At 38.8% G+C, this 71,492-nt stretch overlaps 5 protein-coding genes across 10 annotated transcripts in view; 4 read left to right on the top strand and 1 right to left on the bottom strand.

The window, feature by feature from the left end:
• denr (density-regulated protein) overlaps positions 1-5,328 on the top strand; it is a 7,747-nt gene extending 2,419 nt beyond the window's left edge. The window contains exons 3-8 of the mRNA XM_017681677.2: positions 1,135-1,154; positions 1,312-1,396; positions 1,518-1,610; positions 3,373-3,489; positions 3,580-3,719; positions 3,910-5,328. Coding sequence (XP_017537166.1) covers positions 1,135-1,154; positions 1,312-1,396; positions 1,518-1,610; positions 3,373-3,489; positions 3,580-3,719; positions 3,910-3,954 — 500 coding nt within the window. The 3' untranslated portion in view covers positions 3,955-5,328. The remainder of the gene's footprint in view (positions 1-1,134; positions 1,155-1,311; positions 1,397-1,517; positions 1,611-3,372; positions 3,490-3,579; positions 3,720-3,909) is intronic.
• Positions 5,329-14,141: 8,813 nt separating this feature from the next.
• LOC108410534 (hydroxycarboxylic acid receptor 2-like) lies at positions 14,142-15,663 on the top strand. Its single transcript, XM_017681657.2, has one exon. It carries the CDS (start codon positions 14,212-14,214, stop codon positions 15,196-15,198), a length of 987 nt encoding a protein of 328 aa, XP_017537146.1. The 5' UTR covers positions 14,142-14,211; the 3' UTR covers positions 15,199-15,663.
• An 8,219-nt stretch (positions 15,664-23,882) lies between these two features.
• Positions 23,883-29,559, top strand: LOC108410533 (B-cell CLL/lymphoma 7 protein family member A-like). Its single transcript, XM_017681656.2, has 6 exons — positions 23,883-24,032; positions 26,293-26,374; positions 26,487-26,580; positions 27,621-27,758; positions 28,314-28,390; positions 28,478-29,559. The coding sequence occupies exons 1-6, from the start codon at positions 23,941-23,943 to the stop codon at positions 28,550-28,552; spliced, it is 558 nt and encodes a 185-aa protein (XP_017537145.1). The 5' UTR covers positions 23,883-23,940; the 3' UTR covers positions 28,553-29,559.
• Positions 29,560-31,611: 2,052 nt separating this feature from the next.
• Positions 31,612-60,373, bottom strand: clip1b (CAP-GLY domain containing linker protein 1b). Of its 5 annotated transcripts, none has more exons than XM_017681671.2 (22): positions 60,229-60,373; positions 58,264-58,438; positions 57,672-58,156; positions 54,326-54,450; positions 54,037-54,232; positions 53,133-53,330; positions 52,644-52,747; positions 52,427-52,487; positions 50,504-50,608; positions 49,890-50,015; positions 48,973-49,089; positions 48,000-48,057; positions 47,505-47,755; positions 46,402-46,464; positions 38,157-38,263; positions 35,830-35,950; positions 35,634-35,683; positions 34,880-34,940; positions 33,951-34,107; positions 33,816-33,868; positions 33,623-33,735; positions 31,612-32,728 (listed from the first exon to the last, which is right to left on the bottom strand). In XM_017681671.2, exons 2-22 carry the CDS (start codon positions 58,349-58,351, stop codon positions 32,500-32,502), a joined length of 2,868 nt encoding a protein of 955 aa, XP_017537160.1. In that variant the 5' UTR covers positions 58,352-58,438; positions 60,229-60,373; the 3' UTR covers positions 31,612-32,499. The 5 variants fall into 5 exon arrangements, with proteins under 5 accessions (XP_017537160.1, XP_017537162.1, XP_017537161.1 ...); XM_017681673.2 differs by having other exon boundaries at positions 60,266-60,368; XM_017681672.2 differs by lacking the exon at positions 60,229-60,373 and adding an exon at positions 59,768-60,158.
• A 1,055-nt stretch (positions 60,374-61,428) lies between these two features.
• LOC108410546 (dual specificity phosphatase 26) lies at positions 61,429-68,827 on the top strand. Of its 2 annotated transcripts, XM_017681679.2 has the most exons (5): positions 61,429-61,589; positions 62,072-62,273; positions 63,571-63,782; positions 65,616-65,826; positions 68,149-68,827. In XM_017681679.2, the coding sequence occupies exons 2-4, from the start codon at positions 62,095-62,097 to the stop codon at positions 65,816-65,818; spliced, it is 594 nt and encodes a 197-aa protein (XP_017537168.1). In that variant the 5' UTR covers positions 61,429-61,589; positions 62,072-62,094; the 3' UTR covers positions 65,819-65,826; positions 68,149-68,827. The 2 variants fall into 2 exon arrangements, with proteins under 2 accessions (XP_017537168.1, XP_017537167.1); XM_017681678.2 differs by having other exon boundaries at positions 65,616-68,827.
• The last annotated feature ends 2,665 nt before the right edge of the window (positions 68,828-71,492 follow it).

Raw genomic sequence — 71,492 nt, 5'->3', positions numbered from 1 at the left:
TGCCATAAGAAAGTGGCTGTTGTCAAGGTCCAACAGCCTCAGGCTTCTACAATTTTCCAGTCATTACTGGATCTTTTAGTGGGATTGTGTTCTAAGGTCAGATTAGACCAAAATAGAAATTTTTGGCAAACCCCAGTGGTGAGTTTGGTGTGGACACAATGATAGCCATGCAGAAATGTACCTCATCCCCACTGTGAAGTATGGTGGTGGATGTTGTGGGCCTGTTTTGCTTCCAAAGGCCCTGGACAGTTTATTCAGATACATGATATCACAGATTGTATGAGGTACCAGCAGAAATAAAATCAAAAATTGACTGCCCACGCCAGTAGGTTTAAATTGGGCCATAGGTTATATCTTCCAGCAGGACAGTGATTCAAAGTTCACATCAAATACAACACAAAAATGGTTCACTGACTTAAACCCCATAGAAAACCTTTGGGATGAGCTGAAGAGGAAAGACCACAGTGTGGACATCAGAATCTGAAGGTTCTAGAGAGATTCTGTGTGGAGGAACAGTCTCAGATCCTTTGCCATGTCTTGTCCAGTCTCATTATAGGAGAAGACTCAGATGTTATCTTTGCAAAGGGAGTATTAAATGAAGAGGTGCCAAAAAATGTGGCACACAGATTTGAGAAAAGAAAAATATTTCATGGTAAGATTTTAGGTTTGGTTTTCAGTCATTGTTCTTTAGATGAAGATATATAAATATAACAATATAAAATATTTTTACAGCCTTTTTTGCTCATGTTTACCAGGTGTGCTGATATTTGTGGAGGGTACTGTTTATAAAGGCATTGATTTTTGTGCCGTCACAGAACAACTGAATTCAAAAAGGACTCATTTTGCCACTTAGTTTCCATATATGTATAGACGGAGATTGGAGAACATTACATGCATCAGATTCCTTATTTTCAAAACAGTAGGAAAATGTTTTTCCATGATATGGTGCTTTAAGTGAAGATTTACAGATCACATTTTATCATGATAGCCTGCATATGTTGAGATCATTTCATTTTATGATTCTTTTTCATTTTAAATTGAAGTAGCTTGATCACTAAGATGAACCAGTGTTTTTACACTAATAACTGTTAGTAGTACATTAACAAGACTAATATATCTCAATCATCTTTTCAGTATGCTCCCTGCCAACAGAGGTAAGTACACAAGACTATCTTTGCCTTAGTGAGGTTCTAAAAAGGAAAAGAGCACTGTAAAATAACCTGGATCACTTTTTACTTGATTTAAGTTGCATAAAAATTGTTTGATGTGTCTGTGCAGTAATAAAAAGTGATGTTCTTTTTCAATATCCAGTACTGTGAGTACATGCCTGAGCCAGCAAAATGCAGACAATGGCTTGAGAAAAATTTTCCAGATGTGTTTGCTAGAATGACTCTTGGTAAGTCCTGCTTTTCCTTTAACTGAAACATGCATACAGTCAAGTTTTAGGTATTGTTGATATATATGCATTTCAGTGTATTGGAGTTAAAAGGGAAGGACTCAAGCTTGTGTCATTGCAGGAAATGCACCCAAGCAGGAAACAGGAGGTGGTGGAGGAGGTGGAGAGGTGCCCCCTGCTGGAGAGGAAGAAGAAAAGAAGAAGCAGAAAAGAGGTAGGAAAGGAGATTGATGTGCATTTCTGATTGTTCCTGACATTTCAGATAGATTTGTAAAAATGTGGTAAACATCCACGTCTCAGCTACAAAGGAAAGCGTGAACTTGGTCTCCAGTGTATACTGTTAGTGAACTGTTCAGCCCAAAGCAGCAGGAGGGCAAATGTTACAACTTACCCCATAGGCATGGACTTAGGAGCTGTAACAGTAACCAACACATCAATGCAAAAACAATCATTAGATACAATGCTGTGTTTATATATGTAGTTTATATAACTATGTACATGACACTTACAGTATAGTGTATTTATATGGACTCCTAGCTATTACTACTACTAATACTACTACTATTAATATTAGTAGTATAATAACTTTGTAGGTAGTTTGACCAGAGGAGGATGGGTCCCCCCTTGTGAGCCTTGGTTCCTCCCAAGGTTTCTTCCTCAGCTCTGAGAGAGTTTTCCCTTGCCACTGTTGTCCCTGGCTTGCTCACCTGGGGGTTTTTACATTCATGCTAAAACTTTGCCTTTACTGGAATTCTGTGAAGCTGCTTTGTGATAACATCAGTTGTAAAAAGCACTATACAAATAAATTTGACTTGACTTGGTTATTTAGTATTAAAGTTTTTGATAAATCTTTGCATGCTTGTGTACTTCCAAAAACCTAACTGTTTTGAATGCATATGAGTTGATACAGACCTTGTCTCTTTATTTACTCTGACAGTCTTAACAGTGTCTTAAAATTTACCCTGCCATGTGGAACTGTAGCTCTCACTGTGAGTTACTTATGTGCTTCAAAAGTGTGCTCCATTACAGGTGCCAAGAGAGTGATGAACAAAATATACAGTCATATGCACTGTTAGAAATAAATGTCCCATGCAGGTACATGATTCATTCGAGATACAATGTAAATGTACCCTCAAAGGTACAACAGTGGTTTTAAGGTCCAATGGTGTACTTTACATGAGTTTTTCCTTGTGGAAAAGTAGGTATTTGTAACTTTTCATAACCAAATGTTTTAAAACACAACATTAAAATAAAAAACCTGGAGACGACACAGGGTGTGTGGAGTCAGTTCAACTTAGAAAATATCATTTCAATATATTCTGGTACAATTATGTTCCCTGACTAAAGGTACTGGGATGTACCCCTGAGGGTACCACCACAGTGACAAGAGGGGGTACTACCCCAGTGACAGTGTCGTACCTTTTTTTCTGAGCGTGTGCAAGTCTGGGCACCCCAGCCAAATTAAATGTTTTTTGGTTTGGTTAAAGAAACAAACATTTGCACATTTTCCAATATATTAAAGCTAAAAAAAAAGGCATATATCTAAATTGGGGGAGGGTGTGTTAAATCGTACTTGGAAAATCAGTAAATCAAAATTTCAGAATAGGTGTTCAGATTTTGGCGTGCAACTGTAGGTGTGAACTCTATTTTACGGTACAAAAATGTTTTCATGGTGAAAGTTGGGTAATATCTGTCTGATTACCATATTCTCATATTCTTACAGCAATATCATTTGCAAATTTCCACAGTAAAGTCTGGGACTAAACTCTCTAGGACCAGACCATGTTAGATAATGTCTTGTATGTAGAACAGTGTATTTCAATAGCGTTATCATTCTGAACCTAATTTTGAAGCAAGATATGCAAAATTACTTGATGTTAAAGTACTTGATTAATCAGTGTATTCCAGTACTCCAGAAAAAAGATACTGAAGGAACTGAGTTTTGAAGCCGTATCGCTAAATGTTTGTCCTTTCAGGTGGTAGAGGTCAAATCAAACAGAAGAAGAAGACTGTTCCCCAGAAAGTGACGATAGCAAAAATCCCACGCGCAAAGAAGAAATACGTGACACGAGTGTGTGGCTTGGCGACCTTTGGTAAGATTTAGCATCCGAATTTAAACTTAAATTTCACGTCGTGTCCTTCACTTTGACTGTGTAGCAATATCTGTTCTTTTTACTCCTTAGATATTGACCTCAAAGAGGCTCAGAGGTTCTTTGCTCAGAAATTCTCCTGTGGTGCCTCAGTTACAGCAGAGGATGAGATCATCATTCAGGGAGACTTTACAGATGACATCATTGATGTCATCCAGGAGAAGTGGCCTGAGGTAACATAGTCATATTGCCTCTTCTGGTATTATTTATTTATTTGTTTGTTTTGTTTGTTTATTTTTTTAAATATTACTTTTGTACTTGGATGGTTTTCCTCACATTGTTAAGAATGAATTGACCATATAGCATAACATACGTAAAGTCACAGTGAACCACTCTGCTAAGACAGTCTTTGTACTCCTGCAGGTGGACGACGACAGCATTGACGATCTTGGAGAGGTCAAAAAGTGAAAAACCCCGATGTGCACTTTTACCGAAATGGATGCGACATGACACAAAACACGGCCAAATTTACACATTGAGTCATTTTATATGTATTTTATTTACTGTATAGAAACGATGGACTTGGCCTCGTCCTTGGTTTTTTTTTTTTTTTTTTCGTGTCATTTCTAGATAGCTGCTTCCTTTCTTGGTTGCCAAAGGTCTGGTATGATGTGAATATCCCTAACACTTCACTCAAGCAAATTGTAGGCTAATAAATTTCGGTCTCATTGGCATTTTTCTTTGTATAATGTTCTTTTATTTCCACTTTTTGCGCTGAGCTCACTATCCTGATGTACAATGCCGTATATATAATGTAGTAAAACAAATTGTGCTATTCTGGCTGTAAACTTTAGCACATTTGCATTGAAATGAATGTGACTTTGGAAGATTTTTTTTTTGTCAACTAGTGTCAGGGAACCAGACATAATTGGACAGATTTACTCATGTCATGATTAATACGCAACAACTGCCTGCCATTGACATCACCAAATGGTGGGTATCCTCCCTGGTGATGCTCTGCGAGGCCTATAACAGTCATTTCTAGTTTTTGTTTGTTTTGGGTACTTTTTACCTTCAGCTTTGTCAACTTACATCTGTCTGTCCAACAGTTGAATCTTCATGTGCTTTATAGTAACAAAGGGGCAGATTTACTAATGTTTTGCGCTGTCACAAACTCCTGGACAGCCTATAAAAAAGATCAAAGGGAGATCAAAGCCATTCTTGGTGCAAAAATAAACGTTTCAAAACAGTCGAAATAATAACCTATGTTCTTGAATTTCTTACCTTTTATGTTGAATTAATGCCTTATTTTCTCAAAATAATACTTAAGATGGGGAAGTAATTGCATACTTTCTTGACAATTAATCAGTTTTTTTTTCCAAGTTACTAAGTCAAAAGATTGAGAAAATAAGTCATTATGAGCCAAATGTAAGTCCTATGTTAAACATTAAGTTGCATTTATGTTCATATGCATAGAAGTTCTTGTTAGGGAACACGCTAAACTGGCCAGCCTCTCTGGTGTATGTGGTCAGTAGACTGCTGGTAATTGCCACCTCTTTTAGTAAATCTGCCCCATAATGTCTTGAAGAGAACAGGGTGGCTACTTGTGAGCACTTCATGGCAAAAAACCACAGACCAAACACTGATTTTTACTTATGGGCTGCTTGTAAGAATGTGTTCTGCTAAGTCATAGTGATCATCAAAACATACACAAATTACTGAGGTTCTGTCAATCCTTATGAAAAGGGGATGATTAGAAGACAAGAGAAAGGTCAATGTGTCATTATCTGTTGTAGCCATTAATTCCAAATGATAATAAAAAATGATAATGTATAAACTGCATGTTGAGTATGACAATTACAGTGGCAGCCAATGACAACGGGTTTTAAACTATTCTCATTGTCCTCATCCACATACTAATATGGTTATTCCTTTTATGCTTCCTTACAGTGTGGGTTGCACATAGGTTTTGGGCCCTCAGAGCACACCAGTTCTGCCTTTCACAATAACAAGCACTTATTTACAGTATCTGAACTGCAAAGTTAATGCTGTCTAATGTTGTCTGTTGCCACTTGCAGGGATAAAACAATAAGTAAACAGCAGTGGACAATAAGCAAATAATGTACTTGAATTAAAGTAGATATACCCAAGGTAAAATATTACTCCAGTGAAAGTAGTTCCTCCCTTTAGACCTCCACTTGAGTAAAAGTATAAAAGTATTTGTCTTCAAATGTACTTAAGTATCAAAAGTAAATGTACTAAAAGATGAGTTAACTTAATTCAACTTAGTTACAAGTTTAATATAAACTTACTTTAAACACAGATTTACAAATTAGTTTTCCTTTACTATGTTGCATCTGTAGGTCTCCGTTCCTAAACATAAACTAGCAAAAACAAAATTTACTATAAAATGAAAAAGTGTTTGTATAAATTCAGAAAAAAGACGCATCGGTCACAACTGCAAATGTGTACATATTTCTATATTGTATATTTACACAAAGTTAGGTTAGTTAAGCATTTATGTTGAACAGACTCAAGCTCAAAACAAAGTGCACGCTGTGCCCTGATTGGTGTTCTTGCTTTGCACTCAGTTCATTTTGAACTTACGTTTTTATACACACATAAACCAAAAGGAACGACAGCTTTTGCAAAATGTAGTGGAGTAAAAAAAGTTATTTGACTTTGAAATGTAATGGAGTGAAAGTAAAAAGTCGCCCAAATTGGAATACTTCAGTACGGATACACAAAAATACTATACTACTTAAGTACAGCAAAGAATTACATTTACTTAGTTACTGTTCACAACTGTAAATAAACAAATATAATTTTATATATAATACATTTTGAACTGTAACATTTGATCAGGCTGTTCAAACTTTTGCATGTAACTGGAATATGTACAGTTTGAACAGCCTGATCAAATGAAATGTTGCTTTACTAAATGAAAATAAGGTAAAAGAGAATTCCACTGATTTGCATGTCTGCGTAATTTAATCTTTGGGATGTGAACAGAGATGTTCACAGTGGTATAATGTGAAATGCCCAGTTCTAGAGAAACGTATCGAATCAGATTTCCATACAGTGGTGGTGACAGGAACCAGACGTCACAAAGTTTGCAACACAAATATATCTATTTCATTTACTGTCCAAAACCAACAGCAAACCTGACGTATGTGTTATGTTGATTATGATAAAATAGTGGTAAATCTGGGGGAAAAAGTTTTGTTTGGATATTATTTTGCAAATTTTACAAATTTCTACCATTACTGGGTTTTAAGAACATTTTAGGGGAAAACCTCAAAACTATTCTGAATCAATGTTCCAGACACCATGCAGTGTATTCAAGAAGACTTCATGCGATACATATCTGTGAGGGAACTTTTAGAGGCATTAAAATCTTCAGATGTCTGGTTCTTAAGACAAACGCTTTGAACAATTCTGTCTCAATAAGTTTCTCAAGGCGGAGCATTTTGGACCAAACTACTCTGAATGACTTTCTTTACCTCTCAAAGATTATGAATTATGCAGAAATGTAACATATGGAGGTAAATACATAAAATATAAAATGTGCCACAACTTTTGCACATTTTAGGGTTTTCCCAATATGTTAAAATATATAAAATGTGCAGAAGTGTGGTCTCTATAGAGCATGTGTTTATTTTTACTGCAACAAAGCAGAATTTGACCAGAATCTGGTGCACAAACTTTTAATTGATTTTAATGATTTCACACCAAGGTTAGGCTTTATGGTATCTAGTTATATCTGTGCTTTCTACATCTCTGCTGCATAATATCATACAGTAAACACTGTATCAATGTAAAACATCAATCATATTCAGTAAATGGTGTTATATTTGATATTTTCCTCAGACATTCATAAAAAACATGAATATGGTTTAAAACACATTGCCTCTGGCTTGTTAGCAAGGTCACACTGGCACATGTCAGCTAATTGAAGAGAAAATACTGCACAACAGCTTCTTGTCCCATCTCTCCTTTTTCAAAGGTCTGTGGACTACTTTTGGCTCTGTATGCCAACACGACAGACATTTTAATGAAGCAGTCAATATGTGAAGTAAGTGTAGAATTTCGGCTTTATTTCAAGGGGTTTATTTAAAATATTTGCATTAACCGTTTATTTACAGACATTTTTTACAGTTCTTCCATTTTCACAGGCTCAAAAGTAACACGACAGTTGACCGATAAGCACTTTCAAGGACATGAAAGGTCTGGAGTTGATTCCAAGTGTTGAATATGCACTTGGTAGCTGTTCATGGGAGCTCATTATGCAGTTGAAGTGAAGGTGGCCATCATTAGGCTGTAAAAACAAACCTATCAGAGACAGAAGAAACTTCAGGAGTGGCCAAATCAACAATCTGGCACATTCTTAAAAAGAAAGAATGCTCTGTTGAGCTCGGCAACACATGGAAGACCACAGAAGACAACTGAAGTGGATGAAGATCGCAGAATTCTATCTGTGGTGGAGAACAACCCCTTCCCAACATCTAGCCAAGTCAAGGACGTTCTAGACGTTGTCAAAGCCTACAATCAGGAGATGCCGTCATGAATGTAAATACAAACATGTATGGTTGCTGGTGTTTATTGATTATGTGACTGTTGATAGAAGAGGCAGGATGGATTCTGAAGTGTATAGAGCTATACTTTCTACTTAAATGGCCAAGTCACCTGACCTCAATCCAATAGAGCATTTTTCACTTACTGAAGTCAAAACTGAAGGCAGAAAGACCCCCAAACAATCAGCAACTGAAGGCAGCTGCAGTAAAGGACTGGCAAAGCATCTCAAGATAGGAAACTATTTGGTGATATTCATGTGTTCCAGACTCCAAGGTCTGTAGGTTTAGTGGAGGTCAGCAAACTGTGCTTGACAGTAACCAGAGGAAAATGACCAATCTGCAACATCTTCCTGGTTTCTCAAACGCTAGAGGGCGCTCCTCCATCCATCCATCCATCCATCATCTTCCGCTTCTCCGGGGTTCGGGTCGCGGGGGCAGCATCCTGAGCAATGAAGCCCAGACCTCCCTATCCCCAGCCACTTCCACTAGCTCCCTGGGAGGGATTCCGAGGCGCTCCCAGGCCAGCTGGGCGATATAGTCACGCCAGCGTGTCCTGGGTCTTCCCCGGGGTCTCCTCCCCGGTGGACTTGCCTGTGACACCTCCCAAGGGAGGCGTCCAGGAGGCATCCTAACAAGATGCCCGAACCACCTCAACTGGCTCCTCTCGACGTGAAGAAGCAGCGGCTCTACTCCGAGTCCCTCTCGGATGACCGAACTTCTCACCCTATCTCTAAGGGAGAGTCCAGCCACCCTGCGGAGGAAACTCATTTCAGCCGCTTGTATTCGCGATCTCGTTCTTTCGGTCATTACCCAAAGCTCATGACCATAGGTGAGGGTGGGAACATAGATCGACCAGTAAATCGAGAGCCTTGCCTTATGGCTCAGCTCTTTCTTTACCACAACAGACCGGTAAAGAGCCTGCATCACTGCTGACCCAGCACCAATCCGCCTGTCAATCTCCCGCTCCCTTGTACCATCACTCGTGAACAAGACCCCGAGATACTTAAACTCCTCCACTTGAGGCAAGAGCTCATCCCCGACCCAGAGAGGGCTCTCCACCCTTTCCCGCGTGAGAACCATGGCCTCGGATTTGGAGGTACTGATCCTCATCCCGGCCGCTTCACACTCGGCTGCAAACCGATCCAGTGAAAGCTGAAGTTCACGGCCTGATGTCCCCAATAGGACCACATCATCTGCGAACAGCAGCGATGTGACCCTGAGGTCACCAAACCGGACACCCTCCATCCCCTGACTGCGCCTAGAAATTCTATCCATAAAAATTATGAATAGAATCGGTGACAAAGGGCAGCCCTGACGGAGTCCAACTCTCACTGGGAAAAAGTCTGACTTACTGCCGGCCATGCGAACCAAGCTCCTGCTTTGTTTGTACAGGGCCTGAATGGCTCGTAGCAAAGAGCCATGTACCCCGTACTCCCGAAGCACCTCCCACAGAATACCCCGGGGAACACAGTCGAATGCCTTCTCCAAATCCACAAAGCACATGTGGACTGGTTGGGCAAACTCCCATGAACCCTCGAGAATCCTGGAGAGGGTAAAGAGTTGGTCCAGTGTTCCACGACCAGGGCGGAACCCGCACTGCTCCTCCTGGATCCGAGGTTCGACTATAAGCCGGACTCTCTTCTCCAGTACCCTTGCATAGACCTTACCAGGGAGGCTGAGGAGTGTGATTCCCCTGTAGTTGGAACACACCCTCCGGTCCCCCTTTTTAAAAAGAGGCACCACCACCCCAGTCTGCCAATCAAGTGGCACCACCCCCGATGTCCACGCAATGTTGAAAAGGCGTGTCAGCCAAGACAGCCCCACAACATCCAGAGCCTTGAGGAACTCGGGACGGATCTCATCCACCCCTGCAGCCCTGCCGCCAAGGAGCTTTTTAACTACCTTAGCGACTTCGGCCTCAGTAATGGACAAGCCTATTCCTGTGTCCCCAGACTCTGCCTCCTCACTGGAGAACGTGTCGGTGGGATTGAGAAGGTCCTCAAAGTATTCCTTCCACCGCCCAATGACGTCTTCAGTCGAAGTCAGCAGCACACCATCTCCACTATATACAGTGCTAGTGGCACACTGCTTTCCCCTTCTGAGTCGCCTGACGGTTTGCCAGAATCTTTTCGGAGCCGACTTAAAGTCACTTTCCAAGGCCTCACCGAACTCTTCCCACACCCGGGTTTTTGCCTTGGCAACGACTGAAGCCGCAGATCGCTTGGCCTGTCGATACCTGTCAGCTGCCTCTGGTGTCCTACAGGCCAACCATGTCCGGTAGGACTCCTTCTTCAGCTTGACGGCATCTCTCACCTGGGGTGTCCACCACCGGGTTCGAGGATTACCGCCCCGACAGGCACCAACTACCTTGCGACCACAGCTACAGTCAGCCGCTTCAACAATAGAGGGAGAGTCATTCATTTTGGACTAGAGGGCGCTCCTGTGAGAGTCCAAAATGAATGGGTTAAGATGGAGCATTTGAGCAAAAAACATTTTTAAGGAAAAATACATTCATTTTCTGAACACCTCACAGCATAAAACATTTTGACACCGCTGTTATATTTTTTAAGAGGTTTTAAACTCGAGTTATAGAAGTTTAAAACGGCGTCTCATGAACGTTCATGACGTCTGTGAGTGCAAACAACCAATGAGATGCTCCTCTCGCCAACCAATCAGCACTCAGTAGCAGTAATGCCAGAGTTCTGCTGCCCAAAACTGCCCAAAAATAAAAGGAAACAAGGAGGTATGTTGTCTTTGCTTTTTTAATGAAATATTTAAAAATGTAATGTTTTCTAAAATTATGGGGGTCTGGGAAAGTGATTAGAAACTATTTTTGCCTTTTGTTTTTAGCCATTGAGCTCCTTTCAGCTAAAACTGTTAAACAGGAAGTGGCCAGGCTCCTCATAAACTGACTCTGCTGTGGCCCTCAGGATGGGGAAAGCCTATAGGTGCCATCAATGTGTGATGACCTCAATTTATGCATTTATGCATTGTAGACACCTATAGACTAATTTATATGCATAGAGACTAATTTAGAAAGAACAATATTGTTATATACAGTATTATCGTGTATTATGATTTCCCAGCTGAAACCCACCAGATTCATCTCAGCAAGTAATAACCAGGTTTGTTAGGTGTATTTAGAAGGTGCTTCCTCGGTGGGATCAATTTTGTTTGGCTATGCAGACCCAGCTAGCTGTAGCTACTGATGTGATAGAATACTTTGGATGTACTGTGTACTGTATTATACACTGTCCAAAAGTTTAGTTTCCTGTTGATCCCATTTCTTCTGGAATCAAAAGCATTAATATAGTTTTTCTACTTTTGCTTCAATAACAGCCTCAACTCTTTTCTGGGAAAACTTTTACATTAAATGTGAGAACCTTGTTGTGAGGATTTGATTAGCTGCAACAAGAGAATTCGTGAGGTCAGGTACTGATGCTGGATGTCAAATCTATAGTGACTCCATCACCAATACCTTTTGACCTCTGGCCATCAATATTTATCAAATTTGTCAAATAGTCAATATGATTACCAGCTTTAACATAGATGCTGTTATCTAGCTGGGCACCACTGAGCACACTTAACAACAATCAACTGGCAAAACAGAAAATATCAAGTTGTATACCAGGTAAACATCTGTTCACATGTAACAGGCCTTCTGTGTATCTGATATGCTTTGAAAGTATTTCAAATTTAACCTTCTAGCAGGAAAAAACAACCAAAATACCCCTATATATAGTGCAACTAAGTACATATCCATACAAGCCATCCGTTGTCACAGCACAGCTCCACAGCTACTCTGGAAATGGTGACATTAATTTTATCTGGCTATGCAAACCAGGCTAGCCATGGATGTGATAGAATACTCTGGAAGTACTTCAGGGAAAAAAACACTCCTATAAACAGTGCAACTGTTTTAAGGTATATCTCCATAAGGGTGGTGGATCATTCTCAGCACTGCAGCGACACTGACGTGTTGCTGGCATGTTAGCATGTGTTGCGCTGGTAGGAGTGGATCAGACACAGCAGTGCTGCTGGAGGTTTATAGCTGTTACTTTGCACATCCTTGATTTTAAATTTTGATGGAAAAAAGAAAATTTTGTTTTACCCTGTAAAAAAACTAAATAAGGTCTCCCTTATTCACACCAACAGGTTCTCTGTGCGTCACCAACCACACGCCTACTACACATTAACATCACTCAAACAATAAACAATACACAAATTTGAGTGTGGATCTCTCCGTTCCCTCCCTATTCTGGAAATAGTATCATTTTGGACAGTACCTCTCCTAAACTGCCTCTCTGTAATGGTGCTGAATGTAGTCCAGCAGCGATGTTCGCCACCCCAATATGGCGGCGCCGTTGACCTGCCTGGCTGAACCTAAAGTGGCATCTATGCATGTATGTCTATCAAAGACATATTTCAAATTCAGCAAGCAGAGGTGAACATTTGTGGCAAATTTCTCTATAAACGGATCCATGAACTATTTCAACGACTTTGTTTAAACATTCCTTATTAACACTAACCCTTTGCCCAGCTCCCCTGTATTTTCATAGAGACTGCCACCTGTTTGCAAGTGGTGGCAAAAAACGTTTGTGAAGCACTGATGATAAACAGAAAACTCTTTGCAAACGTTTGCTGATGAATTTGATTGCACCAGTGGCCTTGACGTTGAGACAGCGATGCAGTGTTTAATGTTGTAACATTATTTGAAATGTGAACAGGGTCGCTGTGAATAATAGGTACTTGGTTGATTCAAGAGAACAGCTCAGATTATAACATGAAGTAAGGTGGCTTTTAACATTAACATTAGCTATCTTATTAGGAACATCTGTGCTCCTGCTAAGTCATGCAATCATATCAGCCAACAGATCAGGCAGCAGCTCAGATATAAAAGTCATACAAGCCCCAGTCAAAACCTACAATTAATGTTCACATCAAACATCAGAATGGGGAATTTTTTAAGTGACTTTGACAGTGGTATTGTTGTTGGTGCCAGACAGGGTGGTTTGAGTATTTCAGAAACATCTGATCTCATATATATCAGTCTTGACAAAAAACACATCTAGTGAGCTTCGGTTTTGTGGGCAGCAACACCTTGTTGATGACAGAGGTCAGAGGTGAATGGCTAGACTTGTTTGAGCTGTCAGGAAGGCTACAGTAACTTTTTACTTTTTTTTTTTTTTGTTGAAAAGACAAAGTGGCTATTCTTAACATTTAGGTTGCCGACCTCTGTGTGTGGAAAATTTCTTGGCACATATTAGGCCCCCATTGTCTGGAAACCACAGCTTATTTGAGTATTGTTGCTGATCATGCATATCCTCTGGCCACAATTTACCATATTCTAATAACTACCAGCATGATAATGCGCCTTATCACAAAGGAAAATCTCAGAGAAGCTACACGAACACAAACAAACGTGAGTTCAGTGAACTTTAATGGACTCCCCAGTCACCAGATCTGAAAAACCACAGTAGAGTACATTTAGGATGTGTTAGAATGGGAGTTTCACTGCATGAATGTGCAGCTGATAAATCTGCAGGAATTTTGTGATGGAATCAAGGCCCAGAATGACAAAGCAATGTTTCCAGTACCTTGCAGATCCCAGCCAGCCTGTCCTTAGAGGAAAGTGGGGTCCTAACCAAGGTTACAATTGTGTTCCTAATAAAGTGGCTGGTGAGTGTATATTTCAGAGTAATTATTTCTTAAAAACACATTAATGCAATTTAGGAAGGGTCATGATATCACAAGTGGAAACTTTAGCAGACCAATGCAAAGACATATTCAGGGAAAGCTCTTGTTTCTGTTTGCTCTCTGTTTCACTGGAAGGACTTTCCCCAAAGGACGAGTGTTGTGTGCCCCAGTGTACAATATCATAGTCTTAATCATTTTTTAATAATGTGGGCACCAGTTTGCACAAGGTAGGACACTATATTCCCTGTTGTTATACTCCCTCTTGAGATCATTTCCACACAGCACCTGGGTTTTGTTATCAGTGAACACGCTTACAGCAATATCATTTGCATGAGAGCAGACACAAGACCAAGTCCCTGAAGATTCAGTGGCTCACCAGGCGCAGAACAAAACTGCTGGGAAGTAAAGTTCTCTGACCAAAGTTCCAAGCTTGCTTGCTTCGTAGCTGCCCAGAATGGCAAACACTTCAGCGTGTTGTACTTTTGATGAGCCTGTTATGGACCAATTTCTACCCCCCATTCTCTTCCTAGAGTTCATTTTTGGCCTCTCTGGAAACATTCTTGCCCTCTGGATGTTTGCCTTCCACATGGACAGCTGGAAGCCCAACTCCATTTATCTGGCTCACCTGGCTGTAGCCGACTCTGTGGTCCTCTTCTGCCTGCCCTTCAGGGCAGACTACTACCGCAGAAGGAAGAACTGGATCTATGGAGATGCCTTTTGCCGAATCCTGCTATTCCTCCTTGCATCCAACAGGGCTGCTGGCATCTTCTTCCTCACGGCAGTGGCTGTGGATCGCTACCTGAAGATCGTGCATCCGCTCCACCGCATCAATCGGATGAATTTGACCTATGCTATGTGGGTCTCCTGCAGCTTATGGGTCGTTATCATAGCAATGACAGTCTACCTGCTGACTACTGAGCACTTTTACTACTATAATAATCGCACCCAGTGCGAGAGCTTCAACATATGCTTGGGGAACAATCCGCTCTCCAACTGGCACAACTCCTTCTACGTTATCCAGTTCTTCGTGCCCGCGACCATTGTAGTTTTCTGTACAGCCTGCATCACGTTGCAGTTGAGGAACAAGACGATAGACACCCAGGGCAAGATCAAGAGGGCCGTTCAGTTTATTTTCATCGTCGCCCTGGTCTTCATTTTCTGCTTCTTTCCCAGCACCATCTCTCGGGTCGCGGTTTGGATCCTGAAATCATGGTACAGCGAGTGCTCGTTCTTCCGTCAAGCAAATCTAGCCTTCTACACTTCGGTCTGCTTCACCTACTTCAATAGTGTGCTCAATCCTCTGGTTTACTACTTCTCCAGTCCTGCGTTCAGCGGAACTTTAAACAAACTTGTTCTGAAAATCAGAGGGAAAAAAACAGGGGAGCAAACCCCAGGAAAAACCTCCGACAGTGTGGTTACGGTAACACGCAATCTCAGCTAAAGTTACACAGAGAAATGTATATTGCATGACAGGATAATTGTCGTACATTACTGACCCAAACTTGGTCAAAAGTTTGTATGTTTTCAATAGCTGCGTATAAATGTATGAACTGACTATGATATAAGATATTAGTCCTGGGCAACATCACATGTTTCAAATAATTAGTAGGTTATTAGGAAACTGTAAATAAAAAATAAGAAATTGTAGATGTGTCCAGAATGATCAGTGACTGAGTAAGCTGGAGAGGATCCAGTTAAAATTAATTAATAAAATTAACATCCAGAATTCATGTGATCAAATTTGTAGAGATCAAATTTCAAAGCAGACTTAAGGGAAAAAAAGGAACTTCTGAAATATCAAATAAAACCCAAGTACCAAATTATGGTTCTATGACTTCTAACAATAGCAGAACTTTTTTTTAGCTACGACTGTATGCAAAAGTTTGGGTGCCCCTGGTCAAATGACGTTTTTTTAGATTTTTTTTTGTTGGGTAAAAAATAAGTACACATGCTCTATAGAGAACAATTAATTATTTAGTAATTAATTATTTAATTAATCTCCGAATTACTGTTTATTGACATTGACTTATATGGAAGATGTGAAAAAGTAATGGCACATTTTAGATTATATGTTTTTTTCTTCCAACATGTTAAGCTCAGTAAATAAACAAAACTGTGCACTAAAATAATGCCATTTTAAACATGTTCTGTGTAGAGGATGTGTTAACTTATTTTCACTTAGAAAATCAATTAAGAAAGTAATTGAACCAGGGGTGTTTAAACTTTTGCACACAACTGTATACGGAACTATTTTTAAAAGGATTCAATAAGAAGCATTTGCTCAAGCAAAGCACTGTTTAACCAGGCATTATGCATTCAAATGATTATTTGAGTTGACACTGTTCTACATATAAATGTTTTTTTTACTAAAGAACCCGTGATCATTTTTAAGAGTGTACCATTTGTTGAATAGTTATTACCATGTCTAAAATGACAGAAAATGTTAATATAACAAATGATACCACATTGATTACACTATAATGTTCTATCATTTTCCTTTGTGGTTCCAGTAATGTTTAGTTATTTCTCAATCTCTGTAGCTTTACTGTACTACTGCATCATGTTTGATATATCATTATGCATCATTATGGAATACAGTACAGGAGAATTTATTTAAGCTATATTAGTTATACCTCTAAGGTAGTAAATGTTACCGTCTCTGTATAGTTACATGAACACTGAACATTTTCCCTAAGATTTCCATACTTACACAAATGTAAATGATTTATGGCAATACATTAAAGTCAACATGAAATCAAAATGGACTTTATTTCCCTTGTTAGCTCATGTCTGTGGTCACATTAAGCACAATTTCTATCATTCAAAAGATAAAATTCCTCTTTCTGCTGAACCTTTGATTGACGTGTAGTGATTTGTGTCCGCCTCTAAACGCCGCCTGACGTTAGCCTGAGATAACAGCCGAGAAAAGCACACTAACCCCTCTGACTGGTCACCGAGCGAGAAGACCCCGGTGAAGCAGCTCGGGTATCTGGTCGTGTTGGTTGGTGCGGGTTTCTGAGGTTTTCTGCCGTGCTGAGAGACTGAGTGAAAAGGTGGGGGGTGGGGGGCGGTGGAGGATGATGAAGGAGCGCACACAAGAAAAGCACACACAGTCCATCTCTTGGTCAAACGTTAGGTCATTACACGCGTTCACTTCACTTACTTTCCTAAAGCGCTTTTGCAGTGAAAGTGTAAGAAAGCGATAACAGCGCGGATGCTAAGCTAACAGGTGAAAATATAGACACTGAAGACCAGTTTTCCACAGTTAATGAATCGTGTTTTAGAAATTATACCTCAAAATATTGTAGCACTTTAAGAAATATGCTTTTAATCGACTTATTCCTTTGTCCTCCCTGTGAAACGAACCGATTCTGCGGACCGTTAAGAGTTTAACTCCGTGTTTGTTCCGCAACGCGGAAGTCGAGATACTCGACTTCAATTTAAGATTTCTTTTATCCTCAGTTGCGTGATTCTTCTTCTGTTCGTTCCCTGCACAACCAGGCGTGTCCAGTGTCCGGCTCCAGTGTCAAATACGGCCCGTGGACAGGTCTTAGTTTCAGACTGTTGTAAATGGCCTGTCAGTCCGCTGTTTTGTGTTTGCTTGTTCAACTGATGGAGCGGAAGTTTAAGCACAGACTTAATATTGCGAACGGGCGATTTTGGCAAGATGGACATTTGAATACTTTTTATATAGATCCAAAGTAAATGTGTGTGCCTCATATGTCAAGACGGCCATGCATTCAATCGCAATAGCCACTAGTAAATCAACTGCAGCTGCCCGCGTCTCACGGCTCCAGCTTCTAGCAAATTCGGGGGTTCAGTAAATATTACAGTTTACTGATTTTTATTTGGTCTCACAAATTCTAATTTTGAACTAGTAAACACTTTAATAAGAATACTTAGCACATTAGTCACGTTTTGTTAGGATTAAGACAGTTATTTGTTTTAAGATCCAAATTGAATCCAGATTAGTAATCCAACAATACACAATCGAACAATAAAGAAATCTCATGCAAATTTTATACAGAGATATGAAAGCTTGTACACACTGATACGTTTCACACTGACCAGGGTGAACATGCTTTCTTCTGGTGGCAGATTTTGCTTTCTTATATTCTCAGGGAAAGTGAGCTTCAACAAAAGAGGTACAGTTCTTCAGCTCCTGCATCAGCCTCATTTTCAGCTCAACCATGACCGGAACTGCTGATAAGATCCTATCTTCTGTCTCTTTTATCACTGTTTCCATTGGCTCTCACTTTCAGGTTCCTACCCCTCCGTCTTTGGTTTCATCTTGGTCTTGTACTTGGCGTTCATGTTCAGTTTTTTCCGAAGCTCATCCAGCATCTCGACCATCTTCTCCTTCACGTGCTGGATCCCAATAGCAGTGAAGTAAATGTAATTCATTACTGTACTTAAGTAGTTTTTTCGTGTACCTGTACTTTACTGAAGATTTTCCATTTTGGAACGACTTTTTACTTTCACTCCACTGCATTTCGAGGTCAAATATCTTACTTTTTACTCTACATTTACATTTACATTTACAGCATTTAACAGACGCTTTTATCCAGAGTGACTTACAAGAAATCTAGACTATACTACTACCCTACACTTACTTTTTACGCTACATTATGCAAAATCTGTTGTTCCTTTTGGTTTGTGTGGGTATAAAACTGCAAAATGTCAAAACGAAAGAAGCACAAAGCAAGAACACCAATCAGGGCATAGCACACACTTTGTTTTGAGCTTGTTTTGACCTGTTGGACATACCGACCCAGTGCAAGCACATGGTTAAACTTCAGTGGAGGAGAGAGTCTGGGAGACTCTATTCAACATAAATGATGGAACTAATCTAATTTTGTCTAAATAGACCACAACATAGAAACACGCACCCATTTGCAGTCGTGACTGACGTGTCTTTTTTCCGAATTTATACAAACCCTTTTTCATTTTATGGTAAATGTTGTGCTAGTTTATGTTTATGAACAGAGACCTACAGATCAATATAGTAAAGGAAAAATGTGTGAATCTGTGTTTAAAGCAAGTTTTTATTAAACTTGTAACTAAGTTGCAAACAAATTTTAAAATGAAACTTTGCTTGTTTGTAAAAAGTGATTTCAGCGCCACTTGGTTCTACCTGATGGAAATGGTTTGCCTTCAGTGTTTTGTGCTTATGATCATTTAAATAGACATCAGCGTCACTAATTAATGACATTCTATTATAAGACTGGTTTATCAAGAGTGACACCTAAAATTAGTTAATGTAGCAAGAGTCTTCTTACAAAAATGGTAACAGGACTTTAGAGTCTTTATTAATCTTTTAGTACTTTTACTTTTGATACTTTAATACATTTGAAGGCAAATACTTTTGTACTTTTACTCAAGTGGAGGTCTAAAGGGAGGAACGTCTACTTTTACTGGAGTAATATTTTACCTTGAGTGTCTCTACTTTAACTCAAGTACATGATTTATATACTTTGTCCACCACTGCTTATCATTCCACTGCAATGTTGAAGTATAATACTGCAAATGTGATTTTCTGCATGCAAAATATACAGTGTTTCCCTAGTGACATCACTGTGAGTGTTATATCATCACATAATAGAACTGTTATTTAGAATGTTACTTAAACTCGCAGGCATCAAGTGACAGCAGCTTGTGAATGTTAATACAATACAAATCCACACAGCATCAAAATCGAACTCTGAAAATTATTTCTAATAATATGCATTCTAAGTATGCACTCTTTTTAATAAAAGATGTGGAACTGAAGCATTTAACCCAGTTAGCAGACCACCTTCTAAATGTGCACAGACATGAACAATCAGTGTCACATTGATGTGAAGCCCTCACACAAATATAGAGGATAAAATGAATCAGCTTTAGAAATTTTTTATTTGTCACAGACCACAATTGCGGCAAAAAGCGACAATCGCTTTTCCCTTACATAAAAGCACAGACCCCGGTGTTCCTAATATGGCCATGATTCTGACTACAGAATTATGCATGACTTCCTGGGTTTAAAGCTGGCATCAAATTTGAAAACATTGAAATTAATTGCCTTCCAGTTTCCCCCAAATCATGCTCAGTCGCTCCATTCCTTCTGCTCTCATCCTCCCTACCATTCATCCAAGCTCTTCCAGGGAAGTACATGAGTATAGGAAAAGTTCCCACATGTAGCTTTTTTTGAATTGTGCTTAAATCTGAGATTCCATCTTGCATCATCAAATTATTTACTAAAGAACTATAATCAATTCAATCTGCTGTGACATCATAAATATATACTAGCTGTGCCACAAACCACCGCATTGATAGTTCTTGAAATCTTTGAGCTTTTCTACATCAGTTGTCACTGAGAAAATCTCAACGGAAGTTATGATGAACAAAAAAATCACATTAAATGTCTTTGATGTAGAAAGGATACTGAGGTCTGTTCTGGGATATTGCACAAAGTTTTTGCTGGGGGACGTACCATGAATGTATTTTTATGTTCACACCCAGATATTTTGAGACGGGTAGACGAGGACGACTATAATTTTATATTTTAAAGTTCAGACTATGCTTTAATGTATGGTGGTAGTAGGAGCGGAGAGAACCCAGATAATGAGGACTGGAGTTCTGGGCATCTACTGCTTGGAACTAGAAGGCTGAACACCCTCCTTCCTGGCCCCCTCTTTTTGAACTGTGGTCAAACTGACAGAACTGAGGAACAGGGTGGAGATGGGGTGGTGGTGGGGATTGCATGAACGTCATCATTAGGAACAGAAGGTAAAGAGGGTGTTAAATTGTAAGAATGAGGGATTTTAGGCCTCGTCCTACCCTGACGTTCCACTTATTCTCTAACCCCATTTAAAGGAGATGTGTGTTACATGTAGTGGCATCTAGTGGTGAGGGTGCAGATTGCAAACAACTGAATGCCCCTCCCTCACCGTCCCTTTCCAAGTGTGTAGTAGAACCTACGATGGCCATCAGGTTTTCTGCTGTCATCACCTGTCTTTGCTTCTTCATGTTTTCGTTTCTTTGACGATGAGGATTCATCCTTTCTTGCTTTTTCTTGTGCTAAATTATAAGTACTGTCCTCTGTTTGTCAAATTTTGGGTTCTCAAACTTATCACAACACAAAATGATTAGCCAGCATTGGCAGTAAACACTGATTCTTCTTCTTTCTGTGTTTTCCAACCAGTGCTATAGTGTCAATAAATTTAAGGTGCCACTTTAACATAAAAACACAAAAGGCACTTTCTAGAGCCAGTGTTTGGTTTGTCTGTTTTTGGCTATAGTAGAAACATGATGGCACAACATGGCAGCCTCTGCTGGAAGAAGACCTGCTTTCATATGTAGATATGAAGGGCTCATTCTAAGCTAATAAAAAAACACAATGATTCGCAATTATAGATGATTATACACAAGTGAAAACTAGTTTATAACTAGTGTATAGTATATTTCTTATTTGCCTATAGACTGCCCCCAATCTTACACACTGTACCTTTAATGACATGGAGTAACACTTTAACATATTTCAAAAAGGGTGCAGTTTTATCAAAATATCTTTAGGTAGCTTGGTTTAGTTATCAGTTAATAAGATAAAAAACATCCAGATCGCCATTTGATGCAGATGAAACACTTTTCTTGTAGAAATATGAAAATATCAGCTGATTGACAGACTGTTACTGTGCTTGATAAGAATGTTGAGATAGGCTACAGCTGTAAAGCCAAAGCACAAACAATGGTAAATCCAGGGACGCGTGTCTGCTGAGGGACTGCACTAGCACCCCCACATGTCAGTATTGCAACTGTTAAAAACAGTGATAATAATACATTAATACATACGCATAGTTTGAGTGTAGCAGCAACCCACCGCTTGCTTTAATTATATAGATTTAGAATCTGCCTTGCAGTATTTAATTTATGATGTAATTTCATTAAAGTGAACTGAATCGCTCAATGCAGGCATTTTGGGGGCTCAAAGCTAAAACACATGCAGGTTAAGGTGCAAAGAGTGAAAGTGAGTGCAGAGATAGAGGCCCATTCTGAACCCCAAAGCCATTGACATATTCACTTCTAATAATTGACTCTTTAATACACTGCTCAAAAAAATAAAGGGAACACTTAAACAACACAATATAACTCCAAGTAAATCAAACTTCTGTGAAATCAAACTGTCCACTTAGGAAGCAACACTGATTGACAATCAATTTCACATGCTGTTGTGCAAATGGAATAGACAACAGGTGGAAATTATTGGCAATTAGCAAGACACACTCAATAAAGGAGTGGTTCTGCAGGTGGGGACCACAGACCACTTCTCAGAACCTTTCTGCTTTCTGGCTGATGTTTTGGTCACTTTTGAATGTTGGTGGTGCTTTCACACTCGTGGTAACATGAGATGGACTCTACAACCCACACAAGTGGCTCAGGTAGTGCAGCTCATCCAGGATGGCACATCAATGCGAGCTGTGGCAAGAAGGTTTTCTGTGTCTGTTAGCGTAGTATCCAGAGGCTGGAGGCGCTACCAGGAGACAGGCCAGTACACCAGGAGACGTGGAGGAGGCCGTAGGAGGGCAACAACCCAGCAGCAGGACCACTACCTCTGCCTCTGTGCAAGGAGGAACAGGAGGAGCACTGCCAGAGCCCTGCAAAATGACATCCAGCAGGCCACAAATGTGCATGTGTCTGCACAAACGGTTAGAAACCGACTCCATGAGGATGGTATGAGGGCCCGACATCCACAGATGGGGGTTGTGCTCACAGCCCAACATTGTGCAGGACGCTTGGCATTTGCAAGAGAACACCAGGATTGGCAAATTCGCCACTGGCGCCCTGTGCTCTTCACAGATGAAAGCAGGTTCACACTGAGCACATGTGACAGACATGACAGAGTCTAGAGATTCCAAGGAGAGCGATCTGCTGCCTGCAACATCCTTCAGCATGACTGGTTTGGCATTGGGTCAGTAATGGTGTGGGATGGCATTTCTTTGGAGGGCCGCACAGCCCTCCATGTGCCTGCCAGAGGTAGCCTGACTGCCATTAGGTACCGAGATGAGATCCTCAGACCCCTTGTGAGACCATATGCTGGTGCGGTTGGCCCTGGGTTCCTCCTAATGCAGGACAATGCTAGACCTCATGTGGCTGGAGTGTGTCAGCAGTTTCTGCAAGATGAAGGCATTGAACCTGTGGACTGGCCCGCCCATTCCCCAGACCTGAATCCGATTGAGCACATCTGGGACATCATGTCTCGCTCCATCCACCAATGCCGTGTTGCACCACAGACTGTCCAGGAGTTGGCGGATGCTTTAGTCCAGGTCTGGGAGGAGATCCCTCAGGAGACCATCCGCCACCTCATCAGGAGCATGCCCAGGCATTGTAGGGAGGTCATACAGGCACGTGGAGGCCACACACAATACTGAGCCTCATTTTGACTTGTTTTAAGGATATTACATCAAAGTTGGATCAGCCTATCGTGTGTTTTTCCACTTTAATTTTGTGTGTGACTCCAAATCCAGGCCTCCATTGGTTAATAAATTTGATTTCCATTGATGATTTTTGTGTGATTTTGTTGTCAGCACATTCAACTTTGTACAGAACTTTGTACAGAAGTATTCGATGAGAATATTTCATTCATTCATTCAGATCTAGGATGTGTTATTTGAGTGTTCCCTTTATTTTTTTGAGCAGTGTATATATATGTCCCTGACCTTTCAAGATACATGCCCATATATCAGATTTTCCTATGGGATGTTTCAGATAAACAAAACATCAATTAGAAAACAGCATTTTTCCGGGCCCAGCCTATCATTACACTTTTTCAACAGTGTAAATACATGTTTACCGTAGAGTTAATTTTGAAAAACCACAAAAACTAAAATTTTTTGAGTTACGGGCAAAATATAGTAGTTTTAATACGTTGTCACGTCATAATTTCATGAAGTTTTGCTGTGAATTGGTCGTGTTTTATTAGTGTTTTAAGTCTTTAGCTCGAACGTAAACACTGCGCAGATGTTACAAGATCTATTCGTTTGGACTTGCGAATCGGTTCACCGGTTTATTGAAAACAACCGATTCAAACCAAGTGAATCGTTCGCTAGTCAGGCAGCGCTATATAGCAGAACTGATTCAAAAGAGCCGACTCAGGAAAGCTGTTGTTGGCCGTTGTTAATCAGCAGTAGCAGCAGTGTCGGTAGCAGCGATGTCTGGTCGGTCGGTCCGCGCAGAGACCCGAAGCAGAGCGAAAGATGATATCAAGCGGGTCATGGCCGCCATTGAGAAAGTACGAAAATGGTAAGGAGGAGGTTGGATAGATTTGTCCGTGTATGAGGACGAGCTCACTGTGGGGGTTGGGGGGAGGAGAGATGGAACAAACGAGAACCACAAGGTGGGGGGCGGAGGGAGAGAAACAGAAAGAAAGCAGTTTTAGACCGAATTTCTCAGTGAGCCGAGCACCGATAAGCTGTTTGGAAGCTCCCGAGGCTCCTCAGTGCCGCGAACAGCCGAAACGACTCGCCGTTTCGGACATTTTCGTTTTCCTCTCACGGCTGTGCGGGTTGAACACAGAAGCCATTTCGATGAAGCCGTTTGTGCGGTCTGGCGCGCTGTGCGGCTCTCAGGCGGCACTGATACCTACAGAAACTCCCTCGGCTCAGAAGTTTAAGAGCAGCACGGCGCTCCGCGGTGACTGACTGACTGCTTTTACTCAGACTGCAGGTTTAAATTTAGCGCTTTAGCCGCTCGCCTTGTCTCAGACAGCCTGAGTGGGGGAGGGGGAGGAGGGCTAGTGCGGCTCTGTTAGCGCTGCTTCACCAACTTACAATATCTATTAACTACACAATCACAACACAGCAAACAGCTTCACGTGCTGTTTTGTTCATCTACACTACACTCTTAAAAGTGCTTCTTCAAGGGTACTTTAGTAAAGGCAACAATTCTATTTATAAGTTCTTTATAGATCCTCTTCATGGCTCTTTGCATTGTAAAATGGTTCTTCACTGTGGTTCTATATAGAACCTTTTTGCAAAATAGTTCAGTATAGCACCTAAGGGTTCTATTGTTAAAAAGTTTAACAATAGAAGAACCCTTTCTGGTGCTATATAGAACCATCTTCAGAAAGCAGTTTCACCATGCAAAGAGCCATTTGAGCACAAAATGGCTCAATACAGAAACTCCAGGCTCTAAAGAGACCCATTCATTTTTCTATAGACCCTGTGAAGATCTTTTTTATTTTAAATATTTAAATATATCTTTTTATGTTTTATACCATTTAAACGTTTGGAATCACTGTTCAATAGTTTGGAAGCAGTGTTTTCAGTCATATAAAACAAATTGTGTTACATATAAATATATAAAATGATTTAAATCTACTAGTCCTGTACAACACAGACTTCAGAGCAGTCGTAGGTCAGTAGGAAGCTGCAATTCACTGAAAATTGAAACTTTATATATTTCCATATCTCTGACAACAGCCCTAGAAGATTGTAAAATGAATGAGAAAGCTGAATACCAAGTTAATAATCTAAGTAATAAACATGCAGAATTCATCATATTTCACGAGTGGAGATCAAATCTCAAAGCAGATATCTTGACAAAAATAACATAAGTAGGTATTAACTGTTTTTTTAATTATTTTTTTATTATTTATTATTTTTTCAGTATTTAATGTATCTCTTGCGTTAATACCTGCTTCCATACTGACATTCTGTTCAGGAGACTTGCATCTAGCTTTTTAGAGGTATCTTCAGGGCTATTTCTACACATCTCAAAAGCTCGGTAGTCGTTGGTTGTATTTTCTGCCTCTCACAATCCAAGCAGTCATAAACACATTCAGTAATGTTGAGGTCTGGACTCTGGGGTGGTCAGTCAATCGTTCTGAGAACACCTACAGCGTCTGTGCTTGATTTGCACATTTTCTTCTTCTTTGTCTATTTCTTTTTCACAGTAATGGTTTCTTGACAGCTACACATCCTTTTAAACCCATAGCACCAAATTGTCACCTCACAGTAGAAGGATTTTTTTAGATGTGAAGCAGCTTGATTTTCTCCTGGCAAACATGGAAGCTTCAGGTGTTGTTTATCTGGTGGTGACAGTTTTGGTGTCTACCTGGTTTTGCACAGTTGTTTGGAGTCCCAATTTCTCTATATAAGAATTTTTTAAACTCTAGTTTTTTTTTTTTCATTTCTTTTAAGCAAGTGGATAATTGTACCCGATCTCAGAAATATCTTCTGAAAAATGAATAATGTCACTTAATGGCTGTTTTGATTCATAATTAAATAAATGAAGGATGGTCCTGACTTTTGCATAGTATTGCATGTGTCCATCTATATATTTATTTAACTTATAATTAAAGTTTAAGGGTTAAAAAAAACTTTCTATAATTAAATCATGTAGGCAAATAAGATCCTTATGTAGCTTAGTACACAGTAAAAATCTTCCATTCTGCCACTGAATCTGCTGTTCCTATCATGTTATCTTGCAGTGTGCTCAATTTTATGGTTTTGGTTGTTAGTTGTTAGTGTTTTATTACATGTTGTTAAATGCTGCTTGGCAGGGAGAAGAAATGGGTGACCGTTGGAGACTCTTCACTGCGTATTTTCAAGTGGGTACCGGTGACAGAGCCGAGGGCAGACGATGTGAGTCCCGTATTTGACTACTTAATACAAATTCCCCTTTAGTTACTTTAGTTAAATAATAAAACATCCTTTACCTGGATGGCAGACTAACGTTCTATAATCTGTCCTGCAGAAAAATAAAAAGAAGAAAGGCAGAGATGAGAAGTATGGCTCAGAGGTCACCACTCCAGAGAACAGCTCCTCCCCTGGAATGACCGACATAAATGGTGAGTCAGTAATGACCAGGGGCTTTTAGTGTCTTAAAAAGAATATCTTCTTAAATGTGCCTTTTTTCTTAACTACATACATAGATAAGATAAATTACAGTACTTCAAAAATAACTTTTCACTGAGGAGCAAGCTATTGTTTCTGTGCTATTCCTGAAAAATATATACATAGTTAATATAAATTGTAACACACTTATCATAGACTGTGAGATTTAACAGGGTAAACTATGTAAACTGTAACATTTAATGCTTTTATTAAAAAAATTCCTGTTGGCTGTTTCTTGCACCATCACTTCTAGTTCTTTGCTAAAGTTCTGTGAACATTGGGCTTGATTTTGTTTTACCTTCATTTTGCTGTCCTCAGGTGCTGATGTGATTAAACTGAATAACAGGTTTAACAGAAATATAGTATAATTTCTGGTGATCTATCAGATGTAACATGATATTGATAGTGTACATGACACATAATCCATAGCCTACTTTCTAAAACAGATAGAATAAAAATGAAAAATAATAAAATAAAAGATTTCTTAACAGAATATTCTTAAGATAAAATCAAATCTTAAGTTTGTTTATGAGGACTGCATTTAATAACATTCTTTCTTAATGTTTGTCTTAGAAGTTGTTTTCTTAGGAAAGCTTTGGGGAATCTGGCCCTGGACTAGTTGACCATTTAGAGCACAGGTGATTTGTGTAAATTAGTTTTAAAAGCACAGTAGCAATACACTTTAAAAGCTGTAAAGTTGTAAAAATGAGGTAAAACTGAATTATGATTGTTTTGGCGCATATAAACACACAAAAGTAGAAAAATAAAATACAGGAAAAATGCAGAACATGGATCCTTTAGACCAGGGGTGCACGATTCTGGTCCTGCAGGGCTGGTGTCCAGCACAGTTTGGACTCAAACACACTCACTCTACCTGTAATCAGTTCATTTGAGTGGGTAAATTGCCAAACTATGCTGGACCTCCGGGAACTGAGCTGTACACCCCTGCTTTAGACTTTCCACACAAACACTGTGTTTGTCTTGAATATAACAGATGAGAACAGCAATCAAAGCTCCATTGCTGACACCTCTCCAGTGAAGCCGGATAACAGCTGTAGCACAAGTCCAGCACCAGAGGCCACTGCAGCGTCTCAGAGCAATGGTGAAAATAAAACACCATCCCCTGACCACGGTAACTGTATGACATCCCCTTAACATTCCCATCTGTAGTTTTGTTTGTTTCCTATTTCACATTTGTATAACTTGAGAATGCACAACCTGGCAAAGGACAGTTTGTGGGTGTTAGATGTTTTAATCCATGATTGTGTTTTATAGGGTTTTGTATTGATGATAAATTTACTGGTGTATGTTACTGGTAAATCGGGAAAACGTCATGGAAAATTAAAAGTCCGTTTATGAAACCCAAGCTTTATGAAAAGGAGCCGACTTTAAACTCACTGTTTTTGTGATATCATGAAATCAGTTTATTTATATCCACATATTGAACTTGGAGCAGTTTAAGTAGTGTCTCAGCATGAACTGCTTTTTCAATGAGGCAGGGGAGCCAATCAGAACACGTTATTTATGTATATCAGTCTTAAAAACACACTGCTTAATCCTGAGTAATAGGAAAGAGGTTGGAAAAAGTGCATGATCAAAAAATGATGGTCCACACAAATGTCAAAAATAGAGTCTGGAGAAAGAAATCCAAGTAAATCTGTAGTTCATAATTTTATCATTTTTACAGGTAAGAGCAACTCCACCTCCTCAGAGACCTCAGCACCAGAGAAGGAGGCTTCATCAGAAGCTTCTAAAGTAACTCAGGTAAATTCCAATGCGTGACTCATTTTTGCCAAACTGTTGTTTTAACACAGAGTCATGTTTCCATGTTGCTTCTTGTGAATTCATTAGGAATTGGAAGAGGAGGCACCACCAAGTAAGAAAAGCAAACAGGAGTCTTCCTCTCAGGATTGTGGAGAAAGCTGAAGTCCTCTCATCCTTCTGGGTGAAAAGTAGCCCCCATTTCAGCCCTCTTATCAAAATGTTCAGACACCGTGTTGCCAAGGAAAGCTTCGCCCTTTCACCCTCTCCTCCATCCTCCTGCTAGTCGAGTTTTCGGGAAAGGATTTTACAGCCATCACTGTGCCTGTGAAAGATCTATGAACACTGACCTCCACCTGTGAGACGCTGTTCTCTGCGATCTCGACCCCAAGTCCACCCCCCCCCACATACGAAGCATTGTGTTTGATAAGACGCATCGGTGCACTTCCTAGATTGGTCATGCGGTTTTGCTGCTGTAGTTGTGGCTGTTTTAAGAAGCCTTTCACTTTGGTTTTGGATTTATTTAAATGCTTGACTTCTTTTGAAACGATTAACGGAGATGTTTTGTGTCTATTTGAGAATTTAAGCACATTCCTACTGATGATTTTTTTAATTTAAATTATTTTTACCTCTCAAAAACGTATGTTATAAGCGTCTTGTCAGTCGTGCACTGACACTAGATTGAAGTTATGATCTTAGTAACCACGGCTGCACCTGCCATCTAAGAGCAGTTCTGTTGCTGTTGTCTTTTTCTATGTGGTTTTTCAAGGTGTCAAATGAAGCAGCAGTTACTGAGGAGCTGAGTGGAAAACTGACATGAAGTTTCATATAATGCATGTGAATTACTACTACTTGTAAAGGGTTGTAGAGGGGATTTTAGCAAAACATCTGTTACAATTAAAAAAAAACCTATAAATATACCTCATTTCCAAGCTGGAACTTTGCTAACGCCAGTGGAAAATAGATTCATTATATTCCGTAAACCAGCATAGTTGGAATCCATTGATATTTGCTGTCAAAACAACCTCAGAAAAGGCCTTTGGGTAAAACTGGGAACATTTTTGAACAGAATTTTGAACATAATAGGCTTGCATTTATTTATTTCACAAAAAGTACTGTTTAAATCATGTTCAAATGTTTCAATTAAAGATATTACTGTACTGTCTCATTCACATCTCTGTGCTGGCATGTTGCCAAGAATTTTATTTTCTCTATCGCTCAGTTTCCATGTAGTTTTTAGTAACCTATTCATGATCAGATCTCACATTCACAATGAAAGGTCAAGTTAAGCATTTAAATATGTAAATGTAATTGTTCTTAATCAGCGTTTACATGTATTTTTCATTTCCTCTGAATTGGTTTATTCATCACTGGCTGCACCGGCAAAGGACTCATCAAAAATTGAGCAGGCTATTTTTGCACTTGTTTTGGAGCTCTGAAAGGTTGGTGTTGGTGGCATGATGGATATGTACAATGACATGCAGAAGTTTGGGCATCCCTGGTCAAAATTTGCTAAGCAAGTAAGAAGATCTGATTCCCAAAAGGCATAAAGATGACACATTTCTTTAATATATGAGCAAGGTTACTTTTTACCACATCTTGTACAGTTTCAAAAGAAAAAAGGAAAAGGGCCCGAAGCAAAAGTTTGTGCGTAGTCAGTAACACCCCCTTTGGCAAGGGTCACAGCACAACACTTTTGCAGACAGTTAAGAGTCTTTCCGTTCTTGTTTGGGAGAATTTGCCCATTTTTCCTTGCAGAAGGCTGCGAGTTCTCTTAGATTTTTGGGCTATCTTGCACACACTGCTCTTTTGAGGTCTATACACTGATTTCAGCTTGCACCTCTTGAGGTAGTCCGCTGTGGATTTTGAGGTTATGTTTAGAGTCCTGTTTGTCGAAGCCATGCTCTTTACGTTTTCACCTATTTTCAGATGGTGTTTTGTTTGCTTCCATAATGTGCTGCTGTTAAATTGAATCCATTTTACCACAAGAATGTTCCCCCATGCCGCTGGCTACAACACAAGCCCACAGCATGATTGAGCCACCCCTGTGCTTAACAGGTGGATGAGGTGTTCTTTTCATGAAATTGTGCACCCTTTTTTCTCCAAACATACCTTTGCTCAGCATGGCCAAAAGGTGGTATTTTAACATCAGTCCACAGTACTTGTTTAGATGATCCCTTTGTGGACCTCTGACGGTATATTTTGTGGTGACAAAGCAGAAAAAGATCGACTTCTGATGACTCCATGAAGGTCATATTATTGCAGGTGTTACTGCACAGTAGAACAGTGCACCACCACTCCAGAGTCTGCAATATTGTCCTGAAGGTCTTGCCTTTAAACAATCCTATGAGCAGTTCTCTCTGAAAGTTTTCTTGGTCTTCCAGACCTCAACTTGACCCCCATCGTTCCTGTTAACTGCCATTTTTTAATTACATTATGAACTGACGAAATGGCTACTTGAAAATGCTTTGCTGTCTTCTTATAGCCTTCTTCTGCTTTATATGCAGCAATTTTAATTTTCAGAGTGCCCAAACTTTTGCATGCTTCCGTAAGTAAACAGATGTAAATTAAAGCTTTAAATATAGGTTTGGTCATAATTCAAAGAGGATGCTGCTCTCAGCATTTGCTATTTAACACAAGTTAAACAAACCTAATGCCTTGATACAGTGGGGCTACTCTAACATTACCATGTTTTATTTATGTGTGTGTGTGTGTGTGTGTGTGTATATATAATATATATACACACACACAGGTATCAGCATGTTTTATGTATTTTTTAAGCTAATTCACTTGACTTTCTTGTAAATGGAGACTTGTGTGGTAAACATAGTTATATAATGGCACGAAGATAAAGGTGGGTGATGTCATAACATCTGGATACTTCAGTAAGTTTTCAGGGAGCACAATGTGTCACAATGTTTACTTTTTCTGACGTATGATGAGTTGGATTAGGCAAAGTACTGCCACAATTAAAAATGCTGCCCAACGGTAGGAGAGCTGAATCCAGCACAATTTGAAAGCTATGGTTTCAAATCTCTGGACTGGCTGGATGTTCCTTGGGCAAAGCATTTAACCTCCACCTTCCCCAGGAGATGCTTCTCTTTTGGTGCCACTGTGCTGCTTTCAGACTGGACTTAGGCAGGAAAACAACCACTTTGAAAGTATATCAGTACAGTGCAACTTAAATGGTATAAGGTAAGATGATAATAACACAAAACATTCAGTATTATATAGTTAGTGTTTATGCATTTCATGAACAGTACAGACTGTCACAATGTCAGAATAGAACTCAACCATATTCTGCAGTTATTACAAATGCTTGTCAATACAAACAAAAAATGTATGATAATATAGAGAAGATCTCATTTAAACAAAGCGAGAATACCCACAAACAGTATACAGGTATCTTTGCATAATGTGCACAATTTCATTGCAAAAAAATGTCATTTTTGCAGTTTACCGGGTTACTTTGTAAACGTTGTCATTAATATAAATATTACAGCTATACAGGAAGATACAATATGATCCAAACTTGTGCTTTAATAAATCTAGTGAACAAGACGTAAAAACACTTAAAAAGCCATTCATAGGACACAGTATAATGACTACCTCTTTTTGACATTTATTATAAAAGAATACCTTCGATAACCTCAGACAAAGTCAGAGGAACGGCAGTTAAAAATATGTGTTGAACATGTAACAACAAATACATTTAAAGTGAGCAGTGCAATAAGTTACTATTGGTCAGCTTAGACTTCTTTTGAGTGCCTGCACTGGAGTGAAAGCTTCCCTGTGGCTGGATAATGGTCCATTTGGATTCCTCACCACATCATCAGTTAATAACTCACAACCCCGTATCCATTCAAAGGATGAAGTCACATAGGACTGTCAAAAACATGAGCTACACTATGTACAAAACAGTATTAACACTACACCGAGAAGATCCTTCACCTTCAGAACAATTCCAACAAAGCAGCATCAGCGTTGCCTTCAGTTGTGAGGAATGTAAATAATGCTTAAACTTACACATATAGCTTACAAAAATAGGAGCTTACATTGTTGAAAGCATTTGTGCATTGCCTGGTTTTCTGATAGAGGGGAGAGACAGGGGTCTAGAAGGTTTGATCATCGTTGCAGGAGTCTGTCCAGTGGCCAAACGCCTCGCAGATGTCGCAGTAGGGCCGCTCACCGCTCCGGCTGCCATGGTATGTACTGTGAGGAGGTGAGTCAGGGGACTGCATTTGGGTGGGGCAGTCTTCGGTGTCGTGGAGGTCAAAACAGTCACAGATATCACAGAAAACACGAGGAGGGGGTTTCTTCTTCTTTTTAACCTCACCAGAACTAAATGAGATGGAGAAAAAGAGAGGGGTGAGGTATGTGAGAAGTAGGTTCAGTCCGGGTTTCATACAGCTTTACAACCTGAATTGTGAAGAGCAAACTTGGTTGAGTAATTAGATTATGGGTATAGTGGTAAACTAGGAATTCATTACCATAACCATGTGCAATATAATCAATACTTCATGAGCAAATTTCAATGTGCAGTATGTGTAACATATCTGTATGGTGTAGAGATTGTTTTGCTCTTTTATTTATAATGTTCATAGTCTTAATTTTGTGAAGAATACTGTATATTTTTATCTTAAGTATTATATATATTGTCTATACGGTAATAAGTAACAATCTGTCACCTTTTTAAGTAATTAATAAGGTTAATATGTTAATTGTTAATTTTCTTCTGTATACTTGAATTTCCCTGGGGCGGGACTAATAAAGGATTATCTTAAATCAGGATAAAATTATTCTAAATAAATACGTATAAATACATATTGTATATATCTAGGACAGTTTCCATTAGCACCTAATGGGGAGACAAAGTTGTAAATGCCTGTCAAGTTATGAAAATGTAAACACTGAGGTGGCCAACGGCCTAGAGGCAGGGTGAGCCAGAAACCAGAAGGTTGTAAGTTCAAATCCCCAGACTGACTGGGTGTTGCTGATTATGCCTTTGGGCAAGGCATTTAACCCCCCACTGCCCCTGGAACTGCAATTGTGATGCTGTGCTGCTCCCAGACATAATTAGGCAGTAAAATTACAAGTTTCCCTTTAGGATCACTGAAGTACATAAACTTACACTAATGCCATCTTTTATATCAGAGCTCAAGTGTGTGCACTAATTTTAATGCTCAGAGCTCTAAGCTTTTTCACCTACACTAATTAGTAATAGAGTAAACTCACTTTTCATTCTCTTCATTCCCATTGAATTCAGCCAAGGCCATTTTCTTCAGCTTCACCTTCAGCTCGTCATTCTTTCTCTGCAGATCCACGATGACGGAGTTGAGGAAGTTGATCTGATACACATGAGAAGAAGTGAATCTTCAAAGTGACAAAGTACATTAAAGCAGAAGCTGAAACAACAATGTTTTTTTACCTGTCCCTCAGCGAACTCCTTCTCTTCTCTAAGCTGGTTTATAGCTGCATCACCTATGAAGACACATACATTGCAGTATAAATCACAAAAACAACAGTTAACATGGAGAATCATAAACAAAAGTGTAGGACAAACCTGTAGAGCCCTCTTCTTGATTCTCAATTGGTTTGCCCTCCAGCTTCAGCTCCAGGCTGTGCACTCTGTTCTGTAGCTGCAACTTGTCCCTTTCCAGAGACTCCACTGCCTCCTGCAGCGTTTTAGCCATGGCATTCTCTTCACGCAGCACTGCAATCTGGGAAGGATCATGTTCTCTTAGTCCAAACAGAACTCAAAACCCACTAGGGCTGCACAATATGGACATATAATGTGATGTTCAATAAAGCTGTGGAATTTATTTTATTAACATGAAAAGCAATAAATTATGATTAAGTTAAAATGTCTCTGATAGACTGTTTTTTGGTAACTTCTCCTTATTCCAAAAGCACTATTCATTATTGTGCAAACTGCAAAATAAAAGTAATGATATATTTATGCTAAGATGATTGCATGAACATTTTTGCACTATAAGGCAGTTATAAAACAGCATTCTCTGAACCGCCTTCTCTATATAGATCTATAAAATCTGAAATATGTTTTCCTTTCTATATAGGCCTATAAAAGCTCCTCATCATGATGCATATTTGTTGTGACAGTGGCCACTGCTTTACACATTCAACAGCTCTGAGAGTGAGAACGCATAATACAGTACCAATAATTGTGCAGCCCTAACACTGACCATACAAACACACATACAAATGCAATTACATTCAGATATACAGTCACATGCAAAGGTCTGAATATCTATATAATAGTTTTTTCCCCAATATGTAATATTCAGAACTTGAACAGTAATTGTGCATTAAAATATGTGGAAGTGTGTTTTCTGCAGAGAATGTGCTAATTTATTTTAACTTAGAAAATTAACTAAACATGTCATTTAACCAGGGGTGCACAAATGTTTGCATACTTGTATAGGCTTTGTTGGGCCCTAACTTGTTTCAGTCAATACTAAAAAAAAATCTTACCTCATTTCTTAACGCCTCCAGTTCTTTGTCCTTCTCGGATATTACTGTATTGGAGTTTTCCCTGCAAAAACACAACACCTTTTAGCATTCAGTGAGAAATCAGAGACAGCAGTCTGTATGTAGATTAAAAGTAAAACAACAGAAGTCTGCGGGAACAAGCCCATCATGAGCCCATCAGATTAAAAGCTTAGGAAAACATGCTGAACATATGAGCTGGAGGGAGTGAGAATATGAACTATAATGAAAAGGACAAAACAATAATGCTGTAGCAAACCTAATTGGGCATGTTTTCTGCAAGCAAAACAGTGACCATACAGACAGAAATGTCCTGAGGAGCTCCTGGTCTCAGAATACCGTGTGAACCCTGATGCAGCATAAAGCTTATTTTTAGACTGTCTCAGAGGAATACAGTGGAGTGTTTTCAGCCTCCCTTTCATAGGCCCTCAAACCTTTAAAAAGTCTCCATCTCTCTTATATCTTGGTTCCTGTTCTGCTCATTATAACTGCTACTGATAGGCCGAGATAAGACTGGGCTTAACATTTTGATTAGAGATAAAAGACGTAAAAGCCTCAAGGAAAATCTTATTTTTTTCCACCTCAGTTTAAAGGACCTCACTAGAAGTAATACTTGGGATCTGGCCTTCCACAGAAAGCTGAAGACGATAGTCTCTTGAAATAACAGTAATTCCAGGGCACTGTAATTAATGCTGAGTTGAATGAGGTTACGTCAGGGAGACATGCGGTAGCCTCTTACCTCTCATTAATCTCCAACCGACTGTTGAGAGTCAGGCGTTCACCATCAAGCTGGAAAATGAGAACAAAATCCAGTTTAACATCTCCACACCTGACCCACAGGATGTCAGAATAGATACTAATCATTTGGCACAAGCTAATAAGATCCTGATGGCCTCCGTGGAGATGGATGTATAAACTCTGTTCTAAATACACACCGTCTGCTGCTTATAGCCAACCTGCCGGCTGCTGTCCAGCTCCTGAGCCAACTTCCCATTCTCCTCCTGGAGCACTGCCAGCCTCTGTGACTTCTGATTGGCTGCTAGCTTCAGCTCCTCACTGAAGAATGAGAGAGTTTATTCTCGTTAACACAACAACGTTTTGCTCATCAGTGGCTGTTCACAATAAAGAAGAGAGAATTTTGTGAATAAACTATAAGAAAATTACTGCTGCAACAACATCAAAAGTGTTTCATTCTGTGGTGACCTGTGATGACTGTATTTCTGAAATGGTAATCACAAACCTCAATTCCAAAGTTGGGACAGAATGTGAAGACCAAATAAAAACTCTAAGCAGTGATTTATTCGATCTGTATTACAGTAAGAACAGTATCCTGTTGCATCTTACAAATTTATGAGCTGTGCAACGTGTTTCAAAAATGGAGCATGCTTACTACAAATGTGTTATCACCTTTCCTTTTAACAATACCTAATAATAGTTAAGGAACTGACAACTGAACCTGTTTTGAGAGCGAACACTCTTGCAGTTACAAGGAATGTTGTTCTTAAACTGTTGGATTATTTGCTGGTGCATTTTTGGCATAGTGCTTCAAGTGTGGTACAACCATCTAAGTGTTGAGCTCATCATCAGGAGACCACGAGTTGTAGTTTGATCGTTAACTTTGATTGTTAATTTGTTAATAAAGAATATATAAAAAATAAAGCATTAATTCTTATTAATACTATGTTTTAATATTAAAAAGGATATTAAAAACAGCCACTATACATTAACATTACTATTTTAACTTGGATTTTTGTCAGATTGTTACACACAAACTCATCACTGTCCTCTTCATGTGCAACCATTCTATTTTTTGCCATCTGTGCAGTCTGATGCGAGGCTAAATCCAATTGAGGATTAAAAGGATCGTACAGCATTAGAGAAGCAAATCATTTTAAAGTTGCCATGATAAATAAATTAGCGTGCTGCTAAATGCTCAGCTGCATGCAAAGATACTGCAACCACAACAATTTGACAGCAGAGACGCAGCACTGATTAATGCATAACCGGTACAAACTATATCAATTCAATTGGTAAACATCTACAAACGACATACAGGCTAAACTTTCAAAAGGAACTATACAGACATCAGAGAACATCTGGCTAATTCCCAGATGAGAAAAAATAACTCCATGGTGTATGAAAGAGTTTCCGTTCTTCTGGTGAGGAGCTGATGTCACAGGCCAGACGGCCATGCTGTGCTGGTGCACGAGGAGTGTGATTACGTAATGCTTCCTTGGAGGAGAGCCTGGGACGTGGCCCTGAGGCTTTTAAAGACCCATTATAGTGCATGTTTTATACGTTGACCTGACACAATAAGACTCGCAAGTGCACTGCCTCAAAACCACGCTGTTGGGCAAACTGATTGAACATGTTCTTAAGAAATAAATTTTGTGCTGAGTAGTTCAGCGTGGGTTTTGGGGTGGGTGGGGTGCATTTGTCTGTGTGATTTGATTCATAAATGAAAAATGCTATTGCCACCTGCTTCCTTATGTAATTTTCTCATCACCGCGTGACTCACAGAAGCTCACTAAAGCAGACACAAAAACGCCATGACTGTACTACCATGAGTCAACAAGTCAAAAGTCACTGAAATGTAAAAATTTTTAACTAAATAGCAGAGGAATCATAACAGAAAAAACATTACCTTATATCTCCCAAACGGAAAATTTACAAGAGAACTCTAATGTAGACCAATGAGGGATACACCAAAATTTCCATCAAAAATTTCCATCTAAAAACAGTCAAGAATGGCACTGCTGCTTTTCTGCCAAAAAATAATTTTTCTGAAAAAACAAAAATTAAATAGGACAAGAATGTACTGTCTAAATCTAGGGCTTTACAAATAATTTTAATGGTAATGAAAATGATACATAGTGATTAAAAATACTGTTTATCCCTTTCGCTCTCTGTCACCAGTCACCATAGAAATGTTTAAACAGTCTGAGAAGCAGCATATCAACAGTGAAAATATTAACCAACTGTTTCCCAGTTCTGTTGATGTTGATAATCAAGAGGAGGTTACAGGTTTACTACTACTTGAAAGCAGGACATAGATCCATTAGATCCATAAATCCACTAATCCAAGTAATCTTGGGTTATAGCTATTGACCATTTGTCATGAAAAGTTTTCATGACCGGGTTAGTAAATAAATAAAACAGTTTCTTGATTCGACAGCAGCTATAAAAGTCCTTAAGTCTTCATGATAAACCTAAAGTTAAATTCTTGCAGTCTACTTTTGGTCACTGCAGAAAAATTGCTCACATTTCTTTACACAGGCTCCCAATGCGCTGGTTCTCAGAGCTGAGCTGCTCCTTGGAGAAACTGAGCTCCTCTTGAAACTTGGAGTTCTGTTGCTTCAGGGCTTCAAGCTGGAAGAAAGGAGTAGGAAAAGAGAGCAGAAACAGACGGAGAGACACAGACTGTCAAACAAGGAACAGATCAAATTTTCAATTCTCAATGACATCTGACAAAGTGTTAAAATTAGCCAAGCATACTGTAACACGTGGGTAGAGAATGGAGCATGAGCAGCTGAAGTTCACAGCTGATATAAAAAACACACAAGCTGATTTTCAGCTCAGTCAGATGGCTTTTACTTTTCCCTTTTCTCCTGAGACTGACAGTTCAATCCAATTTAACCAGTGGGTGACAATAATGAAATGTGTCCACATCACAATTCAAGTGTTAATTACACTCCACACCATGTGCACCAACAACAGCACCAGTCAATAATTAATTTAACTTGACATGCAGATGATCAACATTGTTTTGATCAATGATTTGTCATTGTGTACATTATAAATTCAGATGTGGCCTTCTACAGCTCCTCACTGTTTAATTATAATTTTTTTTACTTTTTAGCCTCACAAAGTATTTTGCTTTTCCGTTCAAAATTAAGAATATTTTGAACTCAAAATGGCCATTAAGAACAAATTATCCATTTTTCAGCATGTATTTCTGAGGTGATTAGATACAAGACAATCCACTTACATAGGAAGGGGGAAGTCAAAGGAAGACAAGTGAAAAAACAAGAGCTTCCAAAACTGGAGTTTAACAATGAACATCTTTGAGAGAGGAGAAAATCAAGATCAACTTTTGCTTCAGATGAGGAGACAACCACAGTGAGCAGACAACATTTCTTGAATTGTGAGACCCAGAAAAGTAAATGAACTATGAAGAATTTAAGAATAAAAAGCTCTTCATTTAAAAAGTTTGGCATGTTGAAGATCAAATAATCACCTAACTTCATGTAGTTTTTTCACAGATAACCTGTAGATAAGGGTTGTTTTGGCTGGTCTCTAACTTTTGCACAGTACTGTAGATGCTGTATGTGTACTTATATATAAGGGATGCACTGATCATGAATTTCTATACCTATTCCTACTCCTTCGTAGCCAATTTAGCCGATTTTTATTAGCTTCTCAGTTTTAACCCAACGTTAGACCGCTTTAACCCAATTTAGACATACCAACAGCATTCAAATACAGAGCAAGTGCACTTACCCAGCTCATGTTTGTGATGAAAATGCTGTTGATCATGGATTGTTAGTACATTAAGTACCTATACGTAAAAATAAGTTTAGCTTTAAACGTTGCCCTAACACACATAAACCCCTAAAATTCATCTGTTTATAACCAGGCATTTTAAACATCCAAAGCAGAATCAGAGTAACTACATTCGACAGAAGACCACAAACTATTCTTCATGCACACTCCTGATCAATTTTCTCACCATTTCACACCAACTTATTCAAAACCAAGGAGTAACACGCTCTGCCATTCATAGTACACTGAGGATAAGCTCTACTCTGTGCTGAGGCTAAGAGTGCAGTACCTGAAAGTGGGATGTATACATGCTTCCTGAGTAGCTCTGGTGCAGGGCTGCCACATCCATGTCTGTATTCTTTCCACGCAAAAGACACCAGCTGGATCAATAATACATTACACCGACCCCCTGCTGAGTGAGAGAGTGAGAGGATGGCAGAGCAGCCTTTCGAGCTCTTGTCCCAAGCACTCACATTCACACCCACTCTGACGCGATTTACAGGGCAGCTTCATTATGTAAGCACTGCCAAGCTCCTCCCCCCCTCTCTCTCTCACTGACTTTCTCTCTCTCCCCTCTCGTTCTTCACCATCTCCTCCCCCCCCCCATCTCCATCCCACTGCCTCCACCAATCCGGTCCTTCATTCATCCACTCTCCGCCCTTAGTCCTGGGCATCCCATCCTGCTCCTGCATCAACACTGTACCTGTTTCTCTCTGCCTTGTGGTCAGTCTCCGTGTTTTTCTCAGCTCCACCAATCTGCTGATAGTATTATTTTTTTATTCACAAAATCAATTGAGTTGCTCTACATTCAGCACTGGTACACTTATTCAACCCACGTTCTGGCACGTTTAACAAAATGACCTCTACAGGCTGCTCTGTAGGACATTCAGGAATTCATATCATTTACATGCAGGGAAAAAGCATGGTAGAATCAAGTGCCCAAAGCATTTTCCTAAATGAAGAGAGAATGTAAATTCAAAATTGAGGTCAAAAATTGGGTTAGCACGTGACAGCTGTCTTCACACGGATAAGGGCTCGCAGCTTTTAACCCTCGACTGTGCTGCCCAGCCAGACGTAAAGAGGCAGCCAGCCGCCATGGCTGACGGTAGCATGTGCATGATTACATCATGCCTGGAGAGAGCTGGCACAGAGAGAGAGAAAGAGAGAAGGAGAGAGATAGAGCAGGACAGGCCGCAACATGCAGCACATCCAGAGCTCAGCCTCAGCAGCAAAGGAGCCATGCTCCTGCAAAGTGCTGCTGTTCTGCTCTCCAAGAACGGCTTGGGATAAAAGCAGTCCTAAGAACGTAATTGCTTTAATCTGATGCCATGCTTGAAGACGCAAGTCTTATCCAAATCCAAGAGAACATGATTTCTGTAATCTGAACATACATGTGTATATATATATATATATATATATATATATATATATATATATATATATATATATATATATATATATATATCGCTGTTGTTGTAAGAAAACCACCTTTATAACTTTACAGGTAAAGGAAAAAACCTACTCTATCTTTAATGTAGCCTAATGGAACCAGACGTATTCCAAGTCATTCTGGGCCGTTTATTGGGTCCATTTCTCATGAAATGTACACACAATGTAAATGGCATTTTCAAATGATGTAAAATAAACTAAGAAACGTGAAATCTGGCGATACAAGGTTTTCTTTATATATATATATATATATATATATATATATATATATATATTGGGGCTGTCGAAGTTAACGCGATAATTAACGCGATCTCAATTTAACTCAGTTTAATAGTGTTGTTAACGCAAATTCTAATGGCCCTGCGGTTCATCCGTAGTTCATGTTGAGACTTGACCGTGCGCGGCATCTCATTAAGAGTAGAAGAGTAAGTGTCTGTATTTACATGCAAAGATTTTTGCCAATCCGACTGAAAACAATCGGATTACAGATTCAGAGTGAGGTGTTTATGCTCATTCTATTCAACAATCTGATGAAAAACTTCGTTTACATGCTCACTACATGTAACCCGATGCAAAATGATGATGGAGTAGCGCTTAGAGTTACCATGACAGCGAACATCACGTGAGGTCCAGTCGGCATGAGATGAGATGTTGGCACTTGTGTTTTTATTTGCTTTAAACTGATGTGAGACTCAGAAAAACATGTCCTACACATGTCATTATAAAGGAAGCGGCGAGAGGAAGACGTCGTGCTCTGAGACACAGAAGCTGGACTTCCGTCCCACCGCCGTCTTTTAAAGCTCAGAGCATAAACTTCGTCTCCTCTGCAGAGCAGTTTCTGCTCCGCCATGCCGAACGGTATAAACCTTTCGCTGTGACGCGAGGCGCATGCGCAGAACGTACTTGCACGTTCCGATTGGAATGTAATCGGTTCCAAGAGTTTACACGGATATTATTCTTCTATTTAACGGATTATTTAGAGGTTTACCCACCTCGTTCAGTCGGATAGAAATTGTATTCCGAATGACCTCAATCGGACTAGTCTATTCCAGACTAGACTATTCCGATTGAGCTATTAGTCGGATTATTTACGGATTATTAGGCTGCATGTAAACGTGGCTAGTGAGTAACCACGTTTACATGCTGTTTACAATGCTGTAGCACTGTGGTATGACACTACATGTCTTAATGAAGTCCAACTATGTGTAATAAATTTTTGTTTGCGTAGTACTGTGAAGTCCTATAGTCTGTGACTGAATACAACTTCAGCACAATTGAAGTTGTATATAGTTTTTATTTTCTTTTGTTACACATATCTGAACTGAGACACAGTAGTATGTGACTACATGTCATATTTAAGACTACAGCTCCCTAATCTATTACAAATCCAATTTTGTGTTTTGTAGGTTCAGTATTACTGTCTAGTATGTGAGTGAATAAAACTCCCTTACAGTTTTCTCTTGTCCCAGCAGTTTTTAACATAAGTACATTTAGCATAAAATGTGTTCACCATTTTAATTGTAACATTTCACTTAAAAATATAAAAGATATATATTAAAGATATATATATATATATATATATATATATATATATATATATATAGACAGATATATATATATATATATATATATATATATATATATAGAGAGAGAGAGAGAGAGAGAGAGAGAGACAGATAGATATATATATATAGACAGAGCGATAAATACACTGCTCAAAAAATGGGAATAAAGGGAAATACTCAAATAACACATCCTAGATCTGAATGAATGAAATATTCTCATTGAATACTCTGTTCTGTACAAAGTTGAATGTGCTGACAACAAAATCACACAAGGATTTCTCCTGGTGTACTGGCCTGTCTCCTGGTAGCGCCTCCAGCCTCTGGACACTATGCTGACAGACACAGCAAACCTTCTTGCCACAGCTTGCATTGATGTGCCATCCTGGGTGAGCTGCACTACCTGAGCCACTTGTGTGGGTTGTAGAGTCCATCTCATGTTACCACGAGTGTGAAAGCACCACCAACATTCAAAAGTGACCAATACATCAGCCAGAAAGCATTGGTACTGAGAAGTGGTCTGTGGTCCCCACCTGCAGAACCACTCCTTTATTAAGTGCCTTGCTAATTGCCAATAATTTCCACCTGTTGTCTATTCCATTTGCACAACAGCATGTGAAATTGATTGTCAATCAGTGTTGCTTCCCAAGTGGAAAGTTTGATTTCACAGAAGTTTGATTTACTTGGAGTTATATTGTGTTGTTTAAGTGTTCCCTTTATTTTTTTGAGCAGTGTATATGTATATGTGTGTGTGTGTGTGTCTGCGTGTGTGTCACAAACTATTGAGTTTCATTTAAACCTGTATTTCTCTTTCAGCTTCACTACAATTGTCTCATACATGTGCCTTGTACACTCCCTCTTGCTTCTCTGAGAGTCAGACTCTGTTGGAGTTCAGTAAATATTGCAGTCATTTAAGCTGTCAGTAGCTTGGATTTCTTGGCTGTGTGTGTGGACGAAGACAAAAGCCCACACTGCTGTATGAAGTTAACCGATGGAGACACACCATAGGTGGTGTTAGTGGACATACTACATACTGGCTAGTGAGCTGTTATGCTATAATGCTGTTTGTCAACCCACAATGGCGAAGAGTTGTTATGTTCTATCTGATGGAGCAAATGCACGTGCTGTGCGTGTCATGGTATTGGTATCCCCATTGTCAATATGATACTGCAATTAAAGGATAAAGGCTGATTGCTGATTTGTAAAACTGATAGCTCCAATTCTAAAATATGAATAATATTTAAAAAATTACAAACCACTTTATGGCCTCTCACCCACCCAGAGAGAGTGACCAGTTAGGCCCTCTTGGACTCTGCATCACAGATAGCTGTGACATCCCCAGGCTCTGAATGCTTATTTTATGCTTCACGTCATGCACAACAACCACCAATGATCAATGTAACACAAAACCCCTGTAATACAGGGCCAGGAGAGCCATATAAACCAGCAAATATACAATATCAGAGTTGGCACAACAACACATTTTCTTTCCTGGTAATGAACATTAAAAAAACAGTGATTGAAAACTCTCTGAGGCTGGACAGTGAAGACACATTCAAACAGTTTAAGCAGCATAAAATCAACATGCAAATGCTAGACATGTGGAACCATTCACTACAAGGGACAGTAGAAAAGCAATTTGTAATCACTGTTTATGTCAAGTATCAAGAAGGGGTACATCACACAAGGACTCCATTACAGGTCTGATATCATTTGTAAACACGACATCTCACTCAATGCTGGGTTTTGAACTGGTGCCATCTCTATACAATATGATAAAGAATAGAAAAAAACAAAATACAGTAAAATACACTACTGTTTAATAAAAACTATTATTAAGAAACATTCTTGTGTCTTACTAATTTAATGAGTGAATTAAGAACATCACTCTCATGGTGTCCCCATTTACAGATGTCTAATCTGAACTGTTTTGTAGTATGAGTGCACAAATCTCTAATCTTTATCTTATTTTGCAGAGCATTATAAAGGCCATCTGCACTATGGCTGCTGTGATCAAATACGAATCAGCCTCACGACACTTCAGTAACAGACACTCAAGAGTGAAGCATTATTTTTACATGAGCACCAACGACAGTCGAACAGCAACTGTTTCAGTCCTATAGGAGCAGCAGAACCCTACAGGCTCAAGTCCTCTCGCATAAGCTGGACCCATTTGAGCGCTTACATAATCACACATGAGTGTACAAAACATGCTTTGCATAGAGCTTGAAGGCGAGCTGTGCACAAGTTTCAGATGCACACGAGTTGGGTAACAGCTGTGTGACTACATTATTATGCCACTCATCGAGCAGCTACAATGTTATGGTTCACTTAACAAAAAAGCATTTCAAAGCTTGTTTAACTGCAAGTTCACCTCAGCCCATACCATGAGCTCAGAGGAAAGAAGACAGCTGGGGATTTTCATCATTATTTTAGTGACATACAGGGAATGCGTCACTTGAGGATTATTCGCCAAAATACTGTACACTGCAGTTATTACACAAGCTATTTATAGCTTGTAGTCATCATTTTAAAAACTAACATTATTTGATGATTTAGATGAACATAATTTCATATTCTCTGATTTCTCAGAGCTACTGGTAAACAAATCCAGAAGTGGGAAATATGATCATTGTTACTATGATAAATTACATCACAATATGCTTTTCTGAACAAAGTGAATATTGTCAGTACTTTGAGAACAGTGACCAACTACATGTTTCATTACAAAGAGAGCATAGTTAGGCTTGTGTAACTCAATTTAGTGCAGTGCAATGTGCGAAATGTTGAAAAAAAATTTCCAACATATCAAACTCACAATAAAACAAAATATTGTGGTATATATTATATGTCCTGCAAATGAAAGTATCATAATTAGATTTTCAGTCTCTTTACCCCTAGTTCTGGGGTAAATACAACAATGTAACTCATTTTAAAAAACTCCACTACAGAGTATAATGATTTCATGGTGTTCTTTCCACCTTGAGATGCAACAACTGGAGGTTCCTGAAATATACAATCAATTTTGAATTCATACTGAAAAGATAAACACAGTGTATTACAATGAAAGTACACTAAAGATAAAAGTCTAACAAAAGTTATTTTCAGTTTAACTAATGGTGTCATTTTCAGGAATTTACAGAGAAAATATAACAGGAAGGGTTTTTGTACTATTTAAATGGGATTAGATGGGGAGCTTTCCATGTAATTTTGCCACCGGACATCAGTAATGTTTATAACCCATTTGCATGAGATGACAAACCTCAGCATGAATTACAGAGATGGGAGTGGCTACTTTATTTATGCTTTCCCATCTACATACTACTACATACTACAAACTATTCACTTTCTCACAAGAAGAAAACGTGTACAAACATTTATTTTAATTGTACTTTCATTTACATTAACCATGTACCTACATGACTTGAATGTGTAATTCAGAATCATCGAGTGTGGAGTCTGAAAAATGCTAAAGCTGAAATATGCTTTTCTGAACATATCAGTTATATCGTCAGTACTTGTACAACACTCACCAACAGTTTCACTGTAAAGAGCATAATTAGTCCTGTTTAACTGGATTTTGTGCAGCACAGTGTGCCAAATATTTTTTTTTTTAAATGTAGCACTACTGATTCTCTTTCAACAGTTCTAACTGAACCGATATCACAAAATTAATAGAGTGACATATCGTGTGCTGTGAAAATTTCTTGAAGTATTGCAATGTCATATTTTTGTCACACAGCCCACCTCCAAGTAATAATACATAAGACAACAACTGCAGCACAGACTACAGCCCTTCAAGCTCAGTGCCATCATCCTCCAAAAACAAGCGCTAATCACAGCATGACATCACAAAGACCACATCATTTTAAGGCCACTAAAACAAAAAGCGTTTTCTGAATCAACCTTTCTTCAGGCCAGTAATCATAATCCAAAAAGTCAACGCTTCCTTACCTCTTGGCACAGCTCTTGATTTTTCTTTTTCAGTTGTTCCAGAGTCTCTGAAGACTGGATACTCTAGGGGAATAACAAAAACCGGCATAAGTGAAAACACAGAATTACCATTTAAACACATATGGACAAAAACTTACATGTTATGATGTTACAGGTGCAAAACGCATTTATCTGATAGGTCAAGCTTTCCATTTTGATCATGTGTTCTTCATTCTTTTCATTACATAAGACTTTGGCTGCCTTGTTCTTCATTTTCTTAACATTTTAATTATTTTCCCAAAATGCTAATTCTTAAGAGCAAACATCATATAAACAAACTTGTTTAATCAGTAAACTTGATAATTGACTGAAATGACTTAGAACTCAGCAATCTTTAGATTCACCATGGCAGAAGCTGGAGAAAACTTTTTCAAAGCCTATTTCAACAGAATCATCAATGTAACTTGTCATTTAAAAGCATGGACCAGAGACCTACCACTGCAAATGCATATTTTGAAAGTAGGTGGGCTTTAGAGTGGGGTAAAATTAGGAAAAGGTTACTGTCCAGTCCCTGGTATGCTGGGTTGACCAGGCGGGGCAAAAGCAATTATCAAACTTCTAGGATGGCGCCCACTTGACATATAACAGAGCTCACTTAAATGCAGCCATCTTCTTTTTTCATTTATTTTTTTCTGGAAAGCAGTAGGACAGAGCAATGTTGCTCTAATCTGTAGTATGTCATCTTTCCAAATGAAGTGTGCAGAAATGGCAAATGAATGAGTTCAGCTTATCGTGTACAACCAACTACAACCAATTTCCGTTTCACTAAGCTGGTTCCAAAACAATTGATTAGTTTACAGGGACATTGGAGATGTTCTGTTTTAAATACCATTCATATGTGAAGCTTGTGTAATGAAAATACTGATATAGGATGCAGAGAGTACTATTAGTTAGTACATTAGCTACAAAAACAGAGCCCTCAAATGTAATCTAAACTGACCCAGCTAATTATTTCTGAAAGGTCACAGCAAAATATGATTCACAATTCCTAAAGCTAAGAAAGTCAGCTTTAATCAGCGGATTGAACACCTCTGTTGTGCACTGATTTTCAGGCAACTTCTCACCTGAGCTTTGTCCTTGAACAGCTGCAGCTCTGCCACCTGTCGTTGGAGCGCTGTGTTCCTTTCTTGTGCTTTGTTCAGCTCCTGCTCCACCTGGCCTAGTTTCTCTTGCAGCTTCTTCTTTTCCCCCTCATGCTCCTCGTTAAGTCTGTGCTCCTGCAGCTGCCTGGAGGCCATCGCCTCCTCTAGCTTCTCCTTCTCACTGCATAGCTGTTTCAGTTGCTCCCTGTCCGCCTGCATGCTCCTCTCCATGTCTATAGGCACAAAGACAATACAATAAGGAGCTCTCACAGCAGCACGCACACTGTCTGCTCAGGTCAGCATTTGAAAGTGTAAACAGGACACAAATATAATCCCTAGGAACTTAATTTAGCATTGTGCTACTGATAAGGTATATCTGGGAAAACATGCAAAAGACTTTCCCTATGCATACTGCAATAATGAAATCATACTACAAAAACAGATGTGTCAAATGAGCCATGAATGTGTACAGTTTACCTTGCAAGGAGAGTGTTGTGCTTTTACTTTCCTCTGTTGTCGTATCAAGTTTTTGCATCTAAAATGGTAATGAAACAGAACTGAAGTTCAAATTTAAGAAGTCTCTCAACATAACTTTACAGAACACCATGATTATAAACCCATATTATGAATGAATTGGAACAAAGTCATTACTGAAACCGTGCTTGTATTTCATGTATATATCCCCAGGCAACTCTAAATAATTTAATCCAAAGAAAACACAGTCATTGAAGTCATTTATCCATATGGTGCCATATGGAGCAAAACTGTACCACTTAACAGAACACAGCAATCAACATAAAACAGCAAGTCTAAATCTTGAATGAAAGTATTTTTAATTAGGAATGTGCAATCCAACTAATTTAAGCATTAATGAATGAATAATCGGTTATCCTTAGGAACAGAAAAACAATGCCAGAAACAGAAAAAAAAGAACTTAATTTGGAGCTGTAAGTTTACCTTTTTAAACCTTTTATCTGCATACAAAAATCAGTAGGGTTTCATGCTGAATCAGTAAGGAAGGCTACTTAGGTGAGCTAATGACCTAAATGTGCTAAGTGCTAAAGATGTTAATGAAGATTTGTTATATTCTACACAATGTTTTCTATAACGCTGCACCACAGTCTGCTGTGCAATCTCTGCCCTGTCAATCACGTCCTTATAAATGCATCCTTTGCAAAGCTCTCATGCTCAAGCATTCCAGTTTTATCATAATTTAATATATATTTACTTACATATACAAGCAAGGGGGCTGCAGTTAAAACAAAATACAGCTGTTTCACTGCAATTGTTGGACATATATTTTCTCTGTCTTCCTCTGACGAAACATAACAAATACTTGAATAGTGATTTAGTACTCAAGTAATAGCACTTCAAGCAGTTAGCTGAGTACTTAATCTCCCATTCACATTCCTACCTCTTACTAATATTTTTCAGAAAAAAAGAGGCATACCAAGTCATTCAGCTGATGCTGAAGTGAGGTGTTCTCTTGATCAGAGGAGCTGATTCTCTGTTGGAGGAGAAGCAGTTCCTTGTGCTTGGTCTCCAGCTCACCGCTCAGCTCTCTAACCTGTAAGAAAAGAAACGATGTAAAGTTCAACAGAAAGTATGAGTGATAATCACAAGGAATAACAATGAATATAGTTAGAACAAAGCATTATACAGTTTCCTGATTCCTTTAACCACCAATATTGAGTTCTATGTAGTTCAGTGTTGGGAGTAACACAAAAAGTAATGTGTAACAGTAATGTGTTGACTTTTTCCTGTAATGAAACAGTGCACATAGTTTCTTGTGACCATATTACCATTAGTGACTTAATAAGAATTATGCTAATTCATAATGTTACTTACATGCACAATTCATGCAAAACACTATTTTTTATCTATGTAGATTATCTATGCTTGTTTTGCTAATAATTGGCACATCTTGTGACAACTGACTGCACAACTTTGAGGGGGAATGTTGAACAGCCAGACTCAACTTTTATTCAGAAATAGCACTTTTATTCATAAAGATTTAAGGCAGCAGTTTATGGACTTTCTACTGGCTAGATTCTGGACTTTCTTGTTTTTAAACAGCATAACTGACTATCTGGTTCAAAGGTGGGGACACTGACAGACATTTTAAATTCTGTTAACTGTGATTGGTTCTTTTTAAATCAAAAGGGCTGTTGATTATTTCTTGTACTTTCCTGTAGGTACAGATGTGCATTGGACACACCAGGAAGTAATAAGTAAAGTAATCCCATTGCAGCTAGACAGAAGTATTAGTAATTTGATCTAATTACTTTTTTGATTATGTTCCCCAACAGTTCATCTACTGAAGCAGTTCACCGTCATGAACCATAATTAAGTGAATAAAGATCATACCCTTTTGTCCTGTAGTGGAGGTGAGGCTGATCCTGCTTCTGCTCGCTGAGATCGCAGGCGTAGTTGCAGCTCAGCCACTTCCTTTTCCAACTCCATGATCCGTGACCTCTCAGACACCGTGGCCACCTACAACACAACATTTATGTATTGACACTGTTAGAAACATTGCGCACTGTTAGAAACACTGTGCATGGTAATGCAAAGGCTCTAGTGCTATTGCACATAGGCTACACTGTTCCTTGTGACAAAGACAGATGTCATTTTTAGCATGCTTGGCTGCATCTGCCTGCGCTGTGGTTCAGGGGTGGCCTTTAGATCAGTGCTATCTGTTGATTTATAAATGCATATTTATTAAGCATTGGGCTACACAAACATAGTATATATATGTAGCTTCTGCATGGATGCATGTCTGCTGTTGAATACTTTCTGATGTTCCCATCATTTTGACAAGCACTTTTTTTAAAATGAAAACTCCAAACCTACCTCTCTCCGACATGCAAACAAAGGCAAACTGTGACAAACACACGAGGAACTGACACAAGTCCCAAGAGACAGCTCATGCAAACTTGCTGGTTGAGACGCCTGCCTTATTTGATAGTGCGAGACTGAATTACCCTAGTATCCTCTAACTCCCTCTGGAGTTTATCAGCTTTGGTCTTTTCAAAGAGAAGGCTCTGTTCGAGCTCCTTAATGTGGGCATGCTCCAGTTTGGTCTGCGTCTGTTAGTAGAGAGAGGAGGGGAGAAAGAGAGAAGAGCAGCGCTGCAGTCACATGCAAGCCCAAAGCCAAGTACGAAGAGCCTCATGCAGGCCTTGACATCATCCTCTTCTATGAATGAGGACAAAGAGAACCGTGGCACAAGGGCTATGTGAGTGGTGATGGGAGATAAAAGAAGGAGCCTGGAATGGTGGAAAGCGGTGCAGCATCCACAGAAAAAAATAAGGATGAGGAGAAAAGAAGAAGCAAAAACATCTGGCTGGAAGTCAAGGCCAAAGAAAGAGAAATATGAGAACGAATAATTGAAGGAAAAAATGAATGAACGAACTAATGAATGAATGAATGAATGAACGAATGAATGATTGAATAAAGACTTTAAGGAACAATCATGGAGTTGTTTCTATAAGAACATGGCAATTTAATCTATGACAATACAAAATCATTTGTATAAGCTAAAGCATTATTGAGCAAGAAGGAAACAGAGTTAAATGGTTCAAACCTGTCTGCAATAACAATACTGTAGTACCAGTATCTAAAGTATTTTCTTTGGAGTAAGTATAAAAAATATACATATATATATATATATATATATATATATATATAAACATAAAAAATGTTTTAAAATTATGTATATATATATATATATATATATATATATATATATATATATATATATACATATACATATACACACACAAACACACATTCAATACCCTGCAAAAGAGTTTTTATACATACGTGAACCACCACACACATTTTTAAAGCAAAATAACACTCTGCTTGGATGTAATATGTAATTTTCTCAAACTTCTGCACAGTATTGTACATGTATTTTTGTAATGCAAATAAATAAATCCTTCCATGAGGAAGCCCTAGTAAGCAGCCCAACATGCTCACAGCAGGATTTACAATGATAGATATAAATGGCATCAGAATCATTATCACATACCTCCCTTCTCTTAGGTATATGAATGGCTGATTTTTCCACTGCAGAACGTGCCACAACTTTTGGCACCAAGTAAACTGCAACTGTACTTTTTCCACAGACAATTGGTCCAGCAACAAAGGTCCTACTTTTCTTGTTTTCGGTACCTGCTTAAGACTGGTACTAACAGGACCCAATGGTACTCAATGACATTTTCCTCTGTCTTTGGTAACAGTTGCAGTTGAAGCCAACAGCAATTTAGTAAATAAAATATTCTTTCAGTTGAAGCTAGTCACCAAAACTACTATTTGATCAATGAGTTCACCAAAAGGTAAACTAGAATGATATACTACATTTCTGACTGCTATTTTTAGAATTATTACTGTAAAACTAGTTAGAAAACTAACACTAACATACTAGCATTTATGTTTGCCTTCACAGAATGAGCGCTTTTGTGCATATCTTCAAACTTGACACAAAACAATATGTTTGTTTCTTTGATTCTATGTAAGTGCCCCAGAGCAATACACTTATGTCATACCAGAGCTGTATTGTTTCATTTCAACCATTAACTTAAGCATCTAGCAAATAAGACAGCTAATCAGCTAGATTTAGAACTGCATAAAATGGCCAAAAACATACCATTTTCAGCTGTCTTTCAAGCAAGTGGGAAATAAACTATAACCATGGGTTCTATTGGTTCCAGTTTAGGCCAATTTTTGCTTTTTTAAGCGCAGTGGAAAATGCCCAGAATTACTTTCCTTGTCCATAGAGTCCTGTATAACACTTGATCACACTGCCAAATAAATAGACCAATCCCAAGTGTCTGTCCCTCAGTTTAGAAGCACAACTGCTTCTTCCCAGAGTGTAAATGGAGGTGAAAGTATCAGTTTACCTCTAAATCACCTTTGGTAATGCAAGCTTCTTCTACACGGAACTGAAGATCCTCTACTTTCCTGCAAGTGTAAAGTGACTTTAGTCAACGTCATTTATCTGTAGCATTCCCTTTGATATTATTAAAACACAGCATGAAAAACTCAATATTATAATAACATCATTTCAGACATACTCTCCTAACTTCACATCTATCAAATCACTATGGGAGACTTCACCTTTTTTCCTCTTCAAGCTGATTCAACAACTCTACTTTCTCCCTGTCTGCAGTCTCCACAAGCCTGCGTAACTGGTCCAACTTAGCCTCCATCTCCAAAGCGTACTTGGAACACAAACAAACAAAAGTATGTCTACAAGTTGCACAAACACATTTATGCTTTTGATAAAATACCACAAAAAGGATATTAAGGTTTACTTTAAATAAGGAGTTACTATAGACCACACAAATTACATAAACTGAAGCCATACTCACTGTTTTTGTTCAATTTAAAATTAACCAACTTAAACCCACTAGCAACTTTCAAAAGACTTCTGTATGAAAGAATACAAATGTAGTTTATATATTTAAGGAATTTCAATAAAATCTACATTATAAAGTTTATATTATAATACTGTTAGTACATGAACAAGTCATTGGGAATCACAGGGAAAACCTGGGCACAAATGGGTTAATGATAGTATTAATGTTCCAAAATTTGATAGCTAACCTGTTCCTGGCCTTGTCTGAGCAAGGCAAGTTCTTGCTGCACCTCTCCTGCATGGCTAGTGGCTCTGGCCACTTCTGTCCTCTCTAGATCTCGCTCAGCCAGGAGCTGTTCTATGTGCTGCTGCTTCTCCTTCAGAGCCTCCTGCATAGCTGTGGTCCCCGAGATCTTCCGTGCATAGCGGGCCGAAGTTTCTGTCAACTAAGCAACAAAGATAAAATTGAATGAAACAAAGTCTGGAAGGAAATATTGTCTTTGTCTACAAGAAAGATGAATAGTATATGTGATAGGATTGGGGTCAGTACAGCTAGTGAGTCCAAAATTTATGTTGTGTTTATATTATGACAGTAGATGATAGATGGCATACTGGATGTTCCAAATCTGGAGTAACGACAGAAAATTCTGCCACAATCAGCAGCAACCACTGTTTAACACAGTGGTCAGTGGAAGGTACGCCAAGAGCACAATTTTCAGGTAGAATAAGCTAAATGTTATTTTTTTGAAAGCCAAGGATACAGCGCTTCTTACTGTCAGTACAATCAGTATTTGATATTAAAAAATAGTAGATTATAGGGCATCCTCTTGTCTTTTTTCACCTTTTTAAATGAAAAATAGATGCTGCTATAGTTCTCCTTTGAGAATCATGTATTTTCACTGTGCTGCTGTCAACATGGCAATGTTTCTATGGCTTCATGCCACAATCAGTTGCATAAAACTATGAGGAACAGAATGAACACCAAAATGTAAATGCAACATTAGATAGCAATTGATATTTGGAAGTAATTTTAAACCAGTTTTCCCTGACAACAGTTCCTTTAATTCATCTTGTGATTTCATCTTCTCAAATTATCCTGAATTGATGGAACTGACCCCAACTCTGTAATGTCTGAGACAGAGATAGCATTACCAGGCCTGCGCGGCTAGGTTTGCCTCCTATTGAAGAGGCGACTGAGCTCAGGGAGCTAACTGAAGTGGCGCTGGGGCTGTGCTGTAGAGTGGACCTGCGTCTTGAGCTTTTGGCTTTGGTGGTGGAGGGAAAGCCAATGCGAGTTACTTTGTGCGTAGGAGCAAATAGGCCATACTTTGGCAGACACTGGAAATACCTAGCAGACAAGAACAACACAGAAATATAGGTTAGGCACACAAACTTAGGCAACCACATATGCTACTTGTTGTTTTTAGTAACACTGTTGTACCTAGCGCCAGCCACTGCTCCATCGTTTTTGCCAAGCGGTTCATCAAGCTCCACCCCACACCATTCCCCCTTCGCAAAGTCAGTCTCACCAAGGAAGCGCACAACGCCTGCCTTTGTTCCACCAACCTGTGAGAATGAATCCAAAGGATCTAGTATTTATTCAAAAACCTACATGTTTTTTTTATATATAGGCCTAGTACAATTAGCAATTCTAAAATTTCTAATTTTCTTTAAATGTATGTCAGTCACAGCCAATTGCTGTAGATCTCATGATAGCTAACAGCCAGCCTCAAATGGCTAGCATCGCTCTGTATCAACAGGGTGTGAGGAACTATGCCATATTTCCTGCCCAGCCACAGATGGCAGTGACATCACTATGAAACACACGGTGACAGAACCCATTTCTCCACTTTTAGAAACAGAGCCTTGAGAAACAGACCTGGGTGAGTTAATAAGGAACTGCTGCCCACTTTTAAATAATACTGAATATTTATTATCTTCTTTTAATGCAGACAAAACTCATGCCAGCACTGTGCCTAGAGACACAGTACTGGTAGTCTCAGTGTCACTCTATCAAACTACAAAAAGAAGTCCTTTGTCATCCACACAAAAGCGTTTTATGTTTTTTGATGTTTGAAAATGTCATGATGAATCACAGCTGAGGGGGTAGACACCAGCACACACGCAGCAATGCTTGCTGATTCCAGTGAGCATTTATAGTTCACAGCTGCTGGGCTTCTTAGAGGTTTCTCACTTGTAGTGTCTTGCACCATCACTCTCTCTATCATGAAATGTGGTGCCATACATTTAGCACAGCTCATCCTAAGTTGAAAGTACTTACTGTTTTTTAAGAACATTATTTAGCCATAGTGAAATCTGACTGTACAGAAAATTACAAAAACTTATTGTTTTAATACAAAATGGCATTCAAATGTAAGGCACCTCATGAATGCATTTTATGCATGCAACTTAAAGACCATGGCAGTTGCACAACCTCTCCTTGTCTTGCAAGCAAGTAAAAATCCTGAAAAGGTGCAGGAGTTGTGTAAAAGAGTGGATAACTCCCATGCCCTCAACATAAGCGAGCTGGGATTGTTTCCTTGTTCAGGTGGAAACACAGACTCCTAAAGCTGCATTTATGTACCATATTAAAACTACCCATCATTACTGTATCAGTTAAAAACGCACAGCAAAAGACACAGGGAGGGTACAAAAAAAACTTAGCATCACTAAGCATCACCACTTAGCATCATCAAATAAAAACTTTGGACATCATGTGTCAGTACCTCAAAATTTTGAATACCCTCTGAATGACAATAAGTCAGTACATCTTCTACAGGGAACAAAGTCGAACATGCCATTTTATTGCAATATTCTCTCCTTCTCACACTTCTATAACCTAAGAATAGCTCAGCTAGTTGAAGCAATGAAGTCCCTGCAATTACTTAATAATACGCCTTAGTATGTAATAAGCCTGGGGTTTTAAGGGATTTACTTCATATGGTTGTAATGACTCGACTTAAAGCTGTATAAGCTGACTTATAGGTTGAACTCATATATTCCAAGACCGATTCAGTTCTCTTGCTGGTTTATGGACATACACTTCAGCATTTCTGTACTTACTAGAGTTTTACTTAAAGTAAAACTGCTAGCTTTGTTGAACAAGTGCAAAAGCATCCTACAAACAATAGCCTATCAATAACCTGGCCCTGATGATCCAGTTCTAAACAGCAGTCAATCCTAACTTCATGTATAACCATGCTGTGTGGATTCTGCACAAGACAGAGCCAAACTCTAGCGCATAATTAGGACAGCGAAGAAAAATGAATTGAAAAAAAAAATAGGCCAAGCTCAAAAAATTATGATTTTTCATCAAAGAAATCAAAGGGAAAAGCTTTCCCATATTAAATTATATTCAGGGCCTTCCTAGCCAACACAACTGGACATGCTAACAGCTTTTTCCCCAGAGATGTGGCACTCATTAACTGCACTGGACATCCAGCACTTTAAATAGAACTCGCCTTACTCTGGGCCATAACTCGAGTCTGTACAATAATACATATTTGCACAACTGTACATATATTCTCGTCATTCTGTAACATAATCTAAATAACATCTGACTTTATGCTTCTTCAGACACTTCCACTCTTTTGACTCCTTTCACACTGGATCTTTATATCTGCTCTATTGTCTCTTACTCTATCAACATTTTTATTTTGTTTTTTAGTTTTTCTTTGTTTATGTCTTTTTTCTTTTAATATTTGTACAGTCTGTATATTATCTGGTCTGTTTAGTAAATAGCATGGCATACACGTGTGAACTCATCAAGCAAAATTGCTTGCATGAATAACACACTTTGTGAAATTAAGTGATTCTGATACAGTTTAGAACTTCTGGCAGTGTTAAAATGCATCAAGTAAGAATAGGTAAATTTAGGTACTTTGCATCAGGCCTTTGTAACCAGTGTGTATTCTTGAATTAATGTTGATGTATTATACAACAGCTATTTTTGGCCACGCAAGCTGATTCTTTGAGAAGTGTTCTAACCATGCTGACTTCTCATAATAAAAACACTGTATCACTCTGCTGAGATGCTCTGACAGTTGTAGGTGATGCTCAAGCCATCTGAACATTTTTACTTCTTACATTGTGCACAAACAAAAAATGGATACTTTTAAAATGGCATTTGACCAAGAGCCAATTTGGTCAGAAGAGACTACATTAAATTCCCAACTGTCATTACCACTGAGCAGCTTTTCAGTCAGCAGCTGTGAAAGAGGAAACCTAAACAACCAAGAATCAGCCAAATATGAACCCAGTATGATTTGTAAAACATGTAGTCTCATCTTCAGAGTCTGACCAAATCGGACTGAGCCATAAAACTGCTGCAATAAAAAATAAAAAAAAACTTGCTCAGTGGTAATGACAGTTTCAGGATTTAGTGTAAGGAGCTGGAGAATGAACTGCCGGCTGTGCGGTGAGGGGGTAGAGCTCATTACTGTGATGTAGCAACAAGCTGCTTGTTAAGAAACTATAACTTGGCGGAAGGAATTGCTGACATTAAAACATATTAAATGCCATGTTCATGGCCCTATTTATTTATTTCCTACTTTATTTATTTAACTGTTGTATAAATGCAATAGAACATTCAAGGACATGTGTTATCACATATAACATCATGACTGTTATTTGGTCGAAGGCATGACCCAATCACAGCCATGATGTTATACATGATAACACACTCCCTTTCATGTTCTATTTCTTAAAAAGTTAACACTAATCAACACTTGTTTATAACTAACAAGTATCAGCCATCTTCAAAGTCAAGGCTAAAAGAAATTCCTCACCAGCACACGGTCCCCCAGCTTCAGCTCCCGTTTTCCCTTCTTGGCCGAGTCCGCCTCGGACAGGTTGGCAACAGAACCACTGGCCGCTGTGGCCAGGTTTGTTGACGTTTGGTTAGCAGCGGAGACTTGACCATCAGCAGCAGGTGTGACAGCAGAGGACGTCTGGCCTGACAAGGTCTGTGCACCATTGGTCTCGCGCTCTCGGACTGGAGCCCGGGATAGTTTAGAGGGACGAGTGAAGATACCTCGTAAGTCTTCGCACTGAAAGTACCGCACTCCAGCCACAGAGCCATCATTCTTCCCTATGGGCTCATCCAAAACGATACCTGCCCACTGGCCTGGTGCAAACTGGGTTACACCAATGAACTGAACATAGCCCGGCTTATTTCCGTTCACCCACACACGTTCGCCCACAGTGAATTCTGCCACTGAGTCATTAACAGTGGGGGTGCCAGCACCTGGAGATGTTATAGGTTTGGGAGTGGCTGCAAAAAAAACACAAAGAATAAAAAAATGTTAAATCAAGTCAGAATGTGTCATGTCAGTATCTTACTTTAAACAAAAAACCTAAATTCTGAGTTTACAATCTCACCTGAGGAAGGGGAGGTCTTAGTTGGTACACCAGTAGGCTTACCAATCTTACTGGGTGGCTTGAGACCACTTGGCTTCCCTGTACTCATGTTTCCCTGCTCTGTGCATATACATGTACTGGTCTTGCAGGGGAATGGGGAACTTCAGCCGTTCCCAAGCATTGGGAGATATTGTTCCTTGTGGGAAAAGAGCAGCATTGAGAATAAGTGAACATTTAAAGAATTTACCTTATCTTTATCTGGTGTTTATTCATCTAGTTCTTTGCTGTTATTCACGAAGACTTTTTTCTAGGCATCTTTCTTATTATGATTGTCTACGTCTTGGACGTTATGCATTGTACGTCTCTTACAACAACACACAAACCGAAATTCAAAAATATTTTGGACAGTATGTGAAATGTAAATACAAACAGTGATTTGTAATGTAGGCCTCATAGGGTTATGCTGCTGAAGCTTGGATTGGAAAAATTGGCAAATTTCATTTTTTAAAACTGGATCTGTTGGGGTCCCAAATTTTTTAAATGCTCTTCAAAGAAAAGTTGATATAGCTCAGTGGTAAACATGTTCCTGTCCCAACTTTTTTGGAACATGTAAGCATCAAGTTTGGAATAAACATACCTTTGCAAAACAAAAGTTCATGTGGTAAAATATCAAATTTCAAATTAATACAGATAAAACAGAACTATGTACAGACCAAACAGGCTCTCTGTTTTTATAAGCATTTCACATACTGTCCAAACTTTTGGATATGACATAAATGCATGAGCGGAGAACAAGACTTGTCTGATGTTACATTTACTTACACAGTAGACACTGAGCTTGAGCGAACCAGCTGTTTAGACTAAACAAAGAACACTGTATGCTCAAATGAGACATCATTCAAACGTCATTAACAAGTTGTTATTCAGTAGCAACATAACGACACTTTAATAAAGCTGTAAATAAGAACAAATCCAGGTAAAGGTCTTCAGTCAAACAAACAAAAACAGACTACCATGATCTCACAGAGGAATTGTCCATTTCTTTATTTACAGACCAATGCTCACATATTACCTACACTTTTAAAATAAATATCTCATAAACAACCAGTATTGTGTATGTTAGCACAGATTATCACCCCTGTGATTAATAGTTTTGACAAGGAGCCCAGGCATCTCGCTATCCTTACAAAAATAATTGTTTTCCTCTAGCACTTTTTGCGCACCCTGCAGTTAACCTTAGCTAGCTAGGTTACTATTTTGTGCTTTCGAGTTTGTAAAACGTGTATCTCAACATTAGCAGTAAATATGAGCGGGACGACGATTAACGTTAACCTAAAGGCTTTTTGCGTAGCCAAGTTCAGCGGTGATGCTAGCTAACTGGCTAGCCAGCCACGTAACCAACCTCAACACAATAATTAATACCGCTGCGTTGAGCTAAACTCGTCTGAAGTGAACGAATTCGCCAACTATAGTCGGCTAGCTTCGCTATTTAACCAGCACTTTAATGGAAGTGGACATGTCTTACCTTTGACAGGCAGCACCCCACCCCGCCAGTGCAGGAATGTTATGGCTCCATCTCAGTGGTGCGCTCCGTTACTTTAGTCTTTCCCATACGGGCTGTAGACTGAAGGGTGAGGCCGAGGCCAGAGGCGCTAGCAGGCTATGCTAACTGCGCGAGCCACAAAGATCCATCCTCTCACACCCAATGAACCCGCTTAATCTACATAGCTTAGCTTAATATGGCGCAGTAAGTTGGGCTAACATCGACAAAGAGACCAGGTTTGGTGTTTGCCTAAATAACGCTTTTTGAAATGTGTCGACGTATGAATATTTACAGTTTAAAGACACTTATTGATATGAGAAAACTGAGAGCGGGCCGTCTCCCTGAAACGCCAGCTAGCCCGAGTCACGTTGCTATGACAACAGGCGAGCTGCCAGCACCAGCGCGGTAAAGATGGAGCGCGCGTCCGTGTTTAGGTTTCCTACCTGCATTAAAACGGAGCTCCAGGTCAAAGCAACGCACCTTTTTCACACAGTTTTGCACTCTTTCGCTTCAGAAAAGTCAAAAGCAGTCCTGTGCGCAACCTGGAGAGAACACAGGTGGACGACTGTTGTCACTAGTGGCCGCTAGTGTTGGAAAGGACAAAGAAATAAATAGTTTTCCACAGGAGGGCGGCACAAGCACAAGTTTTGCAAAACGTATGGGCTTTATAAAATGACTTTAAAGGGGCACTCCATCGGTTTTTAACAATGTCTGCATAATTAAATCCTTAGGATGTGAACAAAGCAATTCAGAGTGGTTTGATGTGAAACACTCTGTTCTAGAGAAACTTTCAAGAGTCAGAATTGTTTACAGTGGTGGTGATAGGAACCAGACGTCCAACACTAAAAGTTCTCTCACAGACAGTTATTACATTAATTGTATTTGAAATACTGATGTCTGATGCGGGGCCTAATTAAAAAAGTATTTTAATCAATTTATTTTAATTAATTCGTGGTACCAGCAAGCAAATTTAAATTTTGTTTTGTTTTAGTTGTTACAACGTTGAAACGTAATTCCTCAGAAAGTTGTGAGTGAAATCTGGCAGCATTCCTGGTGACTCCCTTCTAGAATCATCATAAGTTCCATTACAGTGGCATGTTTTTTGGAATTTTGCTAAGTTGCAAATAGGTCATAACGCCTTATGGCGTTACTGAATAATGATGTTGTGATATTGTGAGAACGTCAGACCTAAACGTAAACAGCACCACCCTTTGACAAAGTTGTAGCAACGTTGTAAGAAATTAGACAACGTTGTGGCAATGTTGTGTGTTTGCTGGGGTGGAGGGATACATGAAGGGTGTTCTAAGGCAACATAGCCCCCAAAGAAAATTAGTTTTTTTTTCAGATTGACTATTATTTTAGCATCTTCAGAATTACACATAAAAACTCAGAAGACACGTGTAGATTCTGGTTTCTACCACCGTCACTGTAGTGATAAACAAATGAACCATTTGTTATGATGTCAAACCCGTTTGATGCAATATAGAACCCTATATATATAGGCATATTTGCTCCATAAGAAATATTTCTGCATATTTCATAGACTCATATTTTTTCTAGATAGATAGATAGGTAGATAGATGCAGGCTATGGTGTAAACCACCAACATAACATGCCCCTTTAAATCCGCCCTCAGTTGGTGGGCGTTCCTCCTGCTTCTCTACAGGCTGCATTGACACTAGTTACGCGGAAAAATATGAGTCACTGAAATATGCCGAAATATTTCCTCGCAGGGAATCACCAGGAACAGAAAGGACGAGTAAATTACATTTTGTGGTGTATTCGTGAAAAAGGCGAATGGAAGGTAGGCGGGAATTCGCATATTGTCCATCTACATAACGTCAGTCAACAAACAGCAATGGAGATGGAGCTAATCTAACCATTACTACTGGTAGCTACGCGATACCTCATTTTTAAAAGATTATCTTCGATAATCAGACGTGAAAATGTTAATTTTGATTAAATGTTAAATTTTATTTTATCAAAATAAAATGCGTCTGACGTTTCCTCTCGCACATTCCAGCAGCTTCCATCTACGGGGCTGTTTGTTGTTTTCTCTCTCAGTGTAGTCAGAGTGGTGGGCCTGGCTAGTGGGCTACATTTCTCATCTATTTAAAAAGAAAGCGCTTTTTTGTTACGTTTTTACCACAAAGTGTAGGCCTACGTTTAAGCTTAGTCTATAAATCTTAACTAATGCTCAGTTAGTTTCTTTATTCTGCTATCTGTTTGTTACGGTTCAAGAATTTTCTATGCTAGTTTGCTGACCTATGTTTATTTATTTTACAGAGCCCCGTTGAAAATCACCACAGATGGCGTTTATGTCCAGATTTTCACGGTCACGAAGCAACTCCAGGTCTCCGAGCAGAAGGGAGTCAGATAAAGGGTCACCTGTTCTAACCATTTCTGAACTTGAGCGCCTTCTTTACACGGGAAAAACAGCTTGTAATCATGCGGACGAGGTGTGGCCAAGGCTTTACATTGGTGACCAGTGAGTACTTCATAGCTGCTAGCTAGATATTATTACTAATACTTTTTTCGGGTGAATAGCATGAAGCTAAAAGGGTGTCATTTAAAGTTAAAATTAATTTCCTAATTAAATGGTTCAGATGTGAACAAAGGCATTCAGAGTGGTTTGATGTGAAATGCTTCATTCTAGAGAAACTTAAACAGTCAGAATTGATTACAGTGGTGTTGATAGGAACCAGACGTCTGAAGAGCTTAATGCCTCTTAAAGCTCTTTCACAGAAAGTTATTCCACGAAATGGCTATGAAAACTCTGCATTGTGCCTGAGACATTGTTTTCCAGTGGTTTTATGATAAAGTTTTGGTCTAGAATGTGATTTAAGTTACCTCAGATATTTAGACCTGTTGGGTTCCAAAGTCTGTTTGTGCTACCAGCTGTTTGGATTTGATGTGAAATGGACATAAGAAATTACTTATTTTACATTTTTCTTCATCATAGTATGGCAAGTAAGTGTGATATTAACCTATTAATGCCCATGTCATATTTAACATAATAGAAAATCCTAATTTAATACTGAATGAATGTAGGAATACATGTAAAGTATACACAATCAAAATACAATAAATCAAGCAGGTGCCCTTGGTATTAATCCAGTGTGCAAATATAAAAAAAAAACTTCATCACAAAATATTAGAGAAACAAAGTACTTCAAAATAGAGTTTTGCTCTGATTGAATGATGTAAATGTACCTGTAAAGGTACAACATGGTCCTTAAATGGGAATTCAGACAATTTTTCAAAAAATCAGCATAATTAAATCATTGAGATGCAAACAAAGTAATTCAGAGCATTCGCTGCACTCTCTTTGAAAATGTATATTGAGAAGCTTGCCGACAATGGTGTAATAGAGATAAAAAACATTTTGTATGGGGGATTATTTTGCCTTACGACATCCTGTGTGTACCAGAAGATAGTCTCAAAACTATTGTAAAACAATGCCTCGCTTCAGACACCATATTTAGAGCCAGTTTTATGTAAAAACATTCTGTGAGGGAGTTTTTAAAGGCATTAAATGCTTTCCCATCACTACCACTGTGAAAAATTCAGAATCACATTTACAGACATCAATTATTTGATTAACTAAATTTAACATTGAGTTAATATATTACTCATATTATTATTTGAATAAATTGTGTTTGTCTTACTACAATATAGTTACACATTATACTGCCTGCTTGTTTCAGCTGAAGGTACTAGTTATCTGTGGACATGCACTACTTTTCTTTGAGATATTCATCTATTTTAAACAAACAATCTTTCAGGGACATTGCGTCAGACCGACGAGAGCTTATAAAGCTCGGGATCACGCATATCCTCAACTGTGCGCAGAGCAAATGGCGAGGTGGGGCAGAATACTACGAAGGCATGAATATCACCTACCATGGCATTGAGGCCCATGATTCTCCATCTTTCGACATGAGTGTCAACTTCTACCCTGCCGCAGAGTTTATTCATAAAGCACTCAGCATGGGAGGTTTGTCATTCATACTAATAGTTTTGATCCTAAGCTAGTCAATACCACATTTGTGTTTATCAGCAGAAGAAGAGATATTTTAATAGGATTTGAGTTCAATTAAAAGTTAAAAATTAAAATCTTGTTTTGTGGAAAGAAAAATTTTTCTTTACATCTTGCCATGTTTTGTTCATTTCTTGACATTGAAACAAAAGGAAAAAAATTTGGAAAGTAAGACTCGACCCTCTATAATCAGAATCAAAAACAAATTTAAATGCATTTGGGGTCTGTAAGCCTGTTCGTGGCCTGCATTAACCTTTTAGTGTAAACTCTCCATTTAAAATGCGGTCTAGTCCAGGAAACCAGTCTTTAATTTTGTAACTATATAATTCAATTGTGGAATTATATGATTACATTGCAACAGTGCAGTCAATAGCATAACAAGAGCAAAGACACTTTAGTTGTTTTTTTTGTTTTTTTATTGCCAAAAAAGGATGATGGATCATCCAGCCCATCCAGAGAGAACAAGGCCACTTATGGTCTCCAGGACTCCTAGCTACAGAAGGCTGTGGTATCACTGGGAAAAGAGCTCACAATCTCCCAAAATGTTGTGACCAATACTAACACCTGACTTTAGACTTTAGAATTTAACTTGTCAGTAAGTTTGCTTGTGCTTGTAAAAATACTATATATTAGATAGAAAAAAAACATACAGTAAAACAAGAATTTCTTGCTTTCTAAAATGTGCTTGATATCTTGTGACCTAGTTTGAAGAACTAAACCAAAGTGGTTCCAGATTTTTGGTGCTTGATGTTTTCATCCATTTTATGAATTTATTCAATTTATTAAAAATCACCAGCACACCTTAATGTTGCATTAATTTCTAAACCAGGTTTTGGATGATAACTATGAACTACAACACTGGGCAAAGGTTAAACGAACACACTAGCCACGTTTACGTGTAGCCTAATAATATGTTAATAATCTGACTGATAGCTCAGAATAAAATATGTCCGATTGAGGCCATTCGAAATGCAATTTCTATCCGATTGATCAAGGTATACGGTAAATGATCTGCTAAATAGTAGAATAGAATAATAACTGTGTAAACTGCTGTATCTGATTCCATTCCCAATCAGAAAGTTTAGGTACGTTCTGCATCATAGCGAAATTTTATAAGTGTCCAGTTTATGTGTCTCAGACCACAATGTCTTCCTCTTGCCCTGCTTTAATAAGCACATGTGAAATACGTTTTCCTATGTCCAAAATTGTAAAGCAATTAAAAACACAAGCACTGCTTACTGCTGCTCGTCTCAGTCTGACTGGTCTCATGTGATGCTCGTTGTCCTGGCAACATCTACACTAAGTGGTACTCTATGCATGTGCGTAATTTCGGATCATATGACTTGAACTGTGTGCATGTAAATGGAAATTTCCATCAGATTGTTGAGCAGAGTGAGCATACAAACACCACAGTCTTAATATATAATTGGAATGACAAAAATCTTTGCATGTAGCTGACATATGTGAAATCACTGCCTATTATAGTAATCTTATTTGTTTTTATTGAAATATTTTTGTCAGTGCAGTAAATGCTTGCTGAAAAGATAAATAGTTTTGTATGTTCCATTTCCTACGGTGTCGAAACCTTTTGCACAGTACTGTGGAGTCAACTAATTTCTAATTAGTGGAGTGCTAATTTCATCTGGTGGTTAGTGCTTTCCTAGCATCATTTTTGCTTAAGGGGGATAAAAGTATGCCTATGAGGGTTAACTTAGGGCTAATATCTAAAACAGTTAATAAATTCAAGTGTTCTTTTGTTTACATTGTGTCTGTTTGGTGTTTGGTTTCCAGGAACGGTGTTGGTGCACTGTGCAGTGGGGGTGAGTCGCTCAGCCACTCTGGTACTCGCCTACCTTATGATTCGACAGAACATGACTTTAGTAGAGGCCATAAAGACTGTCAAAGACCACCGCGGAGTCATCCCCAACCGTGGCTTCCTCCGACAGCTCAGTGGCCTGGATAGTATTCTCCGCGCCAGCCGAAACACAACATAAAACCACTGGTAAAGTTTGAACTTCCACTCCGAAACCATTGCCTTGGCCAGTGTGTGATTTATAACAATGGTACAAGTGTAATACTTACAGTACAGTCATTCCCAATGTTGTCCTGTGATCAGTAGAAATGCCTTACTACATTAAGACCTCCTGACGTGTGCATACAGCCTTATCCAGTACTAAACTTTCACCCACTGAGCACTGCATGTCAGTTCATTTTTATTTTTCTTTGAGTGACAACCACAAAGGAGTCCCCCAAAGCAAAATAGAGTGACAGCTGTCCTGTGTGGGTTGAGTAGTATTAATGCTATAGCAGTGTATTTGAAAAGGGTCTGAATTTTCTCATTATCAAAGTAACATGCTGGAAGGTTTGAACTGTAATAATATCCAAAGATATACAAAGTATTAAAGAGTAAACAGTGTGGAACCACCACACTGGATGGACATAACTTCTCTATATGTTACAAAAGATTATAGTGCTTAAGAAGACTGACAATAAGCTGCTTATTCAGCTTTTAAAAATTGCACCTTTATTTTATGACCAGCGAAGTTAAAGGAATTCTCCAGCACTTTACCCAAATCAATATCTACTGCATCTGTAGCCTATGACTGACAGCCATGGACAAACATTTTGATGTCTTTCCTTTTACTGTTAAAACAACAGAAACCAGTTAAGTCTTAACATACCTATAACAGAAACCAGTGGGCAGTTGCTGAATTCCATCAGTTGTTTTTTGACACTTTCATGAATTCTCCAGTCAAAAGTCATTGGTACTAATACAACTGATTCATTGTTCGCAGCCAGGAAAAAAGCAGAAAACATATAATTGATGTTAAATTACACAAAAGCCTCAACAATTAAATATAATGTAAACAGTTTGTTTTTAGAACAGCTTCTGTTCCTTTTGGAGACTTGCTTTCAGTTTTTCAAAGAAATCTGAAAGGATAGTTTTTAACCGATCCAAAGTCTTAAGCCCTATTTGAGCTGGATTAGTTTTACTGTGGAAGGATGGACAGAAACACCTGTGCATTTGTATATATATATATATGAAGCAAAAGTGAAGCTTGATTTTCTCCAGTCTGTCAAAGCTTTAACTACTGTTTGTCTGATGGAAATGGTCTTGGTGGTCTGCCAAGTCTCATGCCTATCTCATCCTAAAACCTGCATTGTTAACATAATGTGTGTCATGGTAGTAGCTTTGAATTCATTATATACAGTCACATTCAAGTTCAACAAGTGCTTTAGAGTTAACAGGTTACCTGCTCATTTACTAAATACAGCGGAACATGTTGAAATTATTGTCCATGGAATTTGATGGCATGATACAGATGCAGCAGCTTGAGATTAGGTTTAAAAACACTGCCGTATTCCTTTAAGATACATTAAATTATGACATGACGTGTAATGACACGATTTAAACGTCATTTATGCAACTATCTTGGTGTCTTGCAGCTCTTAATGTAGCAGTAATGTGGCACCCTTTTTTACTGGGTGCATGCAATATGACACAGATCTGCAGCAACACTCTAACACTTATTGCTATATAGCAATGAAGTATCAGTTACTACATTCAGTTTGCTCTTGAAATCACCAAGAAATGTGATTAACAATGAATTTTATAATGTTTTATGTGTAATTGGTTTACAGTTAGATTTGTCCTACTGTTAAGTATTTAATGTTAAGCTAATTATCAGGCTACAAGTTTTACTTGTTTAGTATTTGTGTATTTCTTAAAGTCACCAAAACAAAAAAAGAAGTCTTCAATATGAAATAAATGTATTTAATAGCTTGGATTTTATTACAACTTTAGGAGCTGGGACCACAAAAAAACCCTGTATGTCAATAAGTGGAACTCTACTGCACACCAATTTGTGTCTTATGAATAGTTTCTCTGCACTCTTTAACATCTTAGAGAGAAACAGATTTCATAGACCCTGTTTACACCTGGTCGTTTCATGTGACTTGTATCTGGAGTGTAAATTGGCTCAGCTTTTAACCACATATAGTCACAGGTGGTAGTCAAACATGTCTCCTGTTAGCCAGATTTAAATCTGATTGTCTGTGTTTTTCCGTGTTTTCCTGGATCTATTCAAAAGATGTTTGTCGCTTTGAAAATCACTATTTTCATGGTGTTATTCATTTTCTTACACTTTTGTTTACAAGACGACAGCAGTTTACAATAATTAGTCTGCTGTATTGGTCATTAAAATCGTGGACCACTCATGTTTAGTCTGGTCATGTTGAGCAGTGTTCAATTCCATGGGCAACCAGGGTCCTCTTTTTGTGGGGTTTTTGCATGCTCTCACTGTGTCTGCTTGGGTTTCCTCAGGGTGCTCCGGTTTCCTCCTACAGTCCAAAGACATGCAGTCAGGCCTAATGGACGTGCTAAATTGCCTCTAGGTTTGAATGTGTGTCTGCCCTGCAGGGGAATGGCGACCTGTACAAGGTGTTTCCTGCCTTCTGCCTAATGACCACTGGGATAGGCTCCAGCAACCCCATTCTCAGACAGATAAACAGCTTGTATAATGTGTGTGTGTGTTTACAATCTGCCCAGTTATGTACAACAGTATAAGTGAATTGCTGCCCTCTTCAGGTTAAGACATTAAGGCACTCTTAACACTTTGAAAATGTACATGAAAAATCGACAACACAAATATTTTTTGATGATGTTGATATTATCGCTAATTTATGCCCTAGCTAAAACTAATGCTAATAATGTAGCGAGGCAGTGAATAATGACGAGGTAAAGACTAAACAAACTGCCACTTTATTTTATCTAGCTCAGGATGCTGAATGCTACTGAATGAAACTCACAGCTAGGGTGATAAAATGATAACAGTAATTATCACAATATAGAAATATAAGAAATGTTTGAAAAATGTTGGATATAATGCACCATTGTCATACTTCTGCATTCTAGTGACAGGCCTGTTGGCATTTTCTACTGCAAGGAAAGCGACACTACTCAGTTGTTACCACAAGAGTGCATACTACAGGGTTTTTCGGGGTGGGGGCGGTGGGGGGGGGGGGGGGGGGGTGGGGGGGGGTGTCAAGGAAATGAGTCGCCAAATATACTGGCAACATCTGAAACATGGAGTTATATATATCCCGAGTGGAGCAACCGATGATCTTTTCTGTGACCAAGTGTGAGTGACGAGATAAGTGGCGTAACTGTACTGACCTAGAGTGAACTCACCTCTTTCCTAACATCCTAATAAGCTTTAGCAGCATTAAATCTGGTCTGCTCCTCTCCTTGGTGTTACATTGCTCAGTCATATTTAACTATTAATGCATTCACAAGCAAAGAAAACAAAAGAAAGAAGTGGGTTCATGCAAGTTACAGCCCTGATTTAAACAAAAGTAAATGGAGGAAGCTCTGAGGCATTGGAAAGCGGAAGAATGCTAGTTTCCCAGTTTAGCTGTTTTTATCAGCTGGCTAACTTGAAGCAGCGCTCCGTCACTCACACAACATGGGAAATTGATGTTACTGTAGATCAAACAAGACAAAAAAGCGCCACTTTCAGTTTAAATGTACCTAAAAGGAGGACTTTATTTGTCTGGTTTCAGAGAATCAAACTGCAATTAATGCTTTTACACAGCAAGCATCAGATATTTTGCAGTTCTTCCACCCCTCAAACTATTATGACAGCATAGAGAAATCCAGATGTCAGCCAGTTGGTGTTTCAATACTGTGATATGCTCAACATGGATGTGCCAGGAGTGATGGCAGTAAGGCGCTGTGATCCATCGTTGAGCCAGCTAATGTTTGCTATTTGTATTAAGCTGATGTTGAGAAACTAAACAGTTTAGCACTCGTCACCAGACAGCTAAAAATGTTTTGTTTTCTTTCTTAAATTATGAATATTCCAAAAACTGCAGTTGTGCTTTTCCAGCTGATAAAAACAGATAACCAGAAACTTGGTTCCATTCTCCCATGACAGATTTGTGAAATGTTACGCTGTTTGGCTGCTGTTTGTCAAGTTTTAACCAAAAATGTTAAAACAGCAATTAACCACTCAGGAACAAAAATCAGCCTTCAAACTTGCAAGAAATGATGATTTGACATTTATCATGATATCGACTGATATGAAAATTTTTATTGTGATAAAATGTTTGGCCATATCAGTCAGCCCTACTCATGGCAAGAGCTGAACACATTGAGCAGTGATCCTGACGGTCCAGTGGCCATGTTTGGTTGGGGCAATATCTGCAGAACAACAGTAGTGTCACAGTATTCAAAGGGGTTCTGGTTGTTGAATGTCATTTGGAGAAACATATATTTACACTTGTGTAGCACTAAAAGAGTGAGACCTGAAGTGGTTTAAGTGAACAGATTTAAATCTGTTTAAAATGCACTTTGGCTGAATCTACACCTGCGTTTTTATGTGGATAATCGCTGTCCAGATATAATTCTGATTCTCAAGATGCATGAAACGACCAGGTGTAAACAAGGTCTAGATTAGTGAATATACTCCTTGTGTATACATATACGAACTTAGGTAAACAGTGAATCGGAGTGACAAATACCTCAAATGTGATGTTTTACCTTGTCAGTATTTGTAACATGTCACACTGTTAGTCATTCACTGGACGATGTGAATAGGCCTGGAAGTTTTGATAGTAAGTCATTAGAATTAGAACTGTGATGGTGAGCTGTATAGATCTCTTTTTTGAGGTGTCTTGTGAACAGTTGTGTAACATAGTTGTTTATGGTGTTGTGACAACAGGGACATATTTATGTATATACCATATGTACGAGCTCAACTGTATGAATTTAATGACGAAATAACCCAAGATTTCACTGGACAGCCCGCACAGTGTGATGAACTTGAGGTATAACATGAATCAAACTTGTCCATATACAGTATTATCTTAAAGAGTATCATGCAAAAGCAGCTGGGCGCTGTTTTAAAGGGTTACTAAAAGCCAGCATCATGTATTCCAGTCATACAATACTGCCTATGTTCCCTGTGATGGCACCTTCTGTGTAAAACCATTTGTCCTATTTATTGTCTTTTATTCTTATTTCATCGGCGTAACAGTGGAGCAGGATTTTGACCAATCTGAATGAATAATCCGTAGCATACCAGATTGTGTAAATAAAGAGTGAGAAAACAGAAAACTGTGGCAAACATCTAGAAGCTGTTTGTAAAAAAAAAGCGCAGCAATAGATTTTTAAGCGATCACTCTATGAATACAGAATGCTGCAGCCTTTCAGTGGGTTTATGATATGATTGCATTGGGTTCAAAATCTTGGTGATGTATGTAATCTGTCAGTACATATTATGTCAGTATTATATAAAGATGGATTTCATGTTCTGTGGTGTTCCTTTCTGTGCCTGACTGTGTCCTTCCATTCTCAAACACCCTTTCTATAGCTATACTTGAATTATTTTTGATGGATTTAATTTTTTATCACTTGTTCTATGGTAAATAAAAACAAGGATAAACTTGAGGTGTAAACTGTGTGTTATTTCAAATATGTGTTTTTACATTTTTTTTTTAATATTCTACACCAAAAACATTTAGTCCATTCAGCTTCAAAAGTTTGCCAGTAATGTGAATGTGGTCAAAATAACAAATGCTTAGAAATACTCAAAATTAATACTTAAATACTTAAGAATATGGTGCTTCAAGTAAAGAAAATGGTTCTAAATAGAACCATGAACACTC

Source organism: Pygocentrus nattereri, chromosome 18, assembly GCF_015220715.1.
Source record: "Pygocentrus nattereri isolate fPygNat1 chromosome 18, fPygNat1.pri, whole genome shotgun sequence".
Classification (NCBI taxonomy): Eukaryota; Metazoa; Chordata; class Actinopteri; order Characiformes; family Serrasalmidae; genus Pygocentrus; species Pygocentrus nattereri.
This window is presented reverse-complemented; position numbering and strand designations above follow the sequence as displayed.

Bases quoted from the DNA above. Each gene is read 5' to 3' on its own strand.
- LOC108410546 (XM_017681679.2), top strand. From the start codon at position 62,095: ATGGCGTTTATGTCCAGATTTTCACGGTCACGAAGCAACTCCAGGTCT. The intron at 62,274-63,570 runs GTGAGTACTTCA...ACAATCTTTCAG, and splicing joins AGGCTTTACATTGGTGACCA to GGACATTGCGTCAGACCGAC. The intron at 63,783-65,615 runs GTTTGTCATTCA...TTTGGTTTCCAG, and splicing joins TAAAGCACTCAGCATGGGAG to GAACGGTGTTGGTGCACTGT.
- LOC108410533 (XM_017681656.2), top strand. From the start codon at position 23,941: ATGTCTGGTCGGTCGGTCCGCGCAGAGACCCGAAGCAGAGCGAAAGAT. The intron at 26,375-26,486 runs GTGAGTCCCGTA...TCTGTCCTGCAG, and splicing joins CAGAGCCGAGGGCAGACGAT to AAAAATAAAAAGAAGAAAGG. The intron at 26,581-27,620 runs GTGAGTCAGTAA...TGAATATAACAG, and splicing joins TGGAATGACCGACATAAATG to ATGAGAACAGCAATCAAAGC.
- LOC108410534 (XM_017681657.2), top strand. From the start codon at position 14,212: ATGGCAAACACTTCAGCGTGTTGTACTTTTGATGAGCCTGTTATGGAC.
- clip1b (XM_017681671.2), bottom strand. From the start codon at position 58,351: ATGAGTACAGGGAAGCCAAGTGGTCTCAAGCCACCCAGTAAGATTGGT. The intron at 50,016-50,503 runs GTAATTCAGTCT...GTTGTGTTGTAG, and splicing joins GGGAGTTAGAGGATACTAGG to GTGGCCACGGTGTCTGAGAG. The intron at 49,090-49,889 runs GTATGATCTTTA...CTTTTCTTACAG, and splicing joins CTCCACTACAGGACAAAAGG to GTTAGAGAGCTGAGCGGTGA.